General features: G+C 35.8%; 2 protein-coding genes and 1 pseudogene across 7 annotated transcripts; 1 reads left to right on the forward strand and 2 right to left on the reverse strand.

Moving 5' to 3' along the window:
* Positions 1–4,876: 4,876 nt before the first annotated feature.
* LOC115413777 (sorting nexin-14) lies at positions 4,877–42,371 on the reverse strand. 6 transcript variants are annotated; one of them, XM_030126860.1, is made up of 31 exons: positions 41,992–42,371; positions 41,637–41,819; positions 38,900–39,020; positions 37,963–38,036; positions 37,164–37,242; positions 37,041–37,084; positions 36,858–36,945; positions 36,694–36,778; positions 36,447–36,603; positions 34,647–34,722; positions 34,393–34,437; positions 34,186–34,266; positions 33,513–33,627; positions 31,188–31,343; positions 30,957–31,081; positions 29,233–29,291; positions 28,850–28,876; positions 27,221–27,370; positions 24,201–24,333; positions 17,906–18,092; positions 17,432–17,515; positions 16,080–16,180; positions 12,011–12,122; positions 11,772–11,812; positions 11,419–11,538; positions 9,652–9,775; positions 9,292–9,456; positions 7,235–7,330; positions 7,064–7,155; positions 6,812–6,868; positions 4,877–5,416 (listed from the first exon to the last, which is right to left on the reverse strand). In XM_030126860.1, the coding sequence occupies exons 2-31, from the start codon at positions 41,771–41,773 to the stop codon at positions 5,378–5,380; spliced, it is 2,970 nt and encodes a 989-aa protein (XP_029982720.1). In that variant the 5' UTR covers positions 41,774–41,819; positions 41,992–42,371; the 3' UTR covers positions 4,877–5,377. The 6 variants fall into 6 exon arrangements, with proteins under 6 accessions (XP_029982720.1, XP_029982718.1, XP_029982719.1 ...); XM_030126858.1 differs by having other exon boundaries at positions 4,877–5,419; XM_030126859.1 differs by having other exon boundaries at positions 4,877–5,419; positions 41,637–41,852.
* Positions 42,372–44,131: 1,760 nt separating this feature from the next.
* On the reverse strand, positions 44,132–52,833 carry LOC115413616 (heterogeneous nuclear ribonucleoprotein Q-like; annotated as a pseudogene).
* A 13,507-nt stretch (positions 52,834–66,340) lies between these two features.
* On the forward strand, positions 66,341–70,214 carry LOC115413835 (glycoprotein hormones alpha chain). Its single transcript, XM_030126949.1, has 3 exons — positions 66,341–66,443; positions 68,301–68,485; positions 70,140–70,214. The coding sequence occupies exons 1-3, from the start codon at positions 66,350–66,352 to the stop codon at positions 70,212–70,214; spliced, it is 354 nt and encodes a 117-aa protein (XP_029982809.1). The 5' UTR covers positions 66,341–66,349.
* The last annotated feature ends 1,875 nt before the right edge of the window (positions 70,215–72,089 follow it).

The raw sequence follows: 72,089 nt of genomic DNA on the forward strand, positions 1-72,089 counted from the left end.
AGTTTCAGGAAGCATGTGAAGGCAGTTATTGAGAAAGAAGGAGGACACATAGAATAAAAACATGTTCTATTATGTAAATTTTCTTGTGGCAAATAAATTCTCATGACTTTCAATAAACTAATTGGTCATACACTGTCTTTCAATCCCTGCCTCAAAATATTGTAAATGTTGCTTCCCCACCCTGTAGACATTTGAAATGATACCCATTATAAGTAAATGGGAAAAAAAGATTTTTAAAAATTCATAAAAAAAATTGAACTTTGACCTACTGTTCCCAAAATGTAATCAGAACAATTCTGGGCCACTGGCAATATATACACAAAATTTGGTATGAATTCAACCAATAGTTTTGCTGCTAATGTGTTAATAAACAAAGAAACAAACCGAACCAAAAACAATACCCCTTGCCTCACCTTTTGGGAGGGGGGGTAACTAACCAAGCACATTTTGCCCCATTGGCTGAACAATATTTCTATGCAATTACTTATAAATTAACTTGTAAATGAATGGATAGAAGCTAAATACACTAGTCAACATTTGCTAGGGATCAGGACTATAACTTTGCTATATTCGGGGGTGTAATTCTGGAAACTTGAAAATTTACTTTCCCAGTGGAGTACAGCCTACGGATGCAGATGATGGCCACACACATTATTGACATCACACCGTATGTGTTTCAGAACATTCTGAGTGGTTTCAGTGAAAACAAAATTGGAAGAGTAACTGTTGTGAACTCTAATTTCTAGGGTTGTGTCACCCTTTTGCCAGGAAGTGCAATAAAATTTTTTGTTTTTTTTACCTTTTGGTCCATTTTTCTTTACATGACTAGCCAATGTACACACATAATATATGAAGTCACCCATAATATTATACAACATCAATTACTGTGCAAATATAAAACTGATCCCTAGCAAATGTTGACTAGTATACATCAAACACCAGTCTCCTTAGGTCACATGTTCTGGATGTGCTCAAAATTTTTAGTCAAAAATATTTCAATCCCTGTCAGAGGTTTTACAGAAACAACTTAACATAGATCTGCATCCACGCTGCAGCTTTATTTGATGCACAAAAAGTGACTGAAGCTCAATTATCTAGTCTAAACAGTGCGCTTTGATACGTTTTGTGACCTTGTTATCGTGAAGACCGGAAAAGATTAAGTTCTCATCAGAGGAAATGTGATTGTGGTTTACATGATATGGCAACCAGTCAGTTATTTTTTTAATCAGTCAAATTCATGAATAGAATCTGGCCGGTGACATCCCTTTTATATAAACTACAAGCAAAAATTAAAGGACATTTACTTTATTTTTTTGGGTCATTTTTGCCATTTGTAAATAAAACTGTCTGGTCATAAAAAAAACTGTGTTTCAATTCACACACAAAAAAGTAAAAAGTGCAGTGCAAGAATCCCAACTGAAAAAAAAAGCGCAAAAATTACAAATATCCTTAACTTTTTGTTTGTAGGATATGTTTTATGTGTATTTATGTACCAAAAAAACAATAAAGAGACAAGTCAAAAATAGATAATTGAATAAAAAGTGATGCTACAGTTGGATCAGAATCTTTTTATATTTTTTCTTTTCCTTTAGAAACACTTAAGTGACTGAAAGAACTGAATGTTTTAAATGAGATTTATCTTTTAAATCATGCATGTTATTTAACTTCCTGTTTTTTTTGTTTGTTTGTTTGTTTTTTTGAGGCGTTCAGTATAAAGATGTGGAAGTTACGGAATGGATCAGTGTTGATTTTTTTGTGTCTTTCCATTAATGACAAGTTAAATCTTAATCTAATTCACACATATTTTTAATATTTACATTTACTGTCAACTTAAACCTAGATCATTTGTAATAATACTAGTAATACTTCATTATTTGTGTATTTTTTCCTTGTAGAATCTAGAAGAAGTGACTGTAACGCTGCCTCCTCTCTCTGAATACCAACTGCTGCAAAGGAGCCAAAGCGTTAAAGTATTAATGTGCCTAAATTTGCCGTTGGTTATTCTTTGATCTTTGGCAATTTTGGAAACTGTCATCCACCCTGAAACTCAGCTGCAGTTAATTGGACCGCTTATTTTCATCTAACAAATAATTTTATTGCCTTGGGTATTATAATATGCTCATTTTAGCTGATGTATGACCAAATGTCCTGCTACTGCTAATGCATTTTCACTGTAGATATTATATTATTGAGGTAAATTAAATCAATTTGTTGTTTCTTATTTAAGCACTGACACTTTTGAGAATCTACCAATATGTACTGGACGACATATTCATCCGTATAGACTAAAAATATTAAGACTTTTGCTTAAATTCTCTTGCTGAAGTGACCTTGTCTGTTTTTAATTTTGTTTTATGTTCAACAAATAAATGTCTTTGTTGTTTGGGAATGAAACTGTGTTCATTCCCAAGTGATTTGATTAAAAATGCTAATAATAGTTGTTATAATCATTTAAAAAGGGAAATGTGAGAACAAAGAACTTGATTTCTACTGTAAGGAAAAAAAAAAAACAATAAAATGAACCTTTAATTTGGTAAATTGTCTTTCTTTTCATTTTCGTGCCATCATTAACCCTTTCATGCACACTGGTCACTACAGTGGACAGCTATTCTACAGCTGTTCTCTTCTATATTCATGGATTTTGTTGTTCTTTTCGTTGTTGTTGTTGTTGTTTTGTTTTGTTTTTTTACATATATCTTTATTAAAGTTTTAAAACACTACATATCTTTCCTGGCATAAATTGGTAACATTATGTAGATCTCTCCTGAGCATAAAACCCCAGAATCACAAGCCCTCCCCATAGTTTTCACACAGTTTATCAGTAAATATATATTTCTGTGTGTCAAAAATTAAACGTGTGGTGTCCAGCTGAGTGGACATTTTTGCAACTTCATGAAAAATAGGTTCATAAGATTTTTTTTTGCCATTTTTTTTTTTTTTTTTTTTTTAATGTATTTTTACATTTTTAAAAATTATTATTATTTTTTTAAATTATTTATTTTTCAGAAGAAAATTTTTAATCGCATTGTTTGTTTTTTTTCATGCCTAAAGAGGAATAAAAACACTCAGGAAAAAATTTTAAGGTTCTGATAATTCGTGCATGAAAGGGTTAATCACTTATCTTTTGTTTCAATGGATAAAACACGCCTAATGTTTAATCAGCTTATCATATAATCATGGTTTTAACTAAATAATTTTTAACTGTCTCTTCTGAATAATCCTATATCTCTGCACTTCTTCATGCCCTAATGTGACCTGATAATATTCATAAAAATAACAGATGTGTTCCATCTAATAATCAAATTTACCGGAATTAGTCGACACGCTGAGGATAAGACAGATTGCATGAAGGTCAGAGAACTGGAGGGAGTGAAAGGATAGAGAATAAAACCTTACAGTTCAATTTTCTGGGTAGAACTCTGATCTCTTATTATCTCCAGAAAAAGACCTTTGTCCTATTTCAACTGAAATATTGAATTTATTCTCCTAAACTTTCATTTTCTCCAACTATTCCATTATCGTCCACTAATCCTTTGCATAATAAGTCTGACAAGAAGACAGTTCGGTCTTGGAAGACTTATTTCGATTCATCTCTTATAAGAAATTCCACCTATAGGCATTTGATTCAATTTAAAACTACGGAAAAGTGTGCGAGGCTACAAACTTTAAAGTGTTGAACTGTAATTCTCTTTCTTCACACAGACGTACAATATGAAACACTATATCTATCTGAAACTGAGAAATATTAGGGGTTCACTTATATAGTTTAATCAGACGTTGAAACCCTGAATAACACAAGAAAAGTGTCCATAAAGAGAAATTAGCTCACAATGAAGGAACATGAAGTTATTGTTCTGTTACATCATCCCTTTCTGAGGTCTGTTATGTAATATATATAAAAAGTACAGTATCTGCTCTTAAACGCTGACCTTTATAGTCAAAAAGAACACCACATACAGCAGCAGCGCAATAGTGATATATCATTTATTTTACAAAGTAAATAAAATAAACAGCAGTAGTATTTTCCCTTTTTCCTTTCTCCAGTCTCGGTGGATACTGTATGTCATGGCTGTCAAACTCATTTACGTTCAAGGGCCACATGTAGCGTAATATGATCCGAAGTGGGCCAGACCAGTAAAATAATCTTATAATAACCTATAAATAATGTCAACTCCAAACTTTCTCTATGTTTTAGAGTGAGAAAATTTCAATTACGTAAAGGAAATTAAGGAAAATGTTTACATCTACAAACTATCCTAAAAACAATTTGAACAAATGGTGCCAAGTACAACAAACCCCGCCCCTCACACGTATTTCAACCATTATAAGTAAATGGGAAGATTTTAAAAAATCATAAAAAATGTGAACTTTGACTGACTGTTCCCAAAATGTAATCACATCTGTTCTGGATCACTAGCAACCTATAAACCCAATTTGGTATGAATTCAACCAATAGTTTTGCTGCAACAGACATGTGAAATTTCACCTATTATAAGTAAATGGAACAAAAAAAAAACAAAACAAAAAAATTAAAATTCATAAAAAATGTTAACTTGGACCTACTTTTCCCAAAATGTAATGACATCTATTCTGGGCCACTGGTAATCTATAAACCCAATTTTGTATGAATTCAACCAATAAATTTGCTACTATAGACATTTGAAATTTTACCCATTATAAGTAAATGGGATAATTATTCTGTTTTTAAATTCAGAAAAAAATGAAACTTTGACCAACTGTTCCCAAAATGTAATCACATCTATTCTGTGTCACTGGCAACTTATAAACCCAATTTGAAAAGAATTCAGTGTTAACAAACAAACAAACAAACTGAACCAAAAACAATACCCCTTGCCTCCCTTCAGGGGACGGGGTAATAACATGAACAACCGGAAATTTCTTAAGAAAAAAAAAGTGCAATTTTAACAATATTATGCCTCAGTTCATCATATACACACGTACATTACAACTTACAGATCACAGTGGATCTACAAATTCACACAACATTTCATAACAAGCAGAATAGTGGTCAAATTGCACTTTCTCTCAAGACATTTCAGGTTGTTCATATTTTTTTGTGAATGGCTAGGGTGTAAATGTAAGCATTTTCATGTAATTTTTCTTTTTTTTTCACAAAAATGTAGGGGAAAATTTGGAGTTGTCATTATTTATAGGTTATTATGATAGTATTTTACTGATCTGACCCACTTGAGATCGTTTGGTTTTCTATGTGGAACCTGAATTAAAATCATTTGAACACCTTTGATTGTTAATATCTACCCCTGTGTTAGCTTCTGGCCACCATGCACACAGTATCTCTGTAGTAAATGTGGGTTTAGACTCTGATGAGCATCTTCATTTGAAGAGTTTGTCCATTTTACATCCATGGAGCCATCATAGAGGTCTCCTTCTGCCCCTGCTGAGAGAACAAACAACTAAGAATAAGAAAAAAAATACATTTTTATTAATAACTCTACCTCTTCCTTTAGCCATTGATGAACTATTTAAGCATGAAAGGCCGTAACTGTCTGGTGGGAATTTTGTCATGAAAAGCACATAAAGTAGCAAAAAAAAAAAAAAGGAAAACTCCTAAATCTGGTCTCACTTTTGAACAACTAAACAAGGCAAGTGTATTTATAAAGTACGTTTCAAACATTAAGTGCTTTACATGAATACAAGGAGCATCCAGAGGGAAAGTGACTAAACAATAACACATCAGAACATCAAAAATATATATACAGTCACGGAAAAAATTATTAGACCATCAAAAGTCATCAAAAACAATGGTTATACAATCAAGTACTAACTCCTGTGTGTATCATGTGACTAAAACAGACAGAAAAGAAAACATGGAATGCCTAAAATCACTGTTTTTATCAGTACAATACCATAGATATTGATGTAAGAACTGAAGTGATTTTGGTTATTGTCAAGAAAACATGGAAAATGTCTAGATTTCAGCTCTGAAATTAAACTCTTATGAGCTATTTTTGTTGTTATCATTATATTTGACCAAACAAATGTACCTTTAGTTGTACCAGGCATTAAAATGAACAAGAAATTGAAGAAAACAAGGGGCGGTCTAATAATTTTTTCCACCACTGTAACTAGAAGAGAACATAGGAAACAACAAAGTCAATATAAAATTATTTTATAAAATCTATATTAAAATGATTTTCCAGACATTTATCAGTTATAATTAATTAAGACTTATGTGTGATAAAAAAGAGTGTAATTTATAGATTTCATTCATAGGCTCATGAAAAGGGAAATGTTTTTATCTTGGTTTTAGATTTGTCTAATTTGAGGTGAATCTAATCTCTGATCGTTTGTTCCAGTTGTTTGAAGTATAGCAGCTAAATACTGCTTCTCCATATGTAGTCTGGACTCTGGGCTCGACTAGACCTGAGTCCATAGAATTAATAACAACAGTAATTAAACGTTTGACATAAATATTTGCAAACGCTGTTGTCTTTAGATGAAGTTTCGGTTGGACTGTGTGTTGAGCTGGAAGTCGGTTAATTTCTTTAAAAAAACAATAAATCTTAACTAATGCTCAAAGTTGTAAGTCTGTTCTGCTCCTCTACAGCAGCAACATTATACAACAAAAGCTACTGAAAGTAAGTTGGCCAACGTCAACAAACATCTGGCTCCAACAGTAACAAAGACTCCAGCACAAACTTCACAGAAATCTAACATGTTGAACCTTTGAATCAAATCTCCTCTATTGAATACAACCTTATGCATATGACTGACATCAAATCGTAACGTTTTTTTCATTCAATGACCTATATTTACAGCATCTGTTTACCTTGTTTAGCTCAGGAAATAGTTCTTGAATGGCAATATCCAACAGCACATATGTCAGCTAAAGGCAAAACAGCAGGAAAAAGATTAAGAGTGTTAGTTATCTGTAGACGTGGGAATCGTATGCAGATGTCAGGTTCATGTCGTACATTCTCTCTACAGATTACCTGTCAGCGCTTCCCTTAAGCCAGTTTTTGTCTTCACTGTGTTTCTTCTACCGTTTCGTTCAAATAAGGTCGGTGCTGTTTCACTGTACCTGTTTATTGAGAACTGGCTGTTGAAGTCCATCGAACAGCAGACGCACTCCTTCATATTTGGCCTCTTCTCCAATACATTTCCCCAGAACATCTAAAAATGAGATTACATATTATCCACTCCATACTGTTTCCATATTATAAGACTCAACCTGAAAGAGCTGAATGCCGACCTGGAATATAGTTCATCATCTCCTCAAATGTCTTCTTTGCTCTCTTGTGTTTTTCTTGGGCCGATCGAGGCTGACTGCTCTCACAGAAAACTGCATCTAGAAAAGTACAGGCACTACCGTCAGTTTACAGTAAAAAAAGCCTTTTGGGAACAGTTAACGTTTTGTCTTTTTCTCTCATTTTTTAACTTTCATGTCAGAGCTGAAACTGGAGGCGATTAGCACAGCTTAAGACTGGAAGCAGACGGAAACAAGTACAAAATGCACTTCACAACACCTGTCAGGACATTATTTTACTGTCTTTGTGTAGGTGCTGGCAGGAATATTTTTCAAAGTGAGATAAACTCTGACAATGTGTTTCCCACTGCCTCCACGGCTTTATTTAAGGCTTAACAATTTCCCAAATCCAGCTCCATGCCTGGTGTCAATCTCCCAATTTAAAGGGACAATTTGCAAAATAAAATTTGAATCAATATGTAGGCTGAAGGATTCGCTTTTCAAACAGGAAGAAAACTTAAGGCCTGAAACTCTCAGGTTCACCACCAGGCTCCTTTGTCAAAAACATTTTTTTGCAACCATTTTTCTTTGCTACCTTGATCTGTTAGTCTGTTTATGTTGTGTACCTTTAACAGTTCATCACATTTCACGATAAACAGACTGATTGATAATTAACCGACTGATTGACTGTGGTAATAGTAGATCTGTAACTCCTCGGTTTTGAACTTTAAGAAAAATACGGATGGCTTAGTTCTGTTTTTAGCATTAGATTAGAATAGAAAAAGGTTTATTGATCCTTTGGGCAAAATCCTCAGGAACTGAGGATCCAATAGCAGCCCAGCACCGAATATACACACAAGAAATACTAGAGGAAAATAGCAAAACAATAACCCTAAAGAAAACAGCATTGAAAAAAAAAAACCCAAATAACAAAAAAAACAAAAAAAAACAGGCAATTGCACATTGTAAAGTACTAGTAGAAACAACAAGTAGCAGTGTGGTAATAATATTAATAATAATAATAATAACAACAACAACAACAACAACAACAACAACAACAACAACAATAATAATAATGTGTTAATATATTACCACATTTGCAACATTATAACAGACATGTTGTAACTTCAAGAATGTACTTGACTGTGTATTTTTGTCCTGTTCATTATAATTAGCATATTTACATGCTAGCAGTACTACCACATATTTCAGTGTAGTGTAGATAATAGAAATCACACCCACATAAGCTAAATAATTACAACCACAATCACAACAGAGCAGAGCAATGCTCTTGCTGATGCAACCTAGTATCAACCATGGATGAATTATTTCTCTGAATACATCAATAAATCTGTTTCAACATATTTAATGGGCATTTTGAAAGTTTCTTCACTGGCTTCATTCACATGATTAATCCACTGTTTGTCTTCTTCAGGTAAAGTGTGAAAACATGGCTGGTGATTTGGAGTGACAAAGAAACTGACCAAATGCTGCTTCATCCATGAAAAAGACACCACAGTCCGCTTCTTCTACTGTTTATTAAAGCCATGTGTAATGTAGCCTACACTGTCACCTGCTGGTGAGACAACCCAGCGTTAATTATTTCATCCAAAGTGGCTAAAAGAAATGCTCATGATTTGCTTTTTTGTTGTTTGCTTCATACTTGCTTAATGTTCTATGTAAACACAACAATTGACATAAACCTAGACATGATGATCTTCTTCTCGTGTTAGACTTTTTTTTTTTTTATATCTACACTGCTTAGATTTTTTTTTGCCACTTATGGGTAATAAAAAGGTAACTTCATTAACCTTGATTTTCTACATAACAATAAAAAAATGTGAAAAATTTTACAAAGTAATAAAGTCTTGTTGAGTATTTCTATGAGTGCCCTAAAAAGGGTTAATGATACTTCATGTCACCTTTTGAATGTTTTAAAGCAGAAATATTAGAACACATACCATTTAAAAAAGCTATTTACTTACAAGGACTTTTAAAGATTAGATTTTTATGATCCATACTGATTCTGTGACAGCACTGTGAATATGTGAAATGCTGCATACCTCTAAGCAGAGTGATAAGTGAGATGAGTCGATGTTCCTCAACCACCTGGTCCAGTTTGTACTGCAGGTAGTAATCTGTGTAAGCCTCCAGTGTGTTCTTAAAAAGAATCCTTCCGCCCATTAGCAGGTGGTGCAACCAGTCAGGGATATGGAAAACGACTCGGCCTGACAATGAAGAAGAAGTTGAGACAGACAGAGTCAGTGTTGAAGTGAATGATGGTCACAAGGTTAGGAGTCCAGGGTGTAAAATATGATATTAATAAGAGTTAGTGAAAATAACTGCAGCACTAAAACAAATTACATCCCAAAGCTAATGTTGTCTGGAGACCATAAGATGGCACTTGTGGAGAACTCACTTACCCACATACATTAAATAGTCATACACTCCTTCAACAGTGATCATTTCCATAAAGTAGTTCTGATTGTGTCTCTTCTCCATCATCTCTGATCGGTTGGCATTATTTTTGAAGAGGTCGTTAAAGAGCTAAGAGAGGAAAAAGTTCATTAAATGTTAAGAAGGCACAAGTGAATATAAATTCAATTTGTTCTGTTAAAATATTAATATGACCACATTAATAATTCTTTATTTTGAAAATGTAAAATAACAGCTGAGTATTTTAGCACTTATCCATAGTGAGTGTATTATCTACAGTAGATCATGGTCAGACGGAGAAGCCGACAGAGCTGGAACAGAGGCAAAGCTATATACTGCTGTGGACAAGGCGGCATTAAAAACTAATTTCAGTCATCCAAGTCTCTCTAAATGTACACTATATTTAGGGTATTTTCACTGCTTTGCTGTCAGACTCCTTTTTGACAGAGAACTGAAGCCATTATATTGCTCTCTTAAAAGCTGCCAAACTCCAATTTTACTTTACAGAACATACAAGTTGCACATCTATGACTGCGTCAGTTCAGAAATAACATGATATCACATTTAACATTTACATCTTTACCATTTGTATGTGGCTATGACTGATTTCTGTAATGGTGCTGACATAACAATGAGTGTAACATTTGATTTCCCCTCATATGACACTGAGGCAAACATCACTGTCCACTTTTAATCAGCAAATGTTGTCACTAGCTAAAAACAAATCTGCTTGTGAGGGAAGTGGGATAAGATTTTGACATAAAGCTACTGTAAACACATGATAAAATAGATATGGTAACATAAATGTACAGCTACAGTCATAATTTATGCTCCTCATCTTGCTCTGCACTGACCAGCGTTAGCATTAGCCCAATATTAGCCAAATGATTATGTCTTTGTTTTCCAAAATGGCTCATTTTGTCTGTAGGCCATCTTGTAATGTGGTACTAGTGGACTGGCAACACTGAACACATTCATATCTTCACAGCTTTTATACCTCAAAACACAGCAAAGACATGTTTTCACGATCTGGGACCTTTAAGTCACGCAAAAACACCAACAGAATTTTTTCTATCATAGACATTTGATGGGTGTGAAGACAGAATAGATGAATATAATGGCTTCAGTTTGCTGTGGGGAAGTAAAACAGTGAAAATACTGTAAATATACTGTATAATTGAGCCAATAGAGATATCTTAAGGATGTTTTTCTTACTAACCCATCCACAGCAGTACATTGTTTATCTTTCATGCCTTTACTCCTGTTTGCTTCCAAGCATTCCATCAAAGCTTCCAACTTGGGGGCACCATCTAACACAGTTAACACAAAGACTATAGATCCAACCCTATTTTTACAAACCTGACCTAACCCTTTAAATAAGCTGTAGTTTGTGGTAAAACAGCATCCCACCCCCACCCCCACCCCCATGGAGAAAATTTGACCTTTTACTGCAAAGCAACAACTGAATCAACAAAGCTTGGATCTGCCTAATTTGAAGACAAGTTCACCCGTGAAAAATAACTCAAAACAGCAGGACACTGTTTCTGTAACGTGTGTAAATAATAAAAAATATTTAACCTGACCCTGAAAGGATATCCTGTCAGAAACACACTATGACATTGTGGCTTTTGACTACAAAGTCATAATATTCCCCCCAACTGTACTCAGAGAATTGCATTCCTGAACTCTGCATGCGAGAAAAGGAAAGTGTGGAAAAGTAATTTAGAAGCTTGAATAAATGTGATTTTTCTAACCTTTTTATCATTCTCCGAGGTGGGGCTCAGAATAGTGAGCTCAGGGCGGCTGGGTTTGGGTTTTGGAGATTCACAGGAGTTGAAGAATGACTGGATGAAAGGCTCTAAATGCTGCCCTTTCTAACAAAAACAAAGCAGAGAGGAGGTCATCTGTACGAATAAACTGACAGTATTAATCTCATACGGTTGAGTTTTATCTATTTAAAAATAAGAACTGGACTGTGAGTTATATCAGAAATACAGAAGTTCAACTTTGCAGGAATGTGACAAAAAACATTGGTATCTTTTGGATATGAGATAGAGGGGAACGGAGGGTATTGTGCTGAACTCCAGACCACACACACAGCACTTACCTCTTTTATCAGTTTGCTGGGCACAGACTTAATGATTTTCCCTGTGAAATATAAATACATTATCTCGGTGATGTACGGCTCTGTCACAGTTTATCTATATACAAAACACACTACAACGCAAGGTCAGCCTGATCAAACGCTCTCACTTTGTATTTGACACGCTCAAATATCATCCATCTCGCTGATCTCTGACACTCTCTTTACATTCTGTTTCGTGAAACTCATGCCTCATACCGTACCCAGGTTCACGTCAGGTAACATCTTGTCCAGGAACTGAGACTCCATACTATGAGGAGACAGGAAGTCAGCCAGAAGCTGACTGTTGCTCAGCTCAGGATGCTGCAGAAGCTTCTGCAAGGTAATAGATATAAACACAGTATGATGCGAGCTGACAGATGATTACAGCGGTCAAGAGATTTTCCACAGAACAGTACAACAGCTTTTAAAAATATCTGACGAAGCTAAATAAAAGCAGGTACAGTGTGTTACTTTATTTGCCTTGTGGACACATTCATTCATTTATTTGGTTTGAGCAGAAGAAAAAATAAACATTTTTATGTGTATAAGGAACTAATATCAGAGCAAATACATGATCAACACAATATAGCAATTGCCATGTACACTAGTAATAAAATAAATTAAATATGTATTGCTCAAAAAGGAGTGGGAAGAAGAAAACTTATTAAATCCCAACCCCATCTCACATTTATACAACACAACACATTACTTTTGCTTCCTTAATGATATAGTAACATCTGTTTAGAGTCCTACTAACGTAAATAACAAACAGTAAGCAGATTAGGAAAACTATATTACACTTACTAACTATCTAATTGATACACACAAAAGACATTACTTTTAAAGACCATATTTTTGTGCCTGTAGAATTAATATTAGTTCTGGCCATTTTTTACTGAATTCTCTACTTAGGGCAGGGGTGTCAGACTCATTTTAGTTCAGCGGCCACATTCAGCCCAATATAATAATAATAATGGATTAGATTTATATAGCGCTTTTCTATGAATGCATACTCAAAGCGCACAGTGGATCCATTATTCATTCACTCACACATTCACACTCTGGTGGTGGGAAACTACATTTGTAGCCACAGCTGCCCTGGGGTAGGCTGACAGAAGCGTGGCTGCTAAGTTGTGCCTACGGCCCCTCAGACCACCACTGAACATTCATACGCAATCATACAACAGTGTGAGTAGCAGCACTGGAGGCAAGGGGGGTGAAGTGTCTTGCCCAAGGACACAACAGCATACGACTGGGACAGAGCGGGATTCGAACCACCAGCCCTTCGGTTATTGGATGACCTGCTCTACCATCTGAGTCATGGCTGCACTAATCTCAAATGAGCTCAAATGGACATCTACAAACTATACTTTAAAATCTTTCCCTTTAAAAATGTGAATAATATGAACCATGAACAATCTGAAAATTCTTGAGAAAAATAAATGCAATTTTAACAATTTTATGCTTCCACTTAACATTTACACACATGCATTACAACTTACGGATCACAGTGGATGTACAAATGCACAAAACATTTAGTAACAGACAGAAGATTGTTCAAATTGCACTTCTCTTAAGACATTTCAGGTTGTTCATATTTGTTTAGGTTATTCATATTTTTTTGTCAAAGGCTAGTTTGTAAATGTACATATTCATGTGTAATTTCACTTTTTTTTTTTACACTAAATCAAAGAGGCAAACTTTGGAGTTGTCATTATATGTAGGTCATTATGTTATTATTTTACTTGTCTGACCCACTTGAGACCAAAGTCGGGCTTTATATGGCTCTGAAACTAAAATGACTGATTGTTAATATCTTCATTGTAATTTTTGCATTTCACAAATTTATCCCCTGGGCCAGATTGGACCCTCTGGTGGGCCACTTTTGGCCCCTAGGTCGTATTTTTGACACCCCTGCCCTGACTTAGGGTTTTAATGGGCTCTATACACAGTCCCACTACTTCCCGAACTTCAGATGGCTCCTTTATTTCCTGTCTTTCATTAATGGACACACTGATTAATCCAGGTGTGCCTAATTAATCAGTAGTCATAAGAAGAAATAGCAGGCACACCTGGATTAATCAGTGTGTCCAATAATGAAAGACAGGAAATAAAGGAGCCACATGACCTTACAGAAGTAGTGGGGCTGTGCATAGAGCCCATTAACCAATGTGTCTGTGGTGCATTCAAGGACACTGCAAACATATGAAAAGTACAGCATAGCTCCACACAAAATTATAGTTATTTTGCTCACAATAAATTGAAATTGATATATTATAACTAGGTGAGGAGAGTGTTGTTTGAATATTAAATGTGTAAATTATCTTAACAGTTTAACATCCTGAAGTCACGTATGCACTACCTTTGCTATCTTCAGTTGTCCTTGGCATCCATTTATGTGTTAAAAAGCTGCCAAACAGACTAGATAATTTCTTAACTGTTTGCAACACTTATCTTATCTGTTCACGGCCTTGACATATATCAGCTGTTAGAGCTATTTATTTAATGGGCAACTAATGGTCAAGGGTTAACTTACAAAGGATAGGATGTGGAGCATCCTAGTTTTATTTTAATTAGTAAAAACGCATAATTACAACTGCTCTTCGCTATATTTTACTCTATGCTGCACCACATTTGTTTTACTTTGTTCATGTATTTAAGTAGCTTTGAGTTTTCATTTCATTGTGTTTTTGTACCCAGGGTGACAACAGGTATTATACACATAATTTTTTAATTTTTATCCAGGAGAAATTATTGTTTACTTATTCAAGCATTGTCGGTGAATATAAAGTGGCTTTGTGTTGAACTAAAGTTTTTATTTTTTTTATACTTTATTTTTGCCAAATTTTACATTTTTTAACAAACAAACGATAAAACAAAAATGCAAAGACACAAGAAGAGCATCAACAAGCACAGACAGGGAAGTATCAAAACTTAAAGTATAACAGTAATGAAGTGGGTCAGTGATGCACAATACTATCCCATCATGATAAGAGGGTGGAGTTAGTTTAAGTATTGTCCTGTTTCAGTTAATGTCATATCATTCAGATATATTCTCATGTTGAGTCAGATCATGTTCACGTGTGCCGAATGGTTCCTCTGTGACATCATAAAGTAAAGGTTTTAAGTAGGAATGTTGATATTATGTGTTCTGGTAATCTACGTTTTGTCAACTGGCAAATGTGATTATAAAGTAAAACGATATATTTATGTTCAACGGTAGGTTTAAAGCATTCACTCTTACTGGTTTTCACCCAGAAAAATTCACTTAGACAAACGAACATGTAAAATTACATTGCAAATTCAGATTGAGGACTATTCAGTGACTTCTTTTATGACTTATGTTTACACAACTCTATAATCATTTGCATTTGTTAAATTCATTGTAAGACTTTTTAATGACCTTTAACCCTTGTATGGTGTTTAGGTCTAAAAATGATGAGTTATTATTTTTTAATGAATTTTTTCCTCTCGTATCTCAATTATATTACATTTTATTAAAAAAAAAAAAAAAAACTAAACTAAAAATGAGCAGCACTTTCATTCGTACATATGATCTCGCAAGGGCAAAAGGCAAATATTAAACATAAATGCATTTTTTATTGCTTGTAATTGGGATGAAGTAAACATTTGTTGAGTATTTTAACATAAAAATGTTTGATTATGTCAAATTAAAAACCCACAAATGCAGCAGGTCCACCATACCTATTAACACTGGCTGAATAACAAAAATATGAACACCATTAATGACATCCCATGTAACAAGGGATTTGTGAGAAAATGGCAGCGACTAGGGGAAAGCTGCTTTGATTTTGTATTCACTTTTACAATACTGTTTTATTATGGTCTGTCTGTTTTGTAGACTGCTGACCAATCTGAGTATAAAAAACTTGCTGCTTCAGATTTGTTTGTCTAATTGAAAATAACATCATTAAATGTGCACTAAACTGTTTCTTATGATACATATACACAGGATAATGCCAGAATGTCACTTTCGTCCAAACATCCATTATAAGCACACACTGTAAAAACCCCAGCTGTTCTTCTACAGTCTTACGTCCACCCATATACAGTCATGAAATGTCCTATTTAACTAAGTGGCCTCTGGAGGTAAACTGGCACATATTCAGAAAATGAGTCCAACATTTGCTTAACAGTATACATGTACATACTTTCTTTCTTTAGGGAACTTTCCCCACGTCTCACCATTAATCCATTTGCAGTATACAGAACATGTCCAATGTAATTAAGAACTGAAACCCTAAAGAGCCTCTCTCCTTAGATCTCTACCTGAAGGTACTCCTCGAACTCTTCCCTCTTAGACGTGAGGAACTCATAATTCTTGGGGCCGATGATTCTCTTGGACGGCAACTGTGCATCTGGAAACGAGCCTGCAGAGAGCATCGGGTTTCACTCAAGTTAATACACAGAATGTGAGAGAAAGTTCCGTAGTTTCCAAAAGAAATCCCTAAATGATGCAATAGACCCATCAATATTACTCAGCACAGAAAAATAAGATACATTTGGAGGTAGTGTTATGTGAATTCATGGGAATGAGGCCATTCTTGGAGGTAGGGAAACTAAAAGTTTTCCACAAAAACAGTTTCTGCTGGTTTTTACTAAAATGGAACTACTGAACTTCACCGGGAAAATCAAAGATCATTTCTCTAAGCAACCAAAATCTGTATAGGACTAGGAATTTTTGTAAACAAGTATCAATACCTGTACCAATATTTGTAACAGTATGATATTGCTGTATAAAGCCTGGTCAAAAAAAGTCCCCACTTGGGACAAAATTAAGCCAATGAATAAGACCCCTCCACTGGATAATTACTGTAGTAGTTAATACAAGGTTCCTCCAGGTTTCTACAAGTTAAGTTTAAGACTTTTTAAGATCTTTTTAAGACTACTTAGAACAGAATTTATGTCCATTTCACAGCTTATTTCACAGCCATACTGGCAAAAATTCATGACTCCTAGAATTTAGGAAAACTTGTGTCAAGTCGTGCCGAGATTGAGCTTTTGTCCAGATAGGCATTGTTAAATTTGCACTTCTTTTTAGTTACTTTGAGCAGTAAGGGCGACTGTGGTTCAGTTGGTAGAGCGGGTTGTCCAATAACTGAAGGGTTGGTGGTTTGAATCCTGGCTTCAACACTGAACCCTACATTCCTACAGGCTCCCAAGCTCCCAGCCTTGCATGGCAGCAGTCGCCCACTGGTGTATGAATGTGTGCATACAGCGCTTTGGGCACCATAAAGGTGTAGGAAATGCGCTATAGAAGTGCAGTCCATTTACCCTTTTCGGGGGATGTGTGCGACTAGCAACTGCACGTGTGTTTGGCTGAATGTTCTGTGACCATTTCTGCACAGTTAGTGATGATTTAGCAACAACTTGCTACTGCATGGAATTCCAAAAAAACCCAAGTGACAGTTTTGTTTAGTGCTTGTTTTGGTATTTGTGGTGCAGCACACTTCGAAGTTGTTCACCTTGAGAGGAGTGATTCAGGTGTGTCATCACAGAAAGATTAATGGATTCGTGATACTTAGGTTATGACTCAGGTTTTACAGATTTGATGAAAAATTGGTGACCAACGTCATATGCAGCTTTAAGGAACCTGGAAATAATAAATGCAGAAAACCTACCATGAAACTCTGTGAGCTTTGATTCAAGAACATAGAATTCCAGATATCTTCTGTACACAGACCAGTGCTCAGTTTCATGTCCCACTGCAGAGAAAACAACAAAATTTGCTCTGTGACACTTCAAGTCAAAAAAGGATGCCCTGCTCATACACCTAATGATAAAATTTTTGATTCAGTGAAATAATATCAATTGGGTCTTACTTATTTTGACAAATGTGAAGAAAATACTTTTAAATTACAATTTCAATGAAGTTGAACAGCCACAACAATGTTCTACTTCGTATTATGGATTCTTTTTCTCATCTTATAGCTTGTTTTTTTTCTAGTTTGTTTTTTATTGGGGAAAATTGTAAAGAAAGTTTGAGACTGTTGTAAATAAATGTGATTTGATTCTGCTGCCTTGTGAAGCAAAGCAGAATGACCTCTCCGAGGTGACACTGAACGAGACAGAAGGACGGGTTCGCTCAGCCTTACCTGCCTTCCGGTCATTGCGCTCCACGTCGATACAGAAGACTGGAATTCTCTCCCTCTTTACGTCATCGTCGTAGAAATCAATGTAAGGGATGGTGATGTTCCAGGCTGAGAGGTTTCGCGGGGTGCTGGGAGTGGAGGCTGCCTCCATGGGGGAGTCGTCCTCCAACACCATCATGGCCTCCTCGACCTTGAACGGAAGGAAGCAGGAGAGGTTATTCAGGTCGTAATGAAGAGTAAGGACACAAGAGACGAAACGAGGTCAGGTTTGAAACACTGCAAATTAATCTGGAAGATACTGCAGTGAAACAACCATACATGAATTCTGTGGCAAAATGAGTTGGAACTGTCTTCTGTTTTATTTACATCATTACTGCTTTTTGATTTTGGTTATCTTTCTCAGGATATACAGTCACAGAAAAAATTATTAGACCATCAAAAATAATAGTTATGCAATCAAGTACTAACTCCTGTGTGTATCATGAGACTAAAACAGACAGAAAAGAAAACATGGAATACATAAGAGCACTGTTTTTGTCAGTACAATGCCATAGATATGGATGTAAGAACTGAAGTGATTTTGGTTATTATCAAGAAAACATGGAAAATGGACAGATGTCAGCTCTGAAATTAAACTCTTATGAGCTATTTTTGTTGTTATTATTATATTTGTCCGAACAAATGTATCTTTAGTAGTACCAGGCATTAAAATGAACAAGAAATTGAAGAAAACAAGGGTGGTCTAATAATTTTTTCGTGACAAAGTAGTTTCAGTACCTGACCAGTTTTAGTATTTTTTTAGTTTTAATGTCAGTTGTTTTTCAGGTATTTTGAGGAAAGCACCGATTTATAAAAATTGAAAAAAAAATAGGATGAAAAAATGCATAACATCAAATATGACTTACAAATTCATACTAGGCTGGTTTGTTACCAACATGTCGGTCTCAGAGGATGTTTTAGGGGCTCGCCCAATAAACATGCATTTGAAGAATTTCAAAAAACAAAAGGGAAAGATACAGCTGAGAGCCTTTTAAAAGATTAATTTGTTGTCATTTTAAATGTATTTAACATGTAGAATTTCTAAATATTGTATACTAATACTATTCTAAACTGGGACTACTTTTTTGAGTTAAGAACAAAAACCTTCCAGTTTGTATTCAACGTACAGTATAAAGTAATTTTGTAGAGTAGCTTGACTTTACAATATGTAAAGTGTGAACCAATGTAAAAAACAGATATGCTGACATAATTAAGGACGATTATTGACTTTTATGTTTATTCCTTTGGTGTTATTGGTATTCCAAAGGATGGAAACAGGAAAAGTGGAAATAAGCTTTGGCTTCAGCTTATTCCTTTTATTACTGAAATGTCTGTGAAATAATTTTTGCTCTGTATAAATATATGCTACCAAAATAGAATATAATAAATAAATAATTCCCTCATTTACTATCTGTTTTCAATAATAAGTGAATAATCCAAAGTTGTGATCTATCATCCATCATCTCTTATGTGTCTTAAACATTTTTCAGGCTTTATAGATCAGGTTTTTTATGAATTGGGTTGCAATGTTTTGGCATTTTTTTTAAAAAAGTAGGTCCAGAGATAAAAGTCTAGAAAACACTTCCATATAACATTGCTTGAAGCACAGTAAATAACATCTGAAACTAAGCTTAACCTTGACTTAACATTCACTGACAGTATTAGTCTTTGTTAAGCCTGGTAATAATCCTGGTCCACACCCCTCCAAAAGAATAGATTATAAAAGTTGTTTGGGACTCAGCAACAACTAAAGGACATGGAAAGTAAACACAGGATATCCACGCACACTAGGTACAGGATGGGCAATTAAACATTCAGCATATAGCTCCTGTTTTACTCAACCAGTGATTGTATGAGGGATGAAAAACGGTCCAAAATAGCTGAGCACTGCCAAGAAAAACTAAAGATCCTTATGTCAACACTATGAACGCTGCGTATTTCTATGAGTATTTTTGGTGATACTTGTTTGTTTAACTGTCAATCCCCTAAAATCCCTCTGTCAGTCGAGCATAAAAAACCCATGCGGTGCTGAAAGAAACATTAATTACAAATATTTCATTTCATTGTCTATGGATGTAACTGCAGATAATGTCAATAAAGGAATAATTTGTCTGTGTTTGTCAAAACTAAAATATAACAAGGAAAATGTAAATTTAACACCAGGAAGATGTATTTAATGTTTGTTCGGTTTTTCAGAAGAATAATATCACTCCCTAAAATCACTGTGAATTTCTTGAGAACCCTGGTGGTAGTACTCCTAAGACAAATATCTGATTATTATCACAAAAACAAACAAGTTCACACATGGAGGACACTTTTAGGAAGCAATGCCCTTCTTTTCCAGTCCTGTATGCTTGTCTTGCCCACCCAGCCAAAATGAAAGTAGTTCTTTTCTCAAACTGTTCAAAAATAGAAAAAAAAAATAGAGATTTGTAACTTGTGACTGGTTAAAGTCAAAGGTTAAAGATAGCTGTTAACTCACTAGTAATCACAGGACAATGTTTAAATATATACCGTCAAAAACTACACATAAGTTCAGGGGTGACCATGCCTTTGCTGCAGCAGCTTCTCAACTACGGAACGATCTGCCTCTCCATATCAGACAGGCCTCCTCTGTCTGTTTTTAAATCCCTTCTTAAAACCCATCTTTTCTCTTTAGCTTTTGAAACCATGCGAGATGTTTGAATGTATTATTTTTACTCTATTGTTTCATTTGGTATTGGTTTATTGTTCTTATTTTTTGTTGTTTTTAAAATTGTACCGCTTTTTATGTTTTTTAACCTGTTCATGTATTTTATTCTTTTATTTTGGTTTTATTTATTCTTCTGTACAGCACTGTTTTCTTTGATGTACAGTTCTATGTCTTTTAATCTATTCTTGTATTTTATTCTTTTATTTTGGTTATATTTATTCTTCTGTAAAGTACTTTGGTTCACTGCGGTTGTTTTAAAGTGCTTTACAAATAAAGTTGGATTGGATTGAATAGGATCGTCACTGTCAGTCCACTTTTGTTTTTGTTTTTTTTTTGTTATTAAACGATTCTATTGGTCAGTCTTCATGTTGGCCTGATGGTTTTAAGAATATTTAACCAATGAAAAGTGTTGAAAATGGCTTGTGACTACATCTCTTAACTCCATTCATTTATTTAGAATATACATTATTTGTCCAGTTTCCTGAAAAATAACTGTTTTGGACATAGGAGGTTTCTGACAGCGACAATATACTATGCATGTATTGATAAGTTTAAGAGCTATCCTTTTTACCTCCACTAAGGAGGTTATGTTTTTGCCGGTGTTGGTTTGTCTGTTTGTCTGTCTGTCCGTGTGCAAGATAACTCAAAAAGTTATGGACGGATTTGGATGAAAATTTCAGAAAATGTTGACACTGGCACGAGGAACAAATGATTAAATTTTGGTGGTGATCAGGGGTGGGGTGGGGGGGCACGGGAGCCCACTGATCTGCCATGGCGGAGGTCTGCGCTCTCCGAGTGCTTCTAGTTATGTACATGGTTCTTCTTTGTCTCATATTTGATACATAAATGAGTCGGTCAGAACAACTCAGCAGATCCTGAGGGATTCATTTTCCAGCACAAACCTGTGGACTCTGACAAAGACAAAGAACACCAGCTAAGGACATATACTTACACATTTTAAAAAAGGGGTCATATTTTGCTAAACCCACTTTTATTAGTCTTTGGTTCATTTATTTGTGTATTCGGACCCTAATAGTTCAAAAAGTTTGAATTTGAACCCTCCAGGTGCTGCAAAACTATCTTTATATTCATTCCAGCAAAAATTGAGTGGATTTCTACAACCTGTTTCAATTCCTTCTTAATTTGTTACGTCTATATCTAGTTACGTCACAACATTTGCACATACTTCAGATGAACATTTCTCCGAGTACAACATAATTGTTTATCAGCAGCAGTGGTTGTAGTCCATACTGAAAACATGTCCAAACTTCAAGCCGATTACTTGAAATGTTCAGTTGTTGGATGTATTAATGAACACAAATGGCTGAACGGGACAGGGCGTGAAGTGGCTCATTTGCATTTAAAGGGCCAGCGCTCAAAACGACCTTTCTGGTGTCATTACTCAGAAATAGGGTTGAAGATGGACCTGTGGAGTTGAATTAATGAAGAATTCAGACCCAAGCATAGCATTTACAGTTTATGTAGACCACAAGGAAATGTTTTAAAATGCATAATTCCATTTAAAAAAGCAAAATATCACTCCTTTAAAGTTGTTAAACCAGGACTGAAACGTGGCCACTTTCAACAAACCCCTAAACTCACACAGGCACGAACAGGTTCCATGATGGAAAACTAATCATGGTGGGAAACTGATGACATTCATGTGTTTGCAAGACGAAGGTATGAGGTCATAGTGTGTTTGTCAAAAACTAGATGAAAAGGGAAGGTAACCACAGCGTAGCAGAGACAGATGAGAATTAACACAAATGAAGTCAGTCGGTCAGCCACCACTCATCTTGGTTATTATTTCAGCTGCAGTTTAATGTTTTTATGTCATTTTTCTGTTAAAATAAAGCATCACTAATGTAACACAAATGCCTAAGCCAAGGTCTGAGTGAGGACGCACGTCTGTATGTGGGGCGAAACTGTGGAACAGTCTGGATCTTCATCACAAGCAATGCCAAAATATCCACAGTTTTAAAGCACTTTACAAATGTACAGTCTGGTCATAGTACAGAGAGGGCAGGGCTTAATGTTAATTCCTTGGCTCTTTCTTACCTTTGTTGGTATGTGCTTGTTCTTGTTTATCATGTTGATATGTGTCACTTCCATTACCAGTGTTGGAACGTGATTATGGTTGAAATATATTGTATTATAAGTTATGCAGACTATCAATTAGATAGTTGTAATATATATCAGTTTTCCTAATCTGTTTACTATCTGTTATCTACATTATTAGGAGTCTAAACAAATGTAACTTTATCATTAAGGAAGGAAAAATAATGTGTTATGTTGCATAAATGAGAGGGGGGCAGGATTTAATGTTTTCTTCTTCCCACTCCTTTTCACACAATACATATTAAATTTATTTTGTTATTACTAGTATACATGAAAATTGCTATATTGTCTTGATCACCTCTATTTATTAATGTATTTGCTCTGATATTAGATCCTTGTACACACAAAAGTTTTTTTTCTCTTCTGCTTGAAACAAATAAATAATAAATAAATAAATAATAATAATTTCATAGAATGATAAACTCTACCCACAGATTTTCAGGTTGTTGGGATGAATATTTTGAACATCCATTAAAATAAATCACAAATCAGTGTTTTATAGACTAAAAATACTTTTTTTTTACCTGTTCAAATGTATTGAAATCTTATGAGTTTTCTTAAAACAATTTCAAAGCTTGTATTAAAAGGATTTATTTTTACTTTGCCTGAACACACAAAAACATTGTTAATTTTTCTTAACTTTTGTTTTTATTCCATAATGTCCATAAAGTTGACATTGGCCCTCTCTTGAGACTATGAGGTTAAATGTCTAACATCTGAGGAACCTGTAGACTGTAGTGATGATATGCTGCTCTGAATCTTTCACACTTTGCACTGTAACTGACTGGAGGTGTTTGGTGACTTTATGAACAGTTCTGCATGGATCAGGTCAGACAGTTCAGACGTGTCACAGAGCTTTGACACACTGTTATTTCTATCAACACATGGAAGCAAGTGTTAGTTTCTGATTCATATTGTACACTTCACTATCATCCAAGTAAAAACGGTCTAATTATTTTATAGATAGTCATAGAGAGTCAGATACAGTAGATTGAAAAAGAGAGACAGAGACAGACATAGATAGAGACAGAGAGAGACAGAGAGAGACAGAGAGAGAAAGAGAGACAGAGACAGACATACTGTAGACAGAGACAGAGAGAGACAGACATATAGACTCAGACAGACAGACAGACAGATAGATAGACAGATATAGTCATAGTAGTTTATGTAGGTTTTCCATATCCCATTTCTACTACCCCTCCTACTATTACAGCTTAAAACCAGCCCTTCTCTCTTGCGCCCTCATGTGGTCACTACAGTGATAACTCACTTTGCTTTGACCTTTTACAGTAGATTTTGTTGGTAAGAGAAGGGAAGTTAAGATGGTTATGAGGAAAAAGAAAATCTAATAAAAACTATAATAATGAGGACCATACACACACACATAATAGGCTGATCTAATTCTATCATCTAAATATAGGTGTTGTGTTGAACTCATGTCCTCCTCACCATGTCATCCTCTCCCTCCACCAGCCCATACGATGGCAGCATGGCTCCTTCCATGGTCGTGCTCTTGAACACCCCTTTGATCTTGCTGCCAATGCGGCTGATCCCGAAGGACTCGCCCCTTTTTGACGTGTTCCTGCAGGCCACACATGGAGGTTATCAGACAATGCGAGGTGAAGCTGATAGGGCATGGCTTCAGCAAAGCGCATGCAGCTTGCGAGGAGTGACAGGGTAAGAAAGGGTAGAGGAGGGGGGACTGGAAGGGAAAAATAAGCAGCACACTGCGTCGAGGTATCATGACTGTACATGGGAAGAAAAGCCTAAGGGAGTGAAAAGTAGCGAAACCATCACTTTGCAGCCACCTCACAATGAAATGGTCAGGTTCATTAAGCGCACAGAGAAAAGCAAACAAAGCAACAAAGCGGTGATTTCATGAACAGATGCCTGGTTTGAAGGGGATCACAAACCTCCATGATCAAAATCTATGATCAATAACCTGGTCGACCAGTAAAGGCAAACTCTGAGCGAATGCCTGTACCATCATATAAACCCACTACACAAAACATACAAGCACAGGCGAAGATTTGAGGGGGAGGACTTCCAAAACATGAAGATGAATTATGAGCTTATACAACCACTGAATAATAGGCTCTAAATGTAATTATCCCTGCAAAAGAGGCTTCAAGGTTCTCGGATAAATTCGATCCAAATGTGTGTTTTTTTTAAGTTACCTTCAATATTCGTAAAAAATAAATAAATAAATAAATAAATAAATCATCAAAACAGATACACTCCTGATCAAAGATGGACAGACAGACAGAAAATCTGACAGAAAATGACACTGAATCCACGTTTGTGCAGATTTTGTTTTTTAAAGGCTGTAGTCTTAAATTTTTGATCAGCTGAGGAACAGCCTATTTCATCTTAACTGTTGTTTTCAATAAATTGCTTTTTTGTTTCTCTCCCATTTCTTCTTTTTGCACTTTGAAACTCTACTTCAAACCTTCTTAAGATCCAACAGTGCAAAATGTAAATTCTTGCAATTTTTCAACTGGTTTTAAGATTTTGATCAGGAGTGTATATGCCGTATGTTTTTAATATGCAGAAAGTGCTGAACATCCTGCTGAAACACACCTTCCAAAGCTTACAATTCAATGAAAATGAGATTTATGCATCATGATGTAAATTGGTACCCCATGGTCATTTAAGTATGGTACTTCCCCAAACAAAAGACTCAAAATATGTACATATACACTGCAAAAATCAAAATCTTACCAAGTGTATTTTTCTCATTTCTAGTCAAAAGATCTCATCACACTTAAAATAAGACATAATCACCTAGAGAGTAACTTTTCAGTGAGTTATAAGAACTTATTTTTAGACAATAGATCTTGAAAATATTATTTCAAGAAATTTTACCAAGATCATTTTCACTTGTTCCATTGGCAGTGTTTTTTTTTGTTTGTTTTTTTTTCTTAATTCAAGCAAATAAAATCTGCCAACGGAACAAGTGAAAATTATCTTGGTAAGATTTCTTGAAATAAGATTTTCAAGATCTATTGTCTAAAAATAACTTCTTATATCTCACTTACAAGTTACTCTTCAGGTGATTATGTCTTATTTTAAGTGCGATGAAATATTTTGACTGGAAATGAGAAAAATGCACTTGGTAAGATTTTGATTTTTGCAGTGTATGTGTTGACACAGCACTGAGAGGTAATGACAGCTGCTGTTACAGACCTGGTGTTCTATTTGCTAATGAAACAGAGAAACTCTGCCGATGCTTACAATACGATATTACCCTGAACAGACTGCTTTGTCCTGATAATAAGCACATCAGTCCTTTGACGCACATGCCGTGAAAAACCCTTTTAATACATTTTATGGATCAAGAAGGACCTGTATTCATTTCTAGTGTTATTTCATGTATGGCTGATGGTCTGGAATAACTTATGACTGATCATTTTCTAATGTCACTGTTAAGTATTCATTGAATAATTTGTTTTTGATTACCACCAATCATTATTTGAAATTTTTTTTGCCTTACTTTATGAACAAACAAAAAAATACTTGGGAAAATTGACACAGAAATCCAAAACAAGAATTTGTACAGAAAGAAACAATTAAAAAGCAACAGGATGTTTAATACATATATAAAACATTAAATGATGGCATACTTTCAGTCATGCATGAAATAAAATGAATACAGGTAGGTTTTTGACCCTTCTTGTGCATTTAAAGGGTACTCAAACATTAATATTTTTTTATTCAAAAAGGTAAAAAAGGTAACATGCAAATGTGAATTTGAGGTGATCAAGTTCAATACCTGGATTAATGAACAATACAACAAATAACAAAGATAAATAAAATCATGTGTGCTTCAAAGAATGAGAAGTAGCATCATTTGAAACTGAAACTATGCTGATTTCTGTTTAAAGTTTCTTTGAACTATTTTAAAATTCTGTGTTAATAGTGGGTTGGAACTAAGAATAGTTTAAGTCAAATAACAATATCAAAAGTCATCACAGCGCTCAAAGCTTCCATAGCCCTGAGTGAGAAACATTCACACACAAGAGAATAAATCCTTCAAAGTAATTACTGCTTTATATTCCATTATATTAGGAATTGTCACCTGCTGTCTGAATTTCATATTTCCACCAAAAACTAACACAGAAATGGCACAAATTAGTGCATAAAAATTCACCAGAATGCAGGAACTGATGCGTTTGATGCTCTAAATTTCCATTGTTTAATGCGTCCCTCCCCCCGTTGCTAAATAAAACCCATGCCCATGCATAGAAACTGAACAATGAAATGTCACTGCAGGACAAAAAAACGTCTTTGGCCTCAACAACACTGAAAAGTCAAAAGAGGGGCACATTACAAACAAAGGAGGGGTCCCATGCATCGGTCCCACCATGCAGGCGGCTGGCCGGGACTGGGGTCAGGTGGGGGAAACGTGGACTGGACGGGTATGACACCACACAGAGCGACTGGGGACACATGAATGAGCCCTAACTTACTTGGGTGATGAGTGGCGGTGAGATAGCGAGCCATATGGGAAAGTTGTGAACGTGGACTGGGCATGGAGGGAGTTAAAGGATGCAGGTGAAGAACTGCCAGAGGCGGTGGTGAACAGTGAGGACGGGGACTCAGGGCTCCAGTCCCAGGAACTAAAAGCAGAACAGGGTCACGTCCCCACGGGGCGTGAAAAGGAGGGAAAGGACCGTGGATCATACCAGGGCAGGCAGTGTGGTGGTTTTACAGGATCAGAGTGGACATACAGTCGCAGACACAGCACGGTGGTGGCAATACAGAGATGGAGTAACGGGCGAACAGACGGCAGAGTGGAAGGGGGTTTAGGATGAGCTTTCTGCACTTTTCCACTGTTTACTACGAGCCAGTCATAGCCATTATCTGCTGTCTCTATCCCCTTCAGATGGCATGATTCATGCTGCTTTGAAACCTGCCTTCTTTATAAGATTATTCCCTAAACCAGATGAAAAAATTAAATCAGATCAGCCAGTGTTCTTCCTGATGCACTCCCTTTGCAATTTTGGAGCAAGAAACTGTGCTTGGAAAGATGATAACATTAAACCTTTGGATAACACACGTGTTCAGCAGCATGATTCTTCACTAGCTTAGTTAATGATGATTAATGATAATTTAATTGATGATTCAGGCTATGATTAGCTGATTAAGGTCAACAGAACAACACATTATGTAAATACACTGCATCATGTAATGACTCAATAAGCTTTAACAAATTTCCACTTCACTGTGCAATAACATCTGTACTTTGTAATGCGCATATTGCAATAGTTAATATAATACAAATCAACATGATTAGGCCAGTTGATTTCATGATCACTATAAACACATGTTTATTATATATAATGATTTGTTTCACTCAACCACACCAAATCTCCTGAGATAAAATCTTTTGTCCTTTCCTTGAGTTGCTCTGTCAATTTTACAAAATCATTCCTTAGCCAGGACTCCTTGATAGAGTTTTTTTTGTAGCTATTATTATTTTACTGAGTTTTCACAAAATGTTTGAGAATATAACTCTAGCTTTGAATCATATTTTCTTAGCTGACTCAGATATATTAATTTGTGTTTATATTTCTAGCAGTGCTGACTACTGTAATGGTCTTTTGACATCCCCCCCCCCCAAAAAAAAAAACGGCAAAAAAGCTGCTAGAGCTGCTAGAAGTCCTACTCCTGTAGCCTATGTAATAATAACCACTGCAAATTTTATTGCAAAATGCACAGAAAGATATTACATACTGCATTCTGGATATTTCTTACTATCATATTTTTTACTATTATTATTGTAGATATGTTCATTATTGCATAATGAAGTGAAAATTATTACATTTTGTTGAGTGATTGTTACATAATGCAGTATTTGACATGATGCATTGTCAGTTTTCTTCATTTTCTTTCATTTGCATTCAATTCGTGCTCACTGAATGGAACCCCTGATTGCAGCAGGCCCAGCAAATTGTCATGTTCTTTAGACACAAAACAGCATCTTTTTCTGTCTGTAGACCAGTCAGGCAAGAATGAAGTGACTTGTATATCTTGCGTGCAGCAGCACTGCTCAGCCAGCCACTGTTTTGCTCAGCACACTGATGCCTTATACTCACCGAATGTCATCCAAACTGAGGCTATTTCTGGAACAATATGCACAAGGAGTTAGTGGCAGGGCCTGGTGGCCACATACACACCATACCCCGCGATAGAAACATGACAGATGATCCCTGCTCTCAAGTCCACTTGACTTTTAAAGTCAGTTTCTTTGTTGCTTTTTATTTTTTAATATGCTATGTACATATAAATAAGCCAAAAGTGAAATTCTGAGAATATCAAAGGGACAAGTAATTGTTTGTTTTTTTTTTATTTTTGAGTCACATGTCTAGTGTGACCTCAAAAGACATGAGTCAAATACTAGCTGACGAATTAATGTAAGATTACAAACAGCTCCTACTGAAACACACACACAAACACACAGTATTAAAATGAAACCTACCTGCTCATCCTGGAATTCCTGGCAGGGGACTCGGCCCCTCTAAGAAGCTGGCGAAAATACTAAAGATGAAAACATAAAGAGATATATAAAAAATATCAGGACTGTGCATGTAGAATCTGAAACAGGGCACATAAGGAAAAGCTGTGTATTTCAACCTCGCAGTGCTTCAATAGTGTGCATTTTCTTTTTTAACCAGTGAGTGGCACCAAACGTCAAATAATATCATATTATTGTCTAGACACTCCATTCATGCAGGGCAGTGGCCTGCTGTGGACAATCGCTGTGCTTGGGTCCACCCATCAGTATTCAATGAAACACCCTCTGAGGGGTGAAATCTGGCTTGGCAGCTTGGCATAACGCCAGTGTCGGCTCATTGGTCAGACCCGCGTCTGGGATTGATGACATGGCGGGCAGTGGTTGGTGGGCAAGAGATCGAAAGAGATTAGAGAAAATCAAACCCAATTCCAGCATCTGACCGATATAATTATATTACAGAGTATTGATTTCAGCTTCAGATTATTTTCGAGTTTGAAAGAGGTGGATGTAGATATTAAAGCACGGCAAGTGTAAATTACAGTTTTTCTACATTTATGGGCGTTTAGGAGGTGAAAATTTGATGTAATTTGACTGTTAGAACATTAGCTCATACTACATCAATACAGTTCATAGATTTTCACACTGCAATCAGATATATGACGAGGTGACGTCTAGAAGCATCCCTTTAAATGTTGAAATAAAAAATAAAAGTTGTAAAAAAAAAAAACTCCACATACTACTGAAGTGTATCGTCATATAGAGAGGTTAGATTCTACCAATAATGTAATAATGTACACATAACTATCAAATATATGATGTTAATGATATACAACAACAGGCAAATATAAGTTAATGCTGTAAAATACATATAATAATGACAGTATGGGTACTGGAGTTATATCACTGGGGTCATTGATAACAAAAATTTCATATTTTGACATTAAACATCATATTGATGACAACCCGTGACTGATTTTTACCTATTTCCTGTTTTAATTGAACTTACTGTTATTACTGGTTTTTAGGTTAAGTTAAGCTCTCAATATGACCTACTTTATTCTTAGAGAATTTTAAAAAAAAAAGTAGAATAAAAATAGGTTAAATTACATGATGTAGTTGGTGCAGTTTGATTCACAGCAGCTGTCATTTTGTAAGATGCACTTTAAAATTTAACTGTCATTGGTTTTATCTTCATTATAAGAAATAAAAGCACAAAAAAAATCTTTAAAAAAATCATTAAGTTATCATTTATATGAATTCATACAAATGACAATAAGGTGGACTAAATTTAAATGATAGGAAAAAAACATTTTAAGACATCCTGCCATCCCAAAAGTGGACATTACTGTGGAATGACAGCACTGCATAGTTTTTAGTTTTTTCCTTTCGTTTTAGTGAAGCTGCTGTGAAAAACACACAGAATTGCAGCAGCCTTTGAGTTAGGTTATGTGTGACCCAGATGACAGAGGGTTATTCATGTCATAATCTTTTTGTATTATTTTAATTTATAGTGTAGAGTGTAAAGCGTTTGCTCTTATACATTATTTGTGTTTACTCATGTTTGCCGTGGCATTACATTGTTATTGAATGTGTGTCATGCTGCTGCTATACTGTAATTTCCCAGTTTGGGATGAATAAAGTCTGTCCATCTGTCCATCCGTCCATCTATCTATAATGACGATGCTAACCTCATCACTGTGACAAAACATGGGGGTGAAAACATTCTCCAGGAGCGACAGGACGTGCTCATAGGCTTCGAACAAACATCTCATGGTCTGGAGTTTCACCACCTCTGCATATGGACCTTCAGCGACTGGATAGTAAAAAAGCAAAACAAAAAACAAAAAACCAGAGCTTAGAGTCTTAGAATGATTATTATTATTATGTTAATGACAATGAAAGGCTATCCAGGCTCTTACTATTGCGTATTTCTTCCACTATAAAGGGGTCGAAGCGGATCTTGTCGATGCTCTCGTCCAAACAGTAGGTCTCGTAGATCTTCTTCACTTCCTCGTGCAGCATCATTTTCTCTGAGTCGGACAGCTCTGGACACAGTATCCTGTCGTTGAATTCCTCTGTGGGGTAAAAGAGTTGGATAAATGAGGCACGGCTTGTCTAAGAGTTTTATTAATGACTGGCTAAAAACTGACTAGACCTCCAGCTCAGATTATGTCTGTGCAGACTCTTCTGCAACACAACAGGTAAAACACTATTAAGTCTAGTAAAGCTCAGCTGTTTGGTTGTTTTAGGTTAGTGCTTAGTGTAACGACATCTACTTTGTAGGCGCATGAGAAAATTCCTGTTTAGCAATTTTTTTTAAAAATGGCCATCCTTTGATTTTGAGGAGTGTGCATGATATTTAGTTAAGGATTAGAAGTTCTAGACCAGGGGTGTCAAAATCATTTTAGTTCAGGGGCCACATTCAGCCCAATATGATCTCAAATGGGCTGGACCAGTAACATAAGAGTGAAAAAAGTAAAATTACATTATTAAAGTGTTTACATCTACAAAGTATCCTTAAAAACGTGAATACAACCTGAAATTTTAGCATGCAATTTTAACAATATTATGCCTCAGTTGATCATTCACACATGTGCATTACAACTTACAGATCACAGTTGATCTACAAATACACAAAACATTTAGTAACAGAGAGAATATTGTTAAAATTGCACTTACTTCTCTTAAGACATTTCAGGTTGTTCATATTTGTTCAGGTTATTCACATTTTGTGTGAAAGGATAATTTATAAATGTCAATATTTTGATGAAATTTAAATTTTCACACTGAAACAAAAACAGAAAAATTTGGAGTTGTCATTATTTTAAGGTTATTATGATAATATTTCACTGGTCTAACCCACTTTAGATCATATTGGTGTGTATGTGGAATATGAACTAAAAAGATTTTAACACCCCTGACTGTTGCCATCTTCAGAGTAATTCTTGCATTTCAAAAATTCAAAGATTGGAGCCTCGGGCTGTATGTTTGACGCCTGTGCTCTGGACCAACTTCTAGAGTGACTGAGCTGTTATAGCATGGTGGGCATGATATGATTTTGATGATTTCTTTGAAGCTCAGGGTATCTCCTTCTCTAGTCAAACCCCAAAAGAAATAATACCAATTTCTGCAAAAAGGACTGAAATATCTGATAGAAGACAGGAAGGACAACAATTTGCATTTGATTGTAACATTCACAACATAGTTTTAATTTTAATCCCTAAAACTCATTTATTTGATAGAAATTAAGCAAAGACAGCTGGCCTTTAATTACATAATTTTAAGTTACAAGTGGTTTTATTTTAAGTTAGGAGGACATGTGCCACCTAAGACTGTAGTTGTTTACTAAGATCTAGTAGCCATCTGTATGTTTCACTCTACTTCATTTATTCACGATGCAAAAATATGGCTAATACTAAAACTGTGACTGATTTATGTTCTTTTCAAAACTAAATCTCACTCTTATGTCAGCAGAGGGCCTCATTGAGCCAAGTAGTGTCAAGGATTATACTGTAGTGACTATAGAGGCATTAATTTTGCTAATATCTGTTTAAAATATATGATTTAGAGCTGTCTCAAAAAGATACATTTTATCTTTGCTTTCATAGTATTTTTGAACCACTTTCTAGTAATGTGACATTATGATTGGTCAAACCAGATCTGTTTCAGATTATGTTTAAAATTATGCTTCCCTACTTATGAGAAATTTAATGTAAATAAAAATGTGTAACAATTTGTGGTGGAAAATACTGAAATTTTATTATTATTATGTTGCATCATGTTATTTTTTTCATCTACATGTGCTGTGTCTCCCTATATTTGGCACTGACTAGTTTATAGACAAGCATTGGCATGTTATTAATTCAGCACATTTTACCTTTCTGTCTTTTGTTTAATTCTTACGTTTTTTCAGTGAGTATAGCCTCGCATAATGACCTGCAATTGGCCTAAAAGTCCACATCATCCATAAAACATCTCTGCACTGAAAATGAACTAAACCATGGTTCAGTTTGATGTTTCCATCATTTGGTCTGTGCTGTGGTTTAGAGGAAGTTTCATACCTGCAAATTTGGCTTGGAACAAACTGAAAAGTCTGAAACTCCAGACAAAATGAGGTGGCCCTTAAATGTGAAAACCTACATTTTAGACAATGTGTTGTCTCACTGTGATTAGGAAGGTTTCAACAAATGGATTTAAGTAGCGAATTGTAAGTTAGAAATGTGAAGGGTCTGGGACAAACTTACCAACTGCAAGGCAGAACTGAAGCACATGAACAGCGCCTTCTTGCTTGAGGAAGTTCATGAAACGAAAAAGCAAGTCTTGCTGTTCTCTGATTTCCTTTAGCTCCAGCTTTAGCACCTGTTCAGACAGATTATAATAAACTTTATTGCAGACACAAGTCCATATAATGCAAGTACACAATATACAGAATAAATAGAATAAAAATGAGATACAGAATGTGTGCACATTATAAGATTTACAGACTATTGCATCAATGCCGTCTCAGTTTAGAAGCGAAATGATAGCAGCTTTTCAGGGGGCTGCCTAGGGCTTCTAATAAGTGGTTCTCTGATGTATCCAGGCGACACATAAAACTAAACATCAACTGTCTTAATAGTGCCTCACTAGTTGGCACTCCTGTGGTCACAAACAGTTGACTGGCACTATGTCACCGAGGGACACGAAGCAGCAACCTCATTGCATCATTATAGGCTACCTTGAGCCTCTGCATACTCATTTTCTTATAGTTTGATCACAGTTGAGTAGTATATAACGGTGTGATGTAGATTCACAAAGGTCCTACTCTTTAGACAGTTTTTTTCAAGTTCTCATTATGGTACTAGATATTATTTTGGAGCATGCATACATATGGTTTCAATAGTGTCACTGAACCCCTGGATTAATGGAAATACTCACTGAGGGCTTCTTACTGCGAATATCGGAGTACCTCTGCAGGAAAGGAACCAAGGCTGAAGTTGGATCTGTGGCTCGTTCGGGCTATAAGGACAAAAACAGATCTTATTCACCCAAAAACTGCAATACAATTTGTACTAACGCATGCTAGATCAGCACAGATCCCCCAAACACCATACATATGAATAAAAAAATTCAACTATAACTTACAGGAGAGTTGTCGATGAATATTAATAGTAAATGATTCACTGTGTCCTGAAATGAAAATAGACAGAAACTTAGTACAAAGGAATCATGCAATAATTTGTTAATACTTCTTGTATGAACACTACAAATGATCTGCTCCATGTGCATGCTCATGATACATAACACTTATTAGCAGGGAGACTGAACAAATGTGTGTCTGTTGTTGCTTAAAGTGACAATAGATTTGTGAAAAATGTCCCTAATGTGTCTAAACTCACAGGATCAGCCAAGTAATCCAGTGAAGGAAGGAAGACAGAACCAGCCAAGACTTCCCTTATCAGTAGAGTAAGAGATCTGAGAGGAGTGACAAGATAAGAGGGCAGGAAATCAGAAAATGAGGAAGCGAAGAGCGAAAACTGATCTGTCATTGCATTTTAGTGTCATTACTGTCAGACCGAGGGACAGTTAGAGGGAAAATCATGCAATCAATCATTACTCTGAATACATAATGAGGTGAAGTCAAGTAAAAAAATAAAAAAAAGTGGTGAAAATAATAAAAGGAACACTCAACAAAATAAGCCTGAAGAATAATTGCAGTCATTAAAATACAAAATAATCAACTGAAATAAGGAGAGACAACTAAACCATTTAAATGCCCTAAGGATAAAAATAAAGAGCATATTCTTTCTGCTATTAATTTTAAGATGCAGATGCACAGAAACTAAAACTTGGTTTGTCTGATGTTGGCATCTGCAGCATAATGTCATTATTTGTGCACACATTAAAGGTTCAGTGTGTAACATTCACTCATACTGGTGTGTTTATATGCTGACATTAGCTGAATCCATGTCCAATGTAACGGCAGAGGTGGGAAATCCCAGCTCCACAGAGAAAAAGTCCTCCCATGTAAGTAAGTAAGTAAGTAATTGAAGTTTATTTGTAAAGCGCTTTTCACAGATAAAAATCACAAAGTGCTGTACATAAAATGGGGGCAATAAAACAACATAAGAATAATTTCATAAAATAAATAAAAAGGATAAATTCATCAACCAAAAGCTTTCCTAAATAAAAAAGTCTTGAGTATTGAGTATTGGTTCTACCCTGGGGCACCGATAAGGGGGGGTGAACATGACAAATTCATGGGGCCCAGTATTTGTGGGGGGGCCCCATAGAGCAGTGGAGGGGGCCCAGTGGATACAGAAGTTGTGAAAATTTCATCTAACATCCGCTGTCTCAGAGAGGTGTATAAGTCGGGAGGCGAACGTTGAAAGTATGTTAAGTTTCAGTTTTGTTTTCACGCAATCATAAGTGACATTGCTTATGGACCACATCCCCACGTACATACCTCCCCACCCCACCCCCCTATCCCCAGTCAGACAGATTGAGAAGATAGTCAATTTCTGTTGGGTCCACAATGATTATGCTGTCATGGGGCCCATAATTGGTGGTTGGTTCAACCTGTTTACTTAAAATTCCACTAATTATCCCACTCACCTGGATGAGGAGTTGTGCTCATTAAAATGGGTCGGTTCAGTGAGCGGTTGAAACAAATACATGGTAGGACTTCTACTCTATGGAGCTAGGATTTTCCACCTCTGTGTAACAGTAGCTAATGTTGTACATTGTTACCACAGTGAACAAATAGAAGAGAGGCAACTAAAGAACTTGACAAAACTGGCCTGAGTTCTCCACAAAGACATCATTGTACAGGTTGTGACCATGGTTGTAGGCAAAAATGGATGTAGCTAACTAACTCACACTAATATTTCACATGTGGAACCTGATAAAAGGGTGTACAAAACAATAAATGTCTTATAAATAAATAAACATATGGTGTCTTTTATATCTTACAAAGACTGTGAGCCACCTAACATTAGCATCTTAGCTCACAATGAAAAGCATTTACAATTATCATAAGTAATGTAGTGAAGATTGATAAACAGTATCAAATGTCTTTGGAGCTGCAGCTAAAGTATGCAAGTATAAACATCACCATACTCAAACTGAGAGGATATGAGCCTTAAAACTTCCTTTGTGTTTGCTTTGTGATGGATATTGAGTGGATAAAGCATTGTTACCTGCAGTCTGTAGCCTTGGGAGGCAGGATATAAGGGAAGAGCATCTCCGTCAGCTTCCTCAGGTAGAGGAGCTCATCTCTGCGGCTTCGAAGGGCTACATGAAGGTCAGGACCATATTCATCCAGAGCAGCTTGTTGAAGAAACTCTGTGTTTTTCACTGCAGACACGAGCAGAACAGTTCAGTGTTTGCATTTTCATTTATTTATTTATTTATTTTATGATCAGCAAAAAATTGTATGTGTTTCACCTTTTTGTCTTGCTTTGGTAATTATTTCAATGTGTTTCATGGAAACCTTAAGAAGCTTTTTTGTGATGAGGGATGCCACGTCGACCTGCGAGAGCAAATGGATTTGAAATCATTCATGTTCATAAAATCATATTCCACCTTCATACATAAAAGTTGTTTTTCACCTTTTGGGTTCGACGGACCAACACAGCAGCAAAGAAGCGCAGAGTCACTCTAAGCTCATCAACAAACGCCTCATCATCAGTGATGTCTCTGCAGATAAAAGATGACAAATGACACTGAATAAAATAAATAAAGACATTACACTGTGTATTAGAGCTGGCAGAAAATACAGAAGTATGACTTACCTATACCACGGATAAACAAAGTTTTCCAGAACCAGCTCTAAAATCTTTAATTGAAAAAGAAACAGTTTCATTTTAATAGTTTAAAGTGATAACAGTATTTCAGGCTTGTTTGAGCATTGTTACCTCTGAAAGAGAAGTGTCAACTTTAGATGGAATCTTCAGGTCAAGCCACGGCTGATAATTTTCCAATAATAAAGTCGGCCTGTCAGTAAATCAAACAAGCAGAAAAGTCACATTTTAAAAACGTAACGAGCTGCGCACTTTTAATCCCCCTCGGCCAAATATAGTGTAAGACTCTATTGAAAGTTACTGCCCTATAATTGAGATTAGATTGTATCTGTGTAAAACTTATTACATACATATTTATATTTGAAAGTACTCAGATATTAGAACTGCACAAGGACATTTGACCTTGACAAAGTAGGTCAAGGTGACACATTTTCAATAGGCTTCTGCTCCATGCCAAGGTGCATCCACAATATAAATTTGGTGCAGATATCTCAACACATTCTTCAGATAATGCAATTATGTTGTTGAATAGACAGACAGACACACAGACAGACAACAAAACAAAAACAATACCCCTTTGGCCAGAAGTTGGCCGAGGGGTAAAAAACAGAAAATCCATCTTTATCCTGTCTGACCACTAGGAGACAGTATAAACGATTTCCAGACATGCTCCAGAACATAAGCAACTGGGTTTTAATCACATTAAAGTATGTTGATGAAACAAATGTAATAGGATTTGGGTAAGACAGACAACAGTGTGACCTTTGTGACTGTTAGCGTTAAAACTTTAAAACCCTATCCTTACCCGTAATTCAGACTAAAGTAAATAAAAGCTGACAATGCAGTAAAATTATATCAGGGGTATAGCTTCTTCTAAACTGCCACTGTAAAACACCATATCCAGGTAACCCACCTGTGTCTTTTGCATTTTATTTTTCCACAAACAGCACAGCTATGGCCCAGTGGAAACAGCTCCTGTTGGTACGACTGCAAGACAGTTACATTAACAGCAAAGCAGTAATGGCAAACATACAAACAGCAAAAATTTATCAAAAATGACTGAGAGTAATATCAATCAGAACAGCTGTAGTTTTATCATAAAGGTTAACCCATAAAGACCTGGTGCTACTTTAGTGGCAGTTCCCAAATGCATTTTTTCTCTCTGTTTAACCTTTCTTAAGTGATTTATCATTTATTGTAATATGATTCTCCTTATTGTGCTTTTATCAGTGTAAATCATGTACTTTCCTATGTGTAATTCACTGATCATGTAGATGTTCATAAAAGCTCAGATTAAAGTTGAGTGTTATAATATCAGAAACAGGTAGAACTGAAGAAAAAGTTACTTTTTTCAGCAAAGATATCAATAACTGAACATAAAAAAAGTGTGTCCATCCACTGTCACTGTTCCAACTCCATGGGTTTTACTGATGAATCAATGTTGTAGAAGATGACGGTGATTTGATGTTCACTACAGAGCCTCTGAACGTCCAAATGGGTCATATCTGATGACCATGAAAAGATGACAAACTGTATGTTACACCAATTATTTACAAGTATTGATAAGATTAGTGGTTCAGAAATTATTAAACATTTTAGATCAGTAGATGCTTTTGGTCGGTGGTGGATGTTTGGGTCTTTATGGGTTAAATGTGTCATGACATCCTTGTATAAATAAACAAAAATCAAAATTACTCTTCATATTTGAGTTTGTTTGGTAATGACTACAGCAAATGTCATGATGAAATAAAACAGCAGCTCATGCTAATTTTTGTGTATAAATACTATGAATTTATATTTTTTCAGCATCACCACCAAATTCCTCTCAGTAACGCCTTCATTTATCTTACCTTAGTCTTAGGTTTAATGGAAACTAAGATGTTGGGCAGCAGAGACTCCGGCCCCAGAGAGCAGTAAAAAGTGACAACTCCAGCCAGGAATGACCAAAACACCATAATGACGTGGATATATCTGTGAATCAGAGTCAGAATCAGAATCAGAATCAGCTATATTGGCCAAGTATGTGAACACATACAAGGAATTTGGCTTCGGTTTTTCTTTGCTCACGACGTACAATTTCAACATGAACCCAAATACACTTAAACATAGACCTAATATAAACAAACATTCGACTAGAGACAAGGACAACAATGGGTTGAGAATAGTTAAGATAAATATGAATAACTGGGTAGATGTGTACAGAGTCTATTAAAAACATATATGTTTTAGTGTATATTATTTACAATGGACTTGTAATATGTACTCAGTGCAAATTGGAGTTTTTATACAGTGAGCGGTTGTGTACAGGGATCTGGTCTATTAAAAATATATGTTTATGTATATATTATTATATTGCAAATTAGACAGAGTTTTATACAGGGTGGGGAAGCAAAATTTACAATGAACATTTAGTTGTTTTTTTCTCAGCAGGCACTACGTCAATTGTTTTGAAACCAAACATATATTGATGTCATAATCATACCTAATACTATTATCCATACCTTTTCAGAAACTTTTGCCCATATGAGTAATCAGGAAAGCAAACGACAAAGAGTGTGTGATTTGCTGAATGCACTCGTCACACCAAAGGAGATTTCAAAAATAGTTGGAGTGTCCATAAAGACTGTTTATAATGTAAAGAAGAGAATGACTATGAGCAAAACTATTACGAGAAAGTCTGGAAGATACTATTAAAGAAGAATGGGAGAAGTTGTAACCTGAATATTTGAGGAACACTTGTGCAAGTTTCAGGAAGCATGTGAAGGCAGTTATTGAGAAAGAAGGAGGACACATAGAATAAAAACATGTTCTATTATGTAAATTTTCTTGTGGCAAATAAATTCTCATGACTTTCAATAAACTAATTGGTCATACACTGTCTTTCGATTCCTGCCTCAAAATATTGTAAATTTTGCTTCCCCACCCTGTACAGGGTGCAAATATAAGTTTGTGAGCAGGTGAATTGGAGTCAGGGGGATACTGACACTGGATGGCTCATGAAGTGCTCATCAGAGTGACGCCCTGGGGGAAAAACTGTTCTTATGTCTGGTTGTCTTGGCCTACAGTGCTCTGTATCGCCTGCCAGAGGGAAAAAAGTTCAAACGGGAAGTACTATTACAGAATAGGGAGCAGTAGAAGGTGTCTGTGGTACCATATACTACACAGGTGTGAAACATCTGGCCCGTGGGCCAAAACTGGCCCAACAAAGGGTCCAATCCGGCCCGAGGGATGAATTTGCGAAATGAAAAAATTCCACTGAAGATATTACAATCAACGATGTAAAAATCATCATATTTCAGGTTCCACATACAGACCAATTTAATCTCAACTGGGTCAGAACAGTAAAATACAGCCAATAACCTTTAAATAATGACAACCCCAAATTTTTCACTTTGTTTTAGTGTAAAAAAGTAAAATTACATGACAATGTTTACATTTACAAACAAAAAATGTGAATAACCTGAACACCCTGAAATGTCTTAAGAGAACTAAGTGCAATTTTAATAATAAAGTAATGTGTTATGTTGTATAAATGTGAGATGGGGGTAGGATTTAATAAGTTTTCTTCTTCCCACTCATTTTTGAGCAGTACATATTGAATTTATTTTATTACTAGTGTACATGGCAATTGCTATTTTGTCATGATCATCTTTATTTATTACTGTATTTGCTCGGATATTACTTCCTTGTACACAAAAAATGTTTATTTTTTCTTCTGCTCAAAACAAATAAACGAATGAATGAATAATAATGTTCTGCCAGTTACTAAATGTTTTATGTATTTGTGGATCCACAGCAGTGGTTCTTAACCTGGGTTCGATCGAACCCTAGGGGTTCGGTGAGTCAGTCTCTGGGGTTCGGCGGAGGTCAAGACACACACTCGACAACAGCAGATGTCACACTGATTTGCAGTAAATATTCATTATTATTGTAGCCTGATGGAAATTAGGTGATGGGTGTGTGTTAAAATGTTAAAAATGATAAATAGCATAAATACAATAAGTTCATTATTGGAATACATAAGGTTAAAAATTAAAACCATTTCAGTGTGGTAGTATTAAAAAAGGTAATTTCTTTGTGAAAAGGTATGTAATTTGTTGTAAGTTCATGCACTGTATTGGTTTTGTTCTTTGAACACAGTGATGTTAATGCACAGTTCATTTTGTGCACCAGTAAAACATATACCTGTGTCATGAATTTGAAAAAAATCATATTTTATTTTTTACTAAAGAAGGGTTCGGTGAATGTGCACATGAAACTGGTGGGGTTCAGTACCTCCAACAAGGTTAAGAACCACTGATCCACAGTGATCAGTAAGTTGTAATATACATGTATAAATGATAAACTAAGACATAATATTGCTAAATTGCACTTACCTTGCTGAAGACATTTCAAGCTGTTCATGTTATTCACATTTTTAATGAAACTTTGTCGATGTAAACATTTTCATAATGTAACTTTTACTTACATTTCATTTTTTTCACTGTTGTTATTTTTCTCTACTTGAGATCATATTGGGCTGAATGTGTCCCCTGAACTAAAATGAGTTTGACACCCTTGATATCCCACTACTGATTGAACACTTACCTGTTTAGAAGCACTGTGGACAGCAGCAGGACCAGCAGCAGGAAACAGAAGACTGGATACTGACGGCCCAGTTCTCTGAGCAGGTCCAGCTTCATCCTGCGTCTTATTTTCTGCAGATAAGCTGCGATGCATCCCATTTTGGTCACTTTTGGAGCTTGGGCAGGTTTAATCTACTGCATTTTGCTGAAACATAGAAAAGCCATGTGCAGCGACGGTCTAAAAATAAATAAACATGGGTGTGTAGCGGCATGTGTGCGCTCAAAATCCTGCACATTTATCTTCTGAATAACATATTTCTTTTGCATAACACACCTAGCAGGTTGCAGAGATTTTATGGACTGATTCCAGCACTTACTGTAGGTGTACGGTGGATGTTATGAGCCGTGTTTCACTGAAGATGAACTGCGACACCATCATGAATTCGCAGAATAAATACGTAGGTTGGCTCTTACGATTTACGGCGGATGTGAGGAGTAGTGCCCAGCTGTAAACCACAGGAGGATTAGCCACGGTAACCTAGCATCGTCTGCGCACGGGCCCTCCTCAAAGTCGGGTAGTGTTTAGCTAACAGGCTCCGGTGCTCGGGCTGTCATTTCGGTCCATTGACAAACAACGGCGGCTGCCTGCTTGTCAGTGATGTCACCTCCGCTCACAGCAGCCAGCACCACTGGCCAGTGTAGTTTTAAGCACAGAAGTCCACCAACACTGACACATGATGGAGGGAAAGATACGTAAAAGCTGAAGTGGAGCTACAATTATTAGAGTGACTGTTTGTTCTTTATTTGTTGTATCCCTCCGCCAAACAGTTTTAGCTACATAATTCAAAATAATAGGGTTTTTGGACGTAAATACTACAACCGTTTTCCAAGTGAAATTACACGGGAAAAGTGAGTATTGCTTTTTTTTTTTTTTTTTTTTTTTTTTTTTTTGTAGTTTTAAGCACTGAAGTCCACCACCACTGACACATGATGGAGGAAAAGATACGTAAAGGCTGAAGTAGAGCTACAATTATTAGAGTGGCTGTTTTTTTTTCTTTATTTGTTGTATCCCTCCGCCAAACAGTTTTCGCTACATAATTCAAAATAACGGGGTTTTTGATGTAAATACTACAACCGTTTTCCAAGTGAAATTACACGGGAAAAGTGAGTATTGCTTTCCGTTTTTGTTTTTTTTTTTTTTCTTGTGTAGTTTTGTATGTTTTGACTAACATGGAGAAAATCTTCGAGGTAAACCGCAAGCTAATGAGTATAGTTCCGCTGTGGTCACCGCCTTAGTGCTGTTACTATGGTTACCCTTAGTAACGATTAAAACAGCTATAATGGAGCAAGTAAAAAATAAATTAAAACGTTTAAATACTTCAACAACTGCAAAATAACACTTATATTTATTAAAACAATAATAATAATAATAATAATAATAATAATAATAATAATAATAATAATAATAATAATAAAACCTGAGATTGAAACTTGACTGAGGAAATAATTTTGGATTAAATTAAAATATGGTCATTTAGACTTAATGTATGCGTTTTTGTCATGCTGCATTTAAGTGACTATGCTCCTTTAGTTTCTCTTGTAATTTCACATGTGCAACAATCAGAATTCCTGTTTTAAGTAATTTCTAACAGCCCTGCATGATATCACTGTAAATATAAAAGTGTAATAGAATGACTAAGACTGGATGTATGTGGAAAATTAACCAACTATCTATTCAAAATTTAAAGTTATTAGAGAAAAAGTGTGTAAATAAGCTATAACAAAACCTTTTGAATAAGTAATAAGGTGAAGAAATCTTTAGGTAACCTAGTTAAAGAGCCAAAGTTTATTAAGATTAATCCATTTACCTTTTGATGCACTATTATCTTCACTGAGTCAAACTGGTCTACATTGTTTGGGTAATTTTTTTTTTGCTTCAGATAAAACATCCTAAGTCTTAATATATTTTGGTAAGATTGAAAAACACAAGTGCTGGTTGGCTGTTAAAAACATATTACATATATACATAGGATTAAGAGATTATAGATAAGCATAAATCTAACACTGGGAGAAAAGTGAATGTAATTTAATGTTCAGTGTTTTGAAGCAGACCAAAAGCTCAGATATTCCTTTTGAGTAATGCCCTTTAATTCACTAAATTTCACATTTTAACCCTATACCACATCAAAAAAAAAAAAAAAACCTTCACAAAACTACCACGTTTGACTTAATTTGTGGACCCAAATCTGATAGTTGAATTGCTTTCATTCTGTATGCATTATTTATCAGTACTGGAAGACTAAATCTTTTTTATTTTCACCTTGAATGACTTCAACACTTCTATTCTGCTATTCACGTTTTTCACAGTGGGCCTTGAACTGACACCAAACAAAAAAAGACACTTGAAAAGGAATTTCTAAAAAACTGAAATGCTAAAGTTGTAATATTTAACACCAGTAGAGGAGCAGCATCCATCTGGCACCTGTTAAAGACTTCATCCAAAGAGGAAGACACAGATAGAAATCAAAAACTTTATTACAAAAATAAGTTACACTCACCTCCATTTTACAGTATAAAACAATTTATTTGCAGGAATGCAAAAAACGTTGTTGGCCACCAACAATAGTTTAAAACTGCTAACATCTTTTTTTTTTTTTCAAAAGGTGGTTGTTATGATTTTTTAATGAGGGAGTTAACTGTATAGAAAACTGGGATTGAATAGCACAGTTTCCTTTTTGCTATACCTGGAAATAGAAATCATTCACTGCAGTATCCCTTCTACCACTATGGGACTATGATCCCTCACCAAATCATAGCAGCTAACGTTAGGCACACATGCTCACTGGCTGGGCAATATGGCAATTCAGTCATCCATCAAGATTAACTTGAAAGTTCTTCTACATAGTTGCTGTCTTGGGAGCTGGGAAGGGATCATTCAAGAGTAACGTGATCTTATGTGATGAAGGATTGGTTGTACATTATTCTGACGTTATTTGAAAATGTATCGTATCCATATAAAAACAAACCCACTGGAATAATACAGTGGCACAAAAAGGGACACTGCAGGGCTTTATTTTTGTTTTTTATTTTTTTAATCAAAGGCAGTTGGATGCCTGTGATGATGAAGCCTTTACAAAAGTAACATTTTATCCGAAAAAACTATACACCAGTAACTACATACTCTGAAGAAGCAAGGCGGCTAATTCAGTTCAAAATAGGATAAAAGCAGGGCTTGTTCAGACTCATCATATGAGATTGTTTTGCATGCCCAGTTTGACTGTTTGCAGTGTCAGAGCTGCAGCTAAAATGACTATATTACATTAAGTACATCGTTTATGCGCTGCAGCTCTTGTGCATATTTTGTATGAAAACAAGCCCTGCTTTCATCAATATAGTTTCCCTATTTACAGTACAGGCCGGGTAGTTTAGTCCTCTGTACTGAGGTAGTCAACCAACCCTTTAAAGACAAGTTCTGAAAAGAACCACTTTCCTGGAATGCCTGACTTATCCATGCCAGGTGGGTACACCCTAAAAACCTGCAAATGTTCTCTTTCAAACATCCAGATCAAACGATTAAGATTAAACATGGATATTCCGACAATAAAAATTGCGATTAGCACAAACATATACATAGCATCAAGCTCCTTTGAGCCACTTCAAACCTAAGAAACTTAAAAAGTGCAAATTCATTAATAATTATTTAAAAAATGGCATGTTCAGGGACAGGGAAGGGGGAGATTGTTAGGGCAATACATAGAGCCCTGTATATCAGGGCTGAGTAAAAGGGCTCAGGGCAAAAGAGGCTGTGGCGAGTATTCAAAATCCTGTCATTTTTTTTAAGGTGGCAGTTTCAGACAAAATTAAAATAAAATAATATATTAAAAAAAAATACGGGGAGGGAAGATGCTTCTTCTGTAAGGCTGGAATATCATTGGAGCTTTTTTGTCATGCTCTTTTTTTTGTGTCAACATCCATTGCAGCTTACGGTGTAACCCCACACATCAAGTCAGTATCCGCTGAGACAGGTCAGGACCGTCCTCGGCCCCGCTTCCCTGCTGGATCAATGACAAGAGATGCATTTTAGTACAGTCAACTCATTATCCAGTTGTTTTTCTCTCTTGCAAATGTGAAATATGTTGCGATTAGGGATGATTTTTACTGGTGACTAATACAATCACCATTTCTTCCATTAATCAATGACTTAGTGACAATAAATCGTCAATAAATGGTGAAAAATGTTGACTAGTGTTTCCAAAAGCTACTATTGTCTTCATATACAGTTAACTGTCATTGGACTAAAAATATTTAACTTGGAATCAGAGAATTTAAACTTATTTTTCCTCATTAAGATCATCACAATGGTTGAAACTTAATTAAATGGTTGAAAAATATTGGATTCACTCCTGCAGATCCATCTGTGATCAACCTTAATATGCATGTGAAAATCCCAAATGGTATTTCAGAGTTAGTACCCGTCATTGATCAATCAGCAACTGTTTAACAGATACGGTCAGTGTGAAATTAAACTTTACAGTTCACATCCACTTTCATTTGTGCCTCTACTATATCAACTATACCATGCAAATGTCTAAGGAAACCAGAGAGAATGTGACATGTGTGTGAACAGTTATCATCTATGAAGATACAATTACCACATTACCCCTTAATTACCTTCAAAATCGGACAAATTCTCTCTGCATTATGCATTTACCTCTGCTTGTTCCAGGGCCTCCTCGCTGGGAGAATCCCATTCGGCCCCTCGGTGTGACAACACCGCGGCCTCTGGTCTGACTGGTGCTGCCGCGGATTCCTCCCCTGGCTCCTCGGCCTCTCCCAGAGCCCTGGAAGTCTTCGTAGCCGTAGTATGGGTCGTCGTAGCCACCCCGGTAGTTGTGGTAATCATATCCATAGTAATCATAATAGTCTTCATAGCCGTAATAATCGGGTGGGTAAGAATAGCCTCCCCGTCCACCTCGTCCTCTGCCTCTTGTGGGTGGTGGCATGTGGGGAGGCCCATAATAGTAGTATTCATCATACCTGAGACACAACGACACAGATTCAGTATCAACATATTCTGCTTTACATCAACATTTACATTTTTTCATCTGTCCAATAGGGTAAGAAGGCTGTGTTTCATCACTTACATTTGTGTTTTAGCAGCCTGTCTCTGGGCTTTGCGTTCTTTCCTCTTCTGGTCAGGGGGCTTGGCGAAGACAATTTCAATGTGCTCTCCCTCAAGGTCTTTTCCATTGAGATCAGCCAAAGCCTGTGAAATTGATCAAGATTAAAATATTCAATTCTGGATTCCCTGCACTGATAAACTTAAGCACACATTCAAGAGAAATATTTTTATTCTTCTGTACCTTCACAGCACCATCTCGTTCTTCAAAGTGGATGAAGGCGTAGTCTTTCAATTTTTTCACCCGTTCCAGTTTGCCAAACTGACTAAAGGCCTTTTCAAGTATCTCCTCCGTAACAGTGCTTGCCAAGTTCCTCACAAACAGCACCTTAACCTGGAAATGAAAAATATAGAAAGACAGTTGCATTTGAAAAAAAAAAAAAAACAACTTCAGGTGAGAAGACGATGCTTGCCTTATGCTATATTATATACCATTATGTAAATGCTACCCAATAAAACTGGACTAGAGATGCAACAATCATTTCTTTCAGTGGGCTGAATAGTGTTTCTCATTTTTATCTTCCAACTGTGCACCACGATACATATTACAGCAACTTCTTTTAACAAACGTGCATTTCATGTTTTTTTCATAATGAAATATTAGGATCCTGTTGCAAATAAAAGTTCATGTTCCCCAACTGCCCTTTAACTTTCTCTAATACATACATTTAAAAAAAAAAAAAGGAATGATAATCACTGCAACCTGTAGATGACCTATATCTTTAAGCCTTACCTTGGCCATCACCTCTGGGTCAGGGTCTTCAATGGGATCAGCCCACTCCACTGTGACAACATTTCCCCACACCTTCACCTTCCCACTCATCAGCCTGCGGCGGGCCTGGGCTGCTGTCTTGTGGTCCTCATACTCCAGGAAGCAAAAGCCTCGGTTCTTCTTCTTGTCGTCTGGCTGGTGGTACAATATGACATCATTTAGACCCTCTGCAGGAAAAAGAAAAAGAACAAAACAGGAGGTGGTTAACTTATTTCAACAAATCATGCTTAAAGGCACAGACCAACCAATCAACTACCACCTGTATTTCAACAAAGAGCTGCATAACATCAAACTTTACTGAAATTGTTTGATAATTTCTTCAGCATGGTTTACTGTTACAATGAGATGTGTTGTATAAATATCTCATGTCATAACATTGTATACGTGTCCAATCAGATCTTAGCGGTAAGCTCTCACAGTAACATAAGTCACTCCAGCATAGTAATGAGGTCATCATTTGGACACAAACATTACATGTTTTAAGAAATCATTCCTGTCATGCCTTTAGATGGGTCTAGTATCACAAATCTTTAATGCAAGGCTATTGACATAAGTAGTTTAAGATTTAATTGCATTTGGAAATCTAAAGAATCCATTTCTAAAAACATTTTTGAATGAAATGTCAAATGACGCTGCCTACTCACCTGTGACTTTTGCAAATTCTTCAACAATTTGCTCTTTTGTTTTACTCTTAGGGATGGAGCCAACAAACAGTCTATTATTGGCCACAGAGATGCACACGCCGATGTGTTTACCCGGTCGAATTTCATTGTTGTTGCACTGCAGAAGAATGGAGGATAGTGTAAGCAGGAGACAAAAAAAGGCAGCAGAGTCAACTAAATGGATGCCAGGCTGCACAGATGTCATTAACATGGTAATGTTGACATGTATGTTTTAAGTAAAATAAATGATACATTTAACGTCTTGTATTCTTGACTACGTCTTTGTGGTTACAACTGCAGTACAGAGAACATACCAATTTGACAGCTTGCTGTGCAGCTTCTTTAGTGCAGAAAGTGACAAAGGCGTAGCCTCTGTTCAGGCCACTGAGAGGATCCATCATCAGGCGCAAGTCCCAGATGGGTCCAGCTTTCTCAAACAGTGGAACCAGTTCATCCTCAAAGAGGTCTCTGGGGATTTTGCCTACAAATATCTGCCAGGTTGAGAAATAAAATGTTATCATGTAAGAAAATAATTTGAGCAAGAGTTTAAATAAGAGATTGACAGCATTTAAGTTAAGGCATCCAGTCAGCTCTTAGCGGTAAGCTATCATTGTAACCATGGTTACTACAGAAGAAAAAGAGTTTCATCATTTGGACACCATATGAATGTACTCGATGCTGGTTTAATTCATGTGGATGAGCTAGAGAGAGTGAAACCTCTCAATAACAAACTGGAAATGGCATAAATTAATAGCTATATTGGACCATCACTCACACTGCCCTGCTTACCTCTGTACCAATAGTGGGCTGTGCCCCAGAATGGGCAGACTCCGGTGGGGGACCACCATACTTCCGCTGGCCTGTTGTCACATCAAGTGTGTAGCCAGTCCTGTCCAGCAAAGCCTGAAATATGGAAAAAAAAAAGATTCTGAGTCCAGAGTCAGATCAAATAACTTAGTCTAAGTAAAAATTCACAGTAAAGGATGTAAACTGTAACATTAATCGCACATGTTCTAGTATAAAAATAAGTTTTAGCATCACTGTTAAACAATGGATTAGTTCTCACTTTGATTTTGGCTTCATCTGGTCCTTTATTAGTGTCTGACACTTTGGTCCCTTGTTTCTCTCTCTGTCTGTACGTCTTCATCACGCCACAAAGAAAGGCACTTTTGTTCTAAATGAAAGAGAAAAAAATTATGGAAAATTAAACAACCTCATCAGTACAACACCTCAATTTTACTTTGACTGTAAAGTCTGAGCAGTTACACAAGTCAGTTAAAAGTCTTTCTTAGATAGGACAAGAAATTGCTAAAAGCTATTGTGTAACAAAAAAAAAAAATTATAAATTGCAACATGCAGGGTATAACCATTCACTCCGTGAAAAGTTGTCATGCAACATCCAAGTTGATTTAAATAGTATAAAAAGTTATCAAGTTCATACCTGAACATGTGAGAGGTCGCTATCCTTAAATTGCAACAGGACTTGCAGAGCACCTTCCTCGTTGAATTCTTTCAGAGCTTCAATCGCTCGGTCATCTAAGTCACTGTGTGACACCAAACCTATTGAAAAGGACAAATCACACACAGAAGAGATGAACTACTAACAGGAAGACAAAGAATACTTTCATATTTCATGCAGAGACATTACAATACTACTGAATTCATTGGGAAGAAGCATCTGCATGCAAGTTACATTGCATAAAAATATTTATGTAACTGAGGTATCAAGAGCAATTACTACAATTAGAAGTGAGGGGTGGGACAGGCCTAAACTAATTAGGCTGTAGTCATTAGACATGCTGGACTTTATTCTACAACCAGCAGGTTTGTGCAGAACTAATCACAACAGATGTGAAAGTGCAACTCGATATGCCAGTGGCCCTCTGTACTGTGGCTGGGAGTTTCTAATGAGCCAGTCTGCATTCTCCTCTATGAAGGGGCCGTCACCTGTCCCATGCAGCCACACACCAGACAGCTGCTGCCATTGTTTCTGCCTCACTCCCATCTGGCTGAAAAGGCCAGACCAGTACTTTTTTAGATCTGACTGACCAAAATGAGTCCTAAAATGACCTCGAAGATTTGTACTGACTCTCCCCTACAGGAACTTCAAAAGGAAATCCCCAAAAGCAAGAGATATTTTAACTGCTTCTAAATGAACATATTTGCAAAAGTTCTTTCCTCATTAATTATGGGATGCAAATTAATTTAATGAATGGGGAGAGTGGACAGGCTCACCAAGACACTCCCAGGGAGAGGAAAATTCACTCGCCCTGACACCAGACTTCATGCAACCACAGTGGGAATGCAAATGCTGCAGTCATTTACACATTTTCACACTAGTAATGTGTAATTTAATATTTTGAAGCACTGCAGTACCCATTTTGGAAGGAAACCACAAAAAGTTGCTTCAGGAACCCAATTCCCCCATTCAAAAAGGTGATAAAATGACAATACATGCAAAAGAATTGATAAACAAAAATTTGCATATTTTAATATGCAAGTGTATTCACTGTGCCTTACCTGCTATGTAAATTTCATCTAGTTTTTCAGCAACTTTCTGTGGTAAACCAGCTTCTAATAAAGTCTGGAAGTGCTCAGAATGGGTAACTGCAGCAGAGGTGTCCATTGGTTCTTCTGGACCATTTCCATTAATATGTTCTGTGGCCATGTCTCCAGAAATCTGTGTAAATGCAATGAGCCAAATTAATCCTGGGTCAAGGGCAAGACTGGGGATGTGTTCAGGAGAGTGTAAAGTCTCAGACTCAACAGGCAAAATGGTTTAATTTGTTAGCAAAAACTGGTGTGACCATTTATGATTTAGAGCTGAGTGCAACTGTCAAACTCTACAGTGCAAATTTTAATTCATGTTTTGGATGTCACCTCATGTAAAACAAGTTTGGATATTTAGTATTTAACAGTCTGGAGACTTTTCACTATCCGGACTCAACACTTGTAGCTCTCAGCCTGCATGAGGCAGAAGCCCCAAAAACCTATATATGGGCAGTTGACAAAGAAATTATCACATTATGCACAGGCCAGACAATGCACATACCAAATCCCATCAATATACAGGCATCGCGTAAAAGTAAAACTTAAGACTATTCAGCTTGCGTCCTAGTGACAAACTTTTCCTTTCACAGTAAGAGGTTTCTGTAAATGGAGGCAAATTCACTTGCTAATGCTATACCTCTTGGTCGCTGCTGGTGCAGAAGCCTTGTCTGCTTTGGTCGCTAAATTACATGTTAGCTTACCTTCTCACTGCTGACTTCAGCACAGGCTAGATAGCTGATACACGTGTTCCATCTGAGAGTGAGCCCCGGTTTCCGGTGGCTGACCAGTGAGCAACTATGCACCCTTTAGCATTCTGTTTACTGACGCTTTGACAGCATAACTTATGACACTAAGGCAACCAGTTATCACTACATGACCAACGACCCTCAGTATCACTCTCCACTTGTCTGTATAGACTTGGTCTGAGACATTTCTTGTGCAAAGCAGCTCTAACTCTTCTCTATTCACGTTACTGTATCCGGCAGCGCTGGCCTCAGCAAATTGTGGAGGGCAGTCTTTGTTTTGGCCTATCGTTAACTTAGCCAATGTTACCTTTGGCTAATATTAGCGTCTACATATAATGCTACCAATACCTTAAAATGTCAGCTAATCGATCACATCCATTTCGAAAGCACGTGCTTTCTCTTTGCTTGAAAACATTTCTATATCGATGCAACTCTTGTGATCAAACTAAAACATTAGTCTTTTATTTTGAATCTGCAATGTCTTCAACTTTATCCGGTATAAACTTTGCTTTTTAAATAACGTTAAATTTAACGTTGGAATTAGCGGGTATGGACAGACCCGCACACGTTGAGGCTAGCGTTAGCTAGCTAACGGGCTAGTTCGGAAGGCTACAGCAATAAGCAATCAAGCTAACTGGGGACCTTCATCGATACAATAACATGACACGCTAACGTACATTTTCTATGACTGCACCTGTAGTCAGTATTCTACTGAAATAAAAACGAGTAAGTGCGTATATTTGTAAGGTTGAATTGCCAGACTTTCTAATGATAACAGGCTTTTGCCAGCGAGCTACTGTTAGCATACAATGACAATGAGCTTGTCAATTCCATGATCTGTCAAAATAGGCTAGCTTAAGCTAGCATGCTAATTCGAACGGAATTTCAGTGAGGCCATTGTTACAACGTCATTTGTCGCTGTGGACTAAATCAATAGCCAAAGTATGGCTTTAAATTTTAATTAGAGTAAAAGAGGCCTTGAAAGCTAGAGGTTTAGCCTGCTAGATGCGTGGTTTGTCAACGTGCCGCCACATAGGAAGAGTCCATTTTCAAAAAGCCGGTCTGGAGAACTCGTTCCCAACCACCACCAGTTTCCACATTGTTTGAAACAGCACCGCACGATTCAGTCTTTTTAGCAATCAATTAAGTAACAATCACGTGACCAATTAGTAGCATTCGCCCTACCTGCCGCTGGATCACCAACGTGTATGGTGTTGATTATTTAGGAAGATAAATGTGATATTTAAAAGACAGAAAAAGTGTAAAACTCCCGGCACTGGTCCGGCTTCAGTCATTCACTCTTGATGATGTAAAATGGCTGCCACGTTCACGCCTCGAGTTTTGTCTCGTCGATGGGGTTTCTTGGACAGCCCTGCACGGGCTTGCCTTGTATGCATTTTACAGTAGAGCAGCAGGTCATGCAGCATCTATCATTATTACAGGCGATGGACGTGTCACTAATAAAAGATAACGGAGGCACTACTGTGAGCACACAAATTAAGGTAAAAAAAAAAAAAAAAAAAAAACATAAGGGACCACAATCTCACAAGTTTAATGTAACAAAGTGACAATGTTTAATGTGAAAAAAATATATAATTAAGCCAATTTATGTGGAATACTTTACATTATTATTATTATTATTATTATTATTAAGAAGAAGAAGAAGAAGAAGATGTTTACTTGGCGCTTGTGAACATTATAAATCTACATTTTATTAAATATTTGTCCACATCATTGTAGCCTACCTATTTGTATTGTATGGGCGTGTAGGAGACTGTGGGTTGTGGGTTATAGGTCTACATAAGCCACACAGGAGGCTTTGAACTTTAAGTGGTGAAGCACATACCAGTTTCCGCCACACTGTGTCACTCTTTTCATGGATTTAACATCCATGAACAATAGAAAACATCTCACTGTGCATGTCCTTGGACACATGGATGTATTTAGACAGTATACTGTAGAACAACAAATAAGTCCTGGAGAGGGCTTTATATGTAGCCAAGTGCATATGCTTTCATTTGGTGTCAAATTGCAGAGAATCTTGCAATTTGACTTGAAGGGTTTTTTGTTTGTTTGTTTGTTTGTTTGTTTTTTAATTTTTTTTTTAAGTGATATTACATAAACTAAATGGTCACTTGTATGAGTGGTTGTTACAGTGTTAAAACACTCAGATGTATAATAAGTATTGTTACAATTCAGAAGACTATGTGGGGGTTTTGTTTGTTTTGTATTTTACAGCAAGCAAAATGAGTCTAATTCAACTATGCATATGGTTATAAATAAATGATGCAACAGTATTATTTGACTTACAATTTACTTTTGTGATGTTAATATCCAAACTCCTCATCACAAAGAAAAATTAGGTATTTCTTTTATCAGGCTGGATAATTACTGCTTCAAAACTGAAGAATACTTTTCACCAGAAGAACTTTGAACATTGAAGAACTTTTTGGACAATTTTGTAATAGTAAGACATCAATTCACCATTTACTGTTTCACACAGAAGGCAACTTTTTTGACATACAAAGAGAAGAAAATATATATAGAAGCAATGGTAATAAAAAGTAATTCAATATCACAATAAATATAAGTTAACAAAAATAAGTTACTGTACCTTCGTCATCTGCTTATCCGGGTCCAGGTCACGGGGGCAGCAGCTTCAGCAGAGGAGCTCAGACAGCCCTCTCCCCTGCCACTTCCACCAGCTCTTCTGGGGGAATCCTGAGGCATTCCCAGGCCAGTGTGTGATATTCTTTTGGTCATTACCCAGAGCTCATGACCATAGGTGAGGGTCAGAACATAGATCGATTGGTAAATCGAGAGCTTCACCTTTTGGCTTGGCTCCCTCTTCACCACAATGGACCAGTTTAGCCTTCGCATCACTGCAGACCCCGCCCTGATCCGCATGTACCTCTCCTGCTCCATCCTACCCTCACCCGTGAACAAGATCCCCAGATACTTAAACTCCTCCATCTGAGGCAGGACTTCCTCCCTGATCTGGAGTGGGCACTCTAGCCTTTTCCGGCTCAGGACCATGGCCTCAGACCTAGGCCATGGTCCTAGGACGTCCTGGTGCCAAGTGCACCGATGTGCATCTTTATGTTTGAACATGGTGTTAGTTATGACCAAACTGCAACTCATACAGAAGTCCAATAACTGAGCACCGCTCAGGTTCAGGGCAGGCCATTCCTCCCCACCACACCTCTCCAGGTCATGCTTTTGTTGCCCACTAGAGCACTGAAGCACCCCCAGTACGACAACGGAGTCCCCTTTCGGGCTGCTTTCCACCACCCATCCCAAGGACTCCAAAAGGGTGGGTGATCTGAGCTGTTGTTTGGTGCATATGCACTGACAACAGTCAGAACCCCCCGACCCAAAGGCACAGGGAAGCAACCCTTTCCTCCAAAACACAGGCAGAGAGCCTGGGGGCTATCAAAAAGCCCACCCCTGCCCTCTGCCTCTCAGCGAAGGAGAGAGTCTAATGCCTCTCAAGGACTTGGGCTCCAGAGCCAACACTATGTTTCGAAGTGAGGCTGACTATATTCTAGCCGGTAACACTCAACCTCATCCACAAGCTCCCAATCCTTCCCTGCCAAAGAGGTGACATTCCATGTTCCAAAAGCCAGCTTCTGTAACCAGGACCCTACCAGGGGCAAAAGGCCCCCAACAACATAGCTCCTAGGGTTATTAGAGTTCTCAAACTCCTCCACCACGGTACAGGGACAGTTCAAGAAAGAAGTAAATAAAAGTTAATATAAAAAAAAAAGAAAAACATTTCTGCAAACAAGCTTTTAAAAACGCTTAACAGCCATTGCATAAAAGCTCAGCTAAAATCCTCCCATGTGGACTTTATTTAGATGCAAACTTCATTTCAAAAAATATACACTTCTCATACCAAGACTTAAAGGAAACATCTGTATCACTGTGAAAGAAAGAGATAATTTTCACAGAAAACACATTGTAGCTGGTTTTGTATCTAAAGTTTAGAGGGAATCTGATCCAATAACATTTCAATCATGTTCATTTTGTGGTTAAAAATAAAGTGTTTCCATTATGTATTATTTTTTTATTGTTCACTTGAATAAGTCTGATATTCTGAGATGAGAACAACTCCAAATCCAGATTAAATGTGTTACATACAGCAGCAGCTTTTTAACTGGTCAAAATAATTGTAGATTCTCCATTCACAGTGTAGAGAGAGTATGTGCAATGTAATTAGACCTCCACCATCAGAAAAGAACATAATTTTATAATGTCAAAGAAGTTCTATCCTATTAAAATATCGCCTTTTTGTTTTGTATATATTTCTGAATATCTGTAGACACTGCAACAGCAGTAGAAATGAAGTAACTGGACCAAATTATTTTAAATATTGCACTGATGTGTTCACTTAAAGTTCCAGTAAATATTAAGGTATTTTAAGACATCTGTGTAAGAACATCCCTGAGAAAGTAAAGTGACGCTGTGGTGATTTAATGAATTGTTCTTGTGGAACAAAGTAGAATATTTCAAAATGCTTGAAAGGACAGGCATGTCATAAGTCATCTTTTGGTGAATTTGTCAGATTGCTACCCTTTTAGCAATGAAGAAATAGCCTTTGCTGCATTGCTGCAACTTTCAGCTGATACTCCTTCCACTGTCAGAAATACACTGAGGCCTCGATGGCATTTAGATCCATTTTCAGTCACCAAACACTGGCCTCAGTAGCTTTTTCATGCATTCATTTTCATTTGATTTTAATAGACTTAGACATCCTGATTGCAGACTTAAGGTTGTCTATTCACATTACTTTTTAAAAACTTGGCCAATATCAGTTTCCAATGTGAAGAGGTCATGGTCCTGGAATGAAATACAACGTTTAACCCTCAATGGCCTAAACAGTCACCAGCGACCTCAAGCATCTACTGATCTAACATGTTTTATACATTTTAAAACACTAATCCTATTAATACATTGAAATGAATAAATGAATGGGGGTTTTTTTGGTTTGCACAATAATCACCACACATAGTACAACAACCACAATAAACGCAAAAACCAAAAAAAGGAATAGGCCAGAAACAAAAGCTTATTTTTTTGTCTATCCTTTTCACCGAACACACCTCTTACCTTAAATTAAATGTGTACGTCATTGAGGATTTGCATTATAACAAGAGAATCAATAACAACAAAAACCCATCTACCATCTCGACTTAATATTCCTGAATGATCTTATGCTTAAGACATTTTTTTTTTTTAACTTTGTCAGAGAAGTGAAAAACTTTAATTCATCATCAAGTCCATTCCATAATGTTACACCCACAATTGGAATACATTTTAGACTTCACATTTGTCCCCGCTTTCATACATTCAAAAATATAAAGACCTCTTAAATTACACACTTAACAAAAATATAAATGCACAACTTTTGTTTTTGCTCCCATTTTTCATGAGCTGAACGCAAAGATCTAAAACTTTTTCTATGTACACAAAAGGCCTATTTCTCTCAAATATTGTTCATAAATTTGTCTAAATCTGTGTTAGTGAGCACTTCTCCTTTGTCCTTTGCTGAGATAATCCATCCACCTCACAGGTGTGGCATATCAAGATGCTGATTAGGCAGCAGGATTATTGCACAGGTGTGACTTAGGCTGGCCACAATAAAAGGCCACTCTAAAATGTGCACTTTCACTGTATTGGGTGGTCCAGGGGGGTCAGAAAACCAGTCAGTATTTGGTGTGACCACCATTTTCCTCACACAGTCTTCTTCATGAATTCTCTGAAACAGCTTTGGAGATGGCTTATGGTAGAGAAATGAACATTCAATTCACAGGCAAAAGCTCTGGTGGACATTCCTGAAGTCAGCATGCCAATTGCATATTCCCTCAAAACTTGTGACATCTGTGGTATTGTGCTGTGTGATAAAACTGCACATTTTAGAGTGGCCTTTTATTGTGGCCAGCCTAAGGCACACCTGTGTAAAAATCATGCTGTCTAATCAGCATCTTGATATGCCACACCTGTGAGGTGGATGGATTATCTCAGCAAAGAAGAAGTGTTCACTAACACAAATTTAGACAGATTTGTGAACAATATTTGAGAGAAATAAACCTTGTGTGTACACAGAAAAAGTTTTAGATCTTTGAGTTCAGCTCATGAAAAATGGGAGCAAAAACAAAAGTCGTGCATTTATATTTTTGTTCAGTATAGTTACTCTTTTTTAATTTAAAGAACTCATGAATGGTATATGGAACAATATTATTTTTTACTTTATAAATCATCTATAATATTTTAATATATACAATATCCGGCAATTTTAAGGTATTAAAATCATTTGAAATAATTTAGATAAAATGCAGTTTCTCTTTTTTCCCCATTAGATATGACCCATTTCAGAGGCTCCATAATGAACATGAAAACACTGTCATCTTCTGTAACATTGATTCATCTCTGTTTTGTTACAGCAACCCTTGAATTTACTCTGACCTTTTATGAACATCTGCATGATCAGTAAATTAAATATAGAAAAATACCTGATTTTCACTTTAAAAGGCATAAATCAGAGGATAATTTATACATCAGTAATCACTTTTGATCAGATGCAATAATTACACATTGAGTCCCTATTACACTTTATCTATTAAGAATAAGTCATATTGTTACAGATATTTCATGCAAACAGGTAAAAATGTTTTATTACAACTTTATGGGCAACAGTGGTGACAAATCACATAGGAAAGGTTAAATGTGGAGAAAAATTCACTTGGGAGTCACCACAAAATAGTTGCAGGTCTTTAAGGGTTAATTCAGTAAAAAATACTAGTAGCACCCTATAAAAATCCTCCAGTACAAGTTAAAGTTGGGCATTCAGGTATTACTTAAGTGAAAGTATGCAAGTCAGCAACTTGCACTGGGTGAAAATTCAAAGCAGACATCATGCAGTGAAATGGACCTAGTTTGTGTTACTTTACTGCTGCATTAGTGTGCACGTTCATTTTACTAGTGTAGACGGTTAAGGCAGAGCTTGTTTTAATGACTTTACAGTGTGTTCGTGACTCCGCCTCATGCAGAATTTTAACAAATCTCAGTCTAGAGTACCATAACATTATGACTGTTCAGACCCATTGCAGAAACAGGCCCATATATGCAGTCACGGAAAAAATTATTAGACCACCCTTGTTTTCTTCAATGTCTTGTTCATTTTAATGCCTGGTACAACTAAAGGTACATTTGGTTGGACAAATATAATGATAACAACAAAAACAGCTCATAAGAGTTTAATTTCAGAGCTGATATCTATCCATTTTCCATGTTTTCTTGATAATAACCAAAATCGCTTCAGTTTTTATATCAATATCTATGGCATTGTACTGACAAAAACAGTGCTTTTAGGTATTCCATGTTTTCTTTTCTGTCTGTTTTTGTCATATGATACACACAGGAGTTAGTACTTGATTGCATAACCACTGCTTTGATGACTTTTCATTGTCTAATAATTTTTTTCTGCGACTGTATTTTAGATGTACTAAGCTAAGTCAGAACTGAAAACAACAGATTTGGTGTAATTATGCTGTTCACTGTTGTGATCTGAGTCAGAGAAACAAAATTTTAAAAATCTGATTTGAGCCACGATTGCTTTTAGCATCACATGGAAAGTTACTGGTTTTTAGTCAAGCAAGACCAACTTAACCCATAAATCCCATGTTAACCCATAAAGACCCAAACTGTCACCGGCGACCAAAACAATGTACTGATGTAAAATATTTAAGAACTTCTGATCCACTAATCCTGTCAGTACATGTAAATAATTGGTGTAAAAACAGTTTGTCATCTTTTGATGGTCATCAGATATGATGTTCAGAGGCTCCATAGTGAAACACTGTCATCTTCTCCAACGTTGATTCACCAGTAAAACCCATGGAGTTGGATCAATGACAGTGGATGGAGACACTGGGTTTATGTTCAGTTATTAATATCTTTGCGCAAAAAGTCACTTTTTTGTGAGTTTTCTTTGTTTACAATATAACCCTCAACTTTACTCTGAGATTTAATTAACCACTACATCAGGGGTCCTGGAGATCTACTATCCTGCATGTTTTAGATGTATCCCTCTACATCACAGGTGTCAAACATGCAGCCCGGGGGCCAAATCCAGCCCGCCAAAGAGTCCAGTCCAGCCCCTGGGATGAATTTGTGAAACGCAAAAATTACACTAAGATATTAACAATCATTTTAGTTCAGGTTCCACATTCAGAGCAATTCAATCTCAAGTGGGCAGGACCAGTAAAATACTATCATAATAACATATAAATAATGACAACTCCAAGTGTTTCCTCTTTGTAAATGTAAATATTTTCATGTATTTACACTAAAACAAAATATAATTTCACAAAAAATGTGACTAACCTGAAAAAATATAAACAACCTGAAATGTCTTAAGAGAAGTAAATACAATTTTAACAAGATTCTGGATGTTATTAAATGTTTTGTCTGTTTGTAGATCCACTGTGATCTGTAAGTTATAACGTACATGTGTAAATGATAAACTGAGGCAGAATATTGTTAAAATTACACTTATTTTTTCAGTTTGTTCATGTTATTCACATTGTTTAAAAGGATAGTTTGTAGATGTAAACCTTTTCATAAGGTAAATTTACTTTTTTCGCTGTAGAACAGAGAAAAGTTTGGAGTTGACATTATTTATATATTATTATGTTATTATTTTACTGGTTCGGCCCACTTCAGATCCAACTGAACTGAAGGTGGCCCCTGAACTAAAATAAGTTTGACACCCCAGCTCTACATGATTTACACTGAACATATGCGAAATAAGGAAGATAATATTACAATCAATGGTTGTTATGTTCTGGTGCACCTTTTTCCCCTTCATCTTTTATGGGTTTTTTCTATAATACTTAATTTGTTTTGTTAGTAAATATTTCTCCGTCCTTATTGTTGTTGTTTTTTTTTTTTTTTGCCTTTATAATGTTTTTGTAGTATAATTCATATTTAGTGTTTTAGATAAATCGCTTCAGAAAGGTTAAATATAATGACTAATTCATTTGGGAACTAACACAAAAGTAGCATTAGGTCTTCATGGGTTAAGTTACAAAATCCAACATTTAAGATTCACTTTATTGTCCCACATTATAGGGAAATTTGTCCTGAGCTTCTACCTGTGCTGCAACACACAAACCCAGTTACAAGAAAATCAACTTACATAAAGAGGGACATAGTGGGGCACATCTGAAAAAACATGGAAGACATAGTTCATAAACACTGTCATCTTCTGCAACATTGATTCATCTCTGTTGTGATACAACAACCCTTGAATTTACTCTGGGCTTTAATGAACATCTACATCAGGGGTCACCAGCCGTGGTCCTGGAGATCTACTATCCTGCATGTTTTAGATGTATCCCTCTTCCAACACACCTGATTCAAATGATAAGACAATCATCAAGCTCTGCAGAAGCCTGATAATGACTATCAGGTGTGCTGAAAGAAGGATACATCTGAAACATGCAGGATAGTAGATCTCCAGGACCAGGGCTGGTGACCCCTGATCTACATGATCAGTAAATTAAAAATAGGAAAGTACATGATTTACACTGAACATACACAAAATAAGGAAGATAATATTACAGTCAGTGGTTGTTATGTTCTGGCGCACCTTTATTGTATTTTAATTGTATTCTAACTGTACTTTATTGTATTTTTAAATGGTATTTCCATTGTGTTTTAATTGTATTTTGCACTGTAAAGCACTTTGGGACTCTGTGAAAAGTGCTCTATAAATTACTTACTTATTTACTTACGTTTTCCCCTTCATCTTTTGTGGGTTTTTTCTATAATACTTAATTTATTTTGTTAGTAAATATTTCTCCCTCCTTATTGGTATTTTTGCCTTTATAATATTTTTGTAGTATAATTTGTATTTAGTGTTTTAGAGAGATAACTCACTTAAGAAAGATTAAATACAGTGAATAATTCATTTGGGAACTAACATAAAAGTAGTATTGGGTCTTTATGGGTTAAGTTACAAAATCCAACATTTAAGATTTACTTTATTGTCCCACATTATAGAGAAATTTGTCCTGGGCTTCTACCTGTGCTGCAACACACAAACCCAGTTACAAGAAAATCAACTTACATAAAGAGAGACACATCTTAAAAAACATGGAAGACATAGTTCATAAACACTGAATTTTCTGCAACATTGATTCATCTCTGTTGTGACACAACAACCCTTGAATTTACTCTGAGCTTTAATGAATATCTACGTCAGGGGTCACCAACCCTGGTCCTGGAGCTCTACTATCCTGCATGTGTTAGATGTATCCCTCTTCCAACACACCTGATTCAAATGATAAGATGATCATCAAGCTCTGCAGAAGCCTGATAATGACCATCAGGTGTGCTGAAAGAGGGAAACATCTGAAACATGCAGGATAGTAGATCTCCAGGACCAGGGCTGGTGACCCCTGATCTACATGATCAGTAAATTAAATATAGGAAAGTACATGATTTACACTGAACATACACAAAATAAGGAAGATAATATTACAATCAATGGTTGTTATGTTCTGGTGCACCTTTATTGTATTTATTAGCATTTTAACTGTACTTTATTGTATTTTTAAATGGTATTTCAATTGTGTTTTAATTGTATTTTGCACTGTAAAGCACTTTATGACTCTGTGAAAAGTGCTCTCTTAATTGAATTTACTTACTTATGTTTTCCCTTTCATCTTTTATGGGTTTTTTCTACAATACGTAATTTATTTTGTCAGTAAATATTTCTCCCTCCTTATTTGTATTTTTGCTTTTATAATATTTTTGCAGTATAATTTGTATTTAGTGTTTTAGAGTGACAAATCACTTAAGAAAGGTTGGATAATTCATTTGGGAACTAACACAAAAGTAGCATTAGGTCGTTATGGGTGAAGTTACAAAATTCAACATTTAAGATTTACTTTATTGTCCCACTTTATAGGGAAATTGGGCATGAGCTTATACCAGTACTGCAACACACAAACCCAATTACAAGAAAATCAACTTTTCAACCATGCAAAACTCAGACTTGCACGTATTTGAAGATAGATTCTGTTCATTTAAATGTTATTGTGTTTTTGTTTTTTGTCTTAATTTGCTTTGTTTTGTTTTATTTTGTTTCTTTGCATGTTCGAAATAAATAAATGAAATACAATAAAATAAATAAGCTTACTTAAAGAGAGATACATCTCAAAAAACATGGAAGACAGTTCATAAACACTGTTGTCTTCTGAAGCATTGATTCATCTCTGTTTGGATACAACAACCCTTGGATTTACTCTAAGCTTTTATAAACATCTGCATGATCAGTAAATTAAATATAGGACATAGTGAGACACATCTAAAAAAACAAACAAACATGGAAGACATAGTTAATTTATGCAGAAAAATAGGAAAAACCATTATAAAAAGTTGCAATAAGTGCCTGTGATTTAATAGATTCTTTATATGAACGTTTATTCTACACTTTGTGATCTCTACATCAGATTCAGATGACTCTTCTGGTCCAGAGCTACTACTTCAGAAACTCAAAGGTAAAAGATGAACATGTATTGTAACAGTATTGTAAAATGACTGTCGGTGTCTGGTAGCAGTAGTTGTGTTTATACTGCTGAGGGGAGCATTATAAAGCAGACCTGAGGAGATTACACTGAATTCACTGGGCAGAACATGGTGAAATTGGCTGATAATTCATTTTTTCTTTTTCCCAAAGGAAGCAAAAAGCTCTTTGCTGGACTTCAATTATCTTGGAGCAACCATTCACACAGTATCATTTACGCAGCTCTTGTCCTTCACAGACAAACCCTTGAAACCAGAAAATGAATGGGAAATTGTATGATTAATGAAGATAACATGAAAGGATATCACAGACTCTAAAACGGTTTGATTATAATATATATTTACACATAATGCAAGATGGTTTGATGAGTAATAAACATACATTATTGCAATATCATATCACAGTGGCTACAGTATTAACCCATAAAGACACAGTGCTACTTATGTGGCAGCTTCAAAATAGTTTTGTCTCTACATTTAACTTTTCTTAAGCGATTTATCACCATTTATTAAAATATTATCCTCTGTATTTTATGTTTTAACAGTAAAAATCAGGTATTTTCCTATATTTAATTCACTAATCATGTAGATGTTAATAAAATATCACATTATAGTTGAAGGTTATTATATCAGAAACAGAGAAAACTGAATAAAAAGTGACTTTTTAAGCAAAATATATGACTAACTTAACATAAACCAAGTGTCTCCATCCACTGTCATTGATCCAACTCAGTGGGTTTTACTGGTGAATCAATGTTGTAGAACAGGGGTGTCAAACGCATTTTAATTCAGGGGCCACATTCAGCTAAATTTGATCTGAAGTGGGCCAAACCAGCAAAATAATAACATAATAATATATAAATAATGTCAAGTCCAATTTTTTCTCTGTTTTAGAGTGAAAAAAGAAAAATTACATCATGAAAATGTTTACATCTACAAACAATCCTTTCAAAAGATGTGAATAACATGAACAAACTGAAAAAATAAGTGTAATTTTAACAATATTCTTCAGTTGATCATTTACACATGTACATTGTATATAACTTACAGATCACAGTAAGTCTACAAATACACAAAACATTTAGTAACATGTGGAATATTGTTAAAATTCCACTTACTTCCATTGAGACATTTCAGGTAGTTCATATTTTTTCAGGTTATTCACATTTTTTGCAATATTATATTTTGTTTTAGTGTAAATACATGAAAATATTTACATTCACAAAGAGAAAAAATTGGAGTTATGAGTATTTATAGGTTTTTGGGTAGTATTTTACTGATCTGACCCATTTGAGATTGGATTGGTTTGAATGTGGAACCTGAACTAAAAGGATTGTTAATATCTTAGTGGAAATTTAGCATTTCACAAATTCATCCCAAGGGCCGGACTGGACCCTTTGGCGGGCCAGATTTGGCCCCCGGGCTGCATGTTTGACACCTGTGTTGTAGAAAATGACAGTGTTTCCACATTCACTACAGACCCTCTGAACGTCCAAATGGGTCATATCTGATGACCATGAAAAGATGACAAACTGTATTTTACACCAATTATATTCATGTATTGATGGGATTAATGCATCAATACGTATTAAACATTTTAGATCAGTAGATGGTTTTGGTCCCCAGTGGCAGTTTGGGTCTTTATAGGTTAAACACTCATAAAAACAGATTTCTGTGAGTTAATGTCTTATCCTCCACATTTATTGAATGACGTACAAGGTTTAAACCAGGATTTGTCACCAGCGCAACCAAGGACACACAGTCATGAGTACCTGAGTAAACAGACTGATGACATACTAAATAAATTCATCCATCCTTGACATTTCATTTTGATGGAGTCACACACATGGATATTCTTTAACAGCTATCAAATATCTTTCCATTTATTCATCCATCCTCCAGTTTTGACAGAGCACTATTTGAGTTTGGACTGAAATCAAAACAAAACTCTTATTATAACAGTTCTTATAAGCATTTATGTAAAGGTAGATTTCTTTTGTTATTTATTATTGATTTGACTGAGGTTCTTACTCCAGCATACCTACTTATATTAACCCTTTCATGCACACTGGTCACTACAGTGGACAGCTGTTCAAAAGTGTTCTCTTGTATATTCAAGGATTTGGTTGTTTTAGTTCCATATCAGCCAACACAGTGGACGCTTATGCATCATCCCATACACTGACATTCATACCATTACTGTAACTTTGCTGGTCTAGATAAACCTGATCTGCAGTAAGATGTTTGAGAGTAAAAAAACTGCTAATTGCTATTAGACTGTAATTAACAAGTTTTTTTGGTTTTTTTTTGCATATTATCTCCATGCAGGTATGTTAAAATGTGAGAAAACAGATTAGCAGCATTAAAAATGTTTTTATTTCATAGTTTTGGCACAGTATATCATTAAATACATGTTTCTTTGGTTCTAAAACTAAATGCATGGAGTCCAGCTGAGTGGACATTTTTGTAACTCCATAAAAATAGGCTAACAAAAATCAATAGAATTATTATTTTTATGCCTAAAGAGGGATAAAAACACTAAGGAAAAAAATCGTGATTAAGGTTCTCATAATTCATGCATGAAAGGGTTAAAAAAAAAAAGAGCAGCAAGGAAAACACAACCCTAGGGAACATTTTAGAGACAGTAACTGGATTATTACATGTAAAGTTATATGTGTTAAACATCAGTGCAATTCTTTGAGTATTAGATTAGGGCTTTTTAAGAAAACGGAAGCAATTATTTATCATAGGGCCATATATAATGAGATATCCTGATTTATATTTAAGAAACACATTTTTACTAAACAAGTACATCTTAAACTAATGACCCTTCCATCTTCACTAATAACAACACTCAGTTACCAAGTAACAAAAACCCAGGGATTAAACGCACCATCAATAATCAGGATGGAAGGATGGAGGTTAGTGACTTTCCATGGTTTGTTCTTATCATTTTGTTCTTTAAGGGGATTACGAAGAATGCATCACAGTGGCCAGTGAGTCAATGAGATCATTGATAAGGTTGATACCTAATCCAGGAAGTGTCCAGGTGGACACTGGTATATAAAGACGGAGGCAGAAGTCAGAGCTGGACCTAGCACTCAAAGCTGACCTCAAAGGGAACGGACCTCTCATCATGGTAACATTTCATCTTCATCTATGACTCACTTGTTAACAGTGGTTTCTGATGTTCTCTGTGTTCTGTTTCTGCATTGTTAGGTGACCACTGCTACAATGGGCTCAGTGAAATCAGCTGGACTGTCTGTTCTTCTGGTGTCTTTTCTTCTCTACGTCGCCAATTCTTACCCCAACAGTGACTTTTCAAACAGTAAGATATACTTATAAGTACAAATCTCTGTACCCAACAACAAAAAAAGTGGGACATCTCAGGAAGTATTAAATCATAATATAATTTCCATGAAGAATGCCAGAAGTATTTACTGATCTAAAACATTTAATAACTTTTCAACCACTAATCCTATCAATATGTTTAACCCATAAGGACTCAGTGTTACTTTTGTGTCAGTTCCCAAAAGAACTTTTTTCTATGTTTAACCTTCCTTAAGCGATTTATCACCATATATTGTAATATTATCTTCTGTATGTTGTGTTTTTTCAGTAAAAATCAGATATTTTCCTACATTTCATTTACTGATCATGAAGATGTTCATAAAAGCTCTGACAAAAGTTGATGGTTATTATATCAAAAACAGAGAAAACTGAAGAAAAAGTGACATTTTCAGTCAAATCTATTATTAACTGAACATAAACCCAGTGTGTCCATCCACTGTCATTGATCCAACTCTATGAGTTTTACTGGTGAATCAATGTTGTAGAAGATGATGGTGTTTCCACGCTCACTATGGAGCCTCTGAACTTCGTATCTGATGACCATCAAAAGATGACAAACTGTATTTTACACCAATTATTTACATGTATTAATAGGATTAGTGGATCAACAGGTATTAAACAGTTTAGATCAGTAGATGGTTTTTGTCATCTGTCACTGTTTGGGTCTTTATGGGTTAAACAATTCAGGTAAAATACAGTTTCTCAGCTTTTCATCATCATCCCATCATATGACCCATTTGGACATTCAGAGACTCCGTCATCTTCTACAACATTGATTCACCAGTAAAACCCATAGAGTTTGACCAATGACAGTGGTTGCGGACACTTACTTTTTGTGTTCATTTATTGACATGTTTTGCAGAAAAAGTGATTTTTTTCTTCCATTTTCTCTATTGTGATATAATGTTTGAATTTACTCTGAGCTTTTATGAACATTTATATGATCAGTAAAATTATATACAGGAAAATACCTCATTTTCACACCAAAAATCTAAATAATGGGGCATAATATAATATAATATAAATAAATGTTGATAAACCACTTAGGAAAGGACAAAAAATCTATTTGGAAGTGACCTACAAAAGTAGTTCTAAATCATTAAGGGTTAAAAAACAAAACAAAACAAACAAACAGCAATAAGTTCTGAAGGTCACAGATTAGGATCTCAACATGTAGTGGAAATAAGAAATACATTTATAAACAGCCCTTGAAGTAAAAAAAAAAAAATTCTAAATGACAATTAAATAGTTCTGTATCTGTTCACCTGTCATTGTTATTATGCATTAAAGCCAACATATATATATATATATATATACATATATATATATATACATATATATATGTGTGTGTGTGTATATATATATATATATATATATATATGTATAGTTGCTGAAAACCATTAATTTTGGCTTCTCAGAACAACTGCATCTTCACTCTGGCTGCTGCTGCTGCTGCTAATAATAATAATAATAATAATAATAATAATAATAATAATAAAGGTTGAATGATCATTGCAGTGTAACCTTGTGAAAGCCAGTGTACAGTCATTTCAACAGAACTCTTCATAATATGATATTTACATAACAAAAGCGGATGGATTCACATGTTCTTATCCTAATATTTTTATCACATTTGGATGCTAAGTTGCTTGTGCTCATGTAAAATCCAACATGTGGGGCATTGTCTCCCAGTATGTGGGGATGTAGGACAAGTCTTTCGTAAAGTGGGACACCTGGTCACCTTAGTTCAGGTATCCGTAGTTTTGAAAATAGTTAAATATCAAACCATCACGTTGAATATTCTCAAGTGTCTTGTTCTCTTAATGTTTTCTAGTGGGCTGTGAGGAATGCACCCTGAAAAAGAACTTCTATTTCTCAAGGGATCGTCCAATTTATCAGTGCATGGGCTGCTGCTTCTCCAGGGCGTATCCGACACCTCTCAGGGCCAGAATGACCATGATGATTCCCAAGAACATCACGTCGGAGGCAACGTGCTGTGTGGCAAAACACGGCTATGAGGTAAAAGTTAAGCCAACGTATCAACAGATGACTAGATCTGCAACAATTATTCTAGCAATCAATTAGTTGTCAGTTATTACATGGATCACCAACTATTCTCCTTGCTGCATTCATTTTGCAGACGCATATTCATAAACTATACTTCAAATACTATATTATACATTATCCCATATCCAGAGTTGATTCTATCTCCCCATACTGCTTTGCACTCCACGTTTGATGCAATCTCAAAATAGTTCATTGCCTTGTGTCTGTGACATGTGCAATGACAATAAAGTTGAATCAATTAATCAATCAGTCCATAATCAGTAATAAATTAATCAGTGGGAATTGTCTAATAAAAAAGTTTGAATATTTTTGTGGCGATAAACTGAATATCTCTCTGGGGCTGTGGACCAAACAAGACATTTTCACTGTTTTCACAACATTTATGTATGTATGTATGTATTTATTTATTTATTTAACTACCAAACTAATTGATTAAAAACCTGCAACTTTATTTATGGCAACTGCCAAATTATTTTTTTTCCACATTTAACCTTTTTCTGGTGATTTATCAGTGTTTGTCATAATATGCATTTTGCATTTTTTTGGTGGCATCATACACAGTCGCAGAAAAAATATAAGACCACCCTTGTTTTCTTCAATTTCTTGTTCATTTTAATGCCTGGTACAACTACAGGTACATTTGTTTCGACAAATATAATGATAACAACAAAAATAGCTCATAAGAGTTTGATTTCAGAGCTGATATCTATCCATTTTCCATGTCTTCTTGATAATAACCAAAATCACTTCAGTTCTTACATCAATAGCTATGGCATTGTACTGACAAAAACAGTGCTTTTGGGCATTCCATGTTTTCTTTTGTGTCTGTTTTAGTCACATGATACACACAGGAGTTAGTACATGATTGCATAACCATTGTTTTTGATGACTTTTGATGGTTTAATATTTTTTTCTGTGACTGTATTTTCCTATATTGAATTTACTGATGTAGATGTTCATAAAAGCTCAGAGTAAATCAAAATGTATTATTTCAAAATAGAACAAACTACATGGGTTTTACTGTTGAATCAATGTTGACAAAAATGACAATGTTTCCACATTTGCTACGGAGCTTTTTAACATACAAATGGGTCTTATCTGATGTTGCTAAGAAAATGAATTTTATCTGAATAGTTTACATGTAGTGATAGAATTAGTTCCCTCAAAAGTTATTAAACATCTTAAGTCAGGAGATGCTTTTGGTCACTGGCACCAGTTTAGGTCATGTAGAATTAAACAAGTGATTTTGTTCAAAGAATGTAACAATAAAGGTATCACACTTCCAAGTCAAATCACATTACACTTTGTATTTGTCTGACATCACACAAAATGTGCCAAAAAATGATTTGGTTATTTGACAAGGGATATTACATGTTCAATTTGGTTTTAGGATATTTTTTAATGATACTGAATAGGTGGAGTTGCTTGTTTTTATTTGCATTTATAGTGTTCTACAGTCTGTTTTGCTTTTTGTTTCAAAGTATGTGAATTTAACCCCACCACACGTCTACTGATAAGCAGAGATATAATGACTCTTCCTGTTTGCAGCTGGAAATTGACATGATAATGCTTACTCCTGCACATCTTCTTGCTGTTTTTATTTCAGACAGAGGTGGATGGCATTCGGGTGAAAAACCACACAGAGTGCCACTGCAGCACCTGCTATTATCATAAGATATGACAGATGGCAACTGGAAACCATTTTGCAGTACTCAGCTTGGCAGCAAATTGTGCACATGCTCTCCTCTGTTATAAATTAATTATCCTTGCATTGCCAGATAATATTTTTGTAGCAAATCTGTGTCCATGATGTGAAATTAGTCTACATTTTTGCATAGATAATGTTTGTATAGATTAAGCAATTAAAATGTGCAGCCGGAATTTGCTTTTTTTTTTTTTTTTTTGTGAATGTGTCTCATATGTTTATGTGTGTGTTAAGAGATTTTGTGCTGATTACTGTGGTGCGTTAGAAATCAGTTAAAGTGCATTAACTCCCTCTGAATGTGTAATTTAACGAGGGGTGAAATAAGCCACAGCCAAGAGAAGGCAAGTGATTATAACTTCTGCCATTACACACTTGATAGTCACTCAATCAAACATGAAGGTTAGACAATAAACAACTTCAAGTATGAATTTGATTTTTTTTTTAGATTTATATATACAGTATATAAATGCTGATTTCTTGCATGTGTGGATTGAAACATTCACAAATGCTCATATGTTTTATTGATGAACGTGAGTTTAGGTATCTTAGGCTAAAGTAGAAACGTCATTAGTAATATTACCTTTAACCCTATACAGACATATCAACTTATTTGGCCCAAAATAAAGACTTGACATCAGATTTACAGTTAATTTTTAAATATATGACAATTAGCATACAGTTATTAAAGTCAACAGATTATTTTTCTGAATTTCAACATTTGCTTTGACATTGAAACAGCATCCCATAAGTTAATGATTTAAAAACAAATGTAAAACTGCTACTTCACAACTGTGCAAAAACCTACATTTTCAGCCACTTGAAATATACATTCACACTCAGAAAACGCACATTTTGTCTCTGACTGTGAACACATATTTCAAGTGTCTGTAAATGTATGATTTTGCCCAGTGCACTCTGTAGCATAGATGGGAATTTACATTATTGCTACCACTGTAACATCTTTTTCATCCATTTCCTGCTGTGTGAAAACAGCGAGTGTAAAAGTGCTGGTGCTTGAGCCATTTTTGTTTTGGGAATATTTTAGTTGCTGGGCAGAAAATGAGTGAAAATAATATATTCCATCGTGAAAATGTTTTATTTTGCCTCCGTTTAATGTATTTCACTCTAATTTTATGTTGTGCAAAATGAAAGGTCAAAATAAACTGCCTTAACCTTTTTCCCACACCATCTGTATTTCCACATTATTTTAGCTTGTAATTCTGTCTACGTGATTAAATTTGTATTCTTAATATTCTGTTGTGATCAGTTTTGATGAGCATAATTTTTTTGCTCTATGTCATTCAAACTATACTCAGGTTATACTTTATATTTTACATTTTTTGATTCTGCAAAAGCCCTTCTAGCATTAGTTACAAACACTTACTTACTTGGGGTTGCTGTTCTCAGTTTACCTTTGTATATATATCTGTCCCTATCAAATAAACCACAAATAAATAAATAACTACCCAACATTCAGCTCAGCTCCATGGTTCTGTAGTGGTATTATATGAATCCCATTCATTCACATTGTTAGATGTGATAATACGGTAATATAATGCTAAAGCAATAGAAAATAACATAACATATGATGTGATATGATATGTCAGTGTAATGTGTGTGTAAGATATGTAACAGAACACTTTACAAATTAGATTTATTCTATAATCTGCATTGAAGTAATTCCCCCAACGCTGGCCCTTATGTTACACAGTAGACAGTCGTGATTATTACAGTTATTACGCTTATGACATTTGTAAAATAAGATGCTTACTGGTCTGTAAACTTTCAGATCAGGCAGATAAAGCCAACACGTCAGCCTTGTCAGCAGATGTCTACTCTGTTCAACATTTC

Source organism: Sphaeramia orbicularis, chromosome 22, assembly GCF_902148855.1.
Source record: "Sphaeramia orbicularis chromosome 22, fSphaOr1.1, whole genome shotgun sequence".
In the NCBI taxonomy this organism is placed as follows: domain Eukaryota; kingdom Metazoa; phylum Chordata; class Actinopteri; order Kurtiformes; family Apogonidae; genus Sphaeramia; species Sphaeramia orbicularis.

Bases quoted from the DNA above. Each gene is read 5' to 3' on its own strand.
- LOC115413777 (XM_030126858.1), bottom strand. From the start codon at position 41,773: ATGGGATGCATCGCAGCTTATCTGCAGAAAATAAGACGCAGGATGAAG. The intron at 31,344-33,512 runs GTAAGTTTGTCC...TTTACCCCACAG, and splicing joins TCAGTTCTGCCTTGCAGTTG to AGGAATTCAACGACAGGATA. The intron at 11,813-12,010 runs GTACGGTATGAG...TATATTTCACAG, and splicing joins GTTACCTGACGTGAACCTGG to GGAAAATCATTAAGTCTGTG.
- LOC115413835 (XM_030126949.1), top strand. From the start codon at position 66,350: ATGGGCTCAGTGAAATCAGCTGGACTGTCTGTTCTTCTGGTGTCTTTT. The intron at 66,444-68,300 runs GTAAGATATACT...AATGTTTTCTAG, and splicing joins CAACAGTGACTTTTCAAACA to TGGGCTGTGAGGAATGCACC. The intron at 68,486-70,139 runs GTAAAAGTTAAG...TTTTTATTTCAG, and splicing joins TGGCAAAACACGGCTATGAG to ACAGAGGTGGATGGCATTCG.